The sequence below is a fragment of the Triticum aestivum genome, chromosome 2B, assembly GCF_018294505.1.
Source record: "Triticum aestivum cultivar Chinese Spring chromosome 2B, IWGSC CS RefSeq v2.1, whole genome shotgun sequence".
NCBI classification, from domain to species: Eukaryota; Viridiplantae; Streptophyta; class Magnoliopsida; order Poales; family Poaceae; genus Triticum; species Triticum aestivum.
In genome coordinates, this window is record NC_057798.1 from 8,734,441 (window position 1) to 8,806,529 (window position 72,089).

At 44.8% G+C, this 72,089-nt stretch overlaps 2 protein-coding genes and 2 long non-coding RNA genes across 4 annotated transcripts; 1 reads left to right on the forward strand and 3 right to left on the reverse strand.

Moving 5' to 3' along the window:
• Positions 1-8,444: 8,444 nt before the first annotated feature.
• LOC123039897 (uncharacterized) lies at positions 8,445-9,998 on the reverse strand. The gene is made up of 2 exons (XM_044462883.1): positions 9,784-9,998; positions 8,445-8,817 (listed from the first exon to the last, which is right to left on the reverse strand). Exons 1-2 carry the CDS (start codon positions 9,876-9,878, stop codon positions 8,604-8,606), a joined length of 309 nt encoding a protein of 102 aa, XP_044318818.1. The 5' UTR covers positions 9,879-9,998; the 3' UTR covers positions 8,445-8,603.
• A 19,811-nt stretch (positions 9,999-29,809) lies between these two features.
• LOC123043091 (uncharacterized) lies at positions 29,810-32,658 on the forward strand. The gene is made up of 2 exons (XR_006419018.1): positions 29,810-30,787; positions 31,184-32,658. It is a non-coding gene; the product is annotated as an uncharacterized lncRNA (long non-coding RNA).
• Positions 32,659-33,935: 1,277 nt separating this feature from the next.
• Positions 33,936-36,313, reverse strand: LOC123043090 (uncharacterized). Its single transcript, XR_006419017.1, has 2 exons — positions 35,362-36,313; positions 33,936-34,247 (listed from the first exon to the last, which is right to left on the reverse strand). It is a non-coding gene; the product is annotated as an uncharacterized lncRNA (long non-coding RNA).
• Positions 36,314-66,156: 29,843 nt separating this feature from the next.
• LOC123043092 (probable LRR receptor-like serine/threonine-protein kinase At3g47570) lies at positions 66,157-69,868 on the reverse strand. Its single transcript, XM_044465444.1, has 2 exons — positions 66,965-69,868; positions 66,157-66,817 (listed from the first exon to the last, which is right to left on the reverse strand). The coding sequence occupies exons 1-2, from the start codon at positions 69,864-69,866 to the stop codon at positions 66,393-66,395; spliced, it is 3,327 nt and encodes a 1,108-aa protein (XP_044321379.1). The 5' UTR covers positions 69,867-69,868; the 3' UTR covers positions 66,157-66,392.
• Positions 69,869-72,089: the final 2,221 nt, after the last annotated feature.

Here is a 72,089-nt window from a genome sequence, read left to right on the forward strand (position 1 = left end):
TTATTTTCTTGTTACGATGATTTTTCCACTTCACTCTGAAATTCTTTGAACCTTTCAATTATTTTAGACTTATGTTTCATCAAGTAGATATACTCATATCTGCTCAATTCATCTTGTGAAGGTCAGAAAATAACGACACTTGCCACGAGCATCAACACTCATTGGATCGCATACATCAATATGTATTATTTCCAATAAGTCAGTAGCTTGTTCCATTGTTCCGGAGAACGGAGTTTTAGTCATCTTGCCCAAAAGGCACGGTTCGCAAGCACCAAATGATTCATAACCAAGTGATTCCGAAAATCCATCTTTATGGAGTTTCTTCATGCGCTTTACACCGATATGACCCAAACGGCAGTGCCACAAATAGGTTGCACTATCATTATTAACTTTGCATCTTTTGGCATCAATATTATGAATATGTGTATCACTACGATCGAGATCCAACAAACTATTTTCATTGGGTGTATAACCATTGAAGGTCTTATTCATGTAAACAGAATAACAATTATTCTTTAACTTCAAATGAATAACTGTATCGCAATAAACATGATCAAATCATATTCATACTCAACGCAAACGCTAAATAACATTTATTTAGGTTTAACACTAATCCCGAAAGTATAGGGAGTGTGTGATGATGATCATATCAATCTTGGAACTATTTCCAACACTCATCGTCACTTCCCCTCAACTAGTCTCTGTTTATTCTGTAACTCCTGTTTCGAGTTACTAATCTTAGTAACCGAACAAGTATCAAATACTCAGGGCTACTATAAACACTAGTAAGGCACACATCAATGACCTGTATATCAAATATACCCTTGTTCACTTTGCCATCCTTCTTATCCACCAAATATTCAGGGCATTTCCGCTTCCAGTGACCATTTCCTTTGCAGTGTAAGCACTCAGTTTCAGGCTTTGGTCCAGCTTTGGTCTTCTTCACGGGAGTGACAACTTGCTTGCCATTCAGCTTGAAGTTCCCTTTCTTTCCCTTTGCCCTTTTCTTGAAACTAGTGATCTTGTCCACCATCAACACTTTGATGTTTTTCTTTGATTTCTACCTTCGTCAATTTCAGCATCACGAAGAGCTCGGGAATCGTTTTCGTCATCCCTTGCATTATAGTTCATCACGAAGTTCTACTAACTTGGTGGTGGTGACTAGAGAATTCTGTCAATCACTATCTTATCTGGAAGATTAACTCCCACTTGATTCAAGCGATTGTAGTACCCAGACAATCTGAGCACATGCTCACTAGTTGAGCGATTCTCCTCCATCTTTTAGCTATAGAACTTGTTGGAGACTTCATATCTCTCAACTCGGGTATTTGCTTGAAATATTAACTTCAACTCCTGGAACATCTCATATGGTCCATGACGTTCAAAACGTTTTTGAAGTCCCGATTCTAAGCCATAAAGCATGGTGCACAAAACTATCAAGTAGTCATCATATTGAGCTAGCCAAACGTTCATGACGTCTGCATCTGCTCCTGCAATAGGTCTGTCACCTAGCGGTGCATTAAGGACATAATTCTTCTGTGCAGCAATGAGGATAAACCTCAGATCACGGATCCAATCCGCATCATTGCTACTAACATCTTTCAACACAATTTTCTCTAGGAACATATCAAAATAAACATATGAAAGCAACAACGCAAGCTATTGATCTACAACATAATTTGCAAAATACTACCAGGACTAAGTTCATGATAAATTAAAGTTCAATTAATCATATTACTTAAGAACTCCCACTTGGAAAGACATCCCTCTAATCCTCTAAGTGGTTACGTGATCCATATCAACTAAACCATAACCGATCATCACGTGAGATGGAGTAGTTTTCAATGGTGAACATCACTATGTTGATCATATCTACTATATGATTCACGCTCGACCTTTCGGTCTCCGTGTTCCGAGGCCATATCTGTATATGCTAGGCTCGTCAAGTTTAACCTGAGTATTCCGCGTGTGCAAAACTGGCTTGCACCCGTTGTAGATGGACGTAGAGCTTATCACACCCGATCATCATGTGGTGTCTGGGCACGACGAACTTTGGCAACGGTGCATACTCAGGGAGAACACTTCTTGATAATTAGTGAGAGATCATCTTATAATGCTACCGTCAAACAAAACAGAATAAGATGTATAACAGATAAACATCATATGCAATCAAAATATGTGACATGATATGGCCATGATCATCTTGCGCCTTTGATCTCCATCTCCAAAGTACTGTCATGATCTCTATCGTCACCGGCACGACACCATGATCTTCATCATCTTGATCTATATCAATGTGTCGTCACATGGTCGCCGCGCCAACTATTGCTCTTGCAACTATTGCTATCGCATAGCGATAAAGTAAAGCAATTATTTGGCACTTGCATCTTATGCAACAAAGAGACAACCATAGAGCTTCTGCCAGTTGCCGATAACTTCAACAAAACATGATCATCTCATACAACAACTTATATCTCATCACGTCTTGACCATATCACATCACAACATGCCCTGCAAAAACAAGTTAAACGTCCTCTACTTTGTTGTTGCAAGTTTTACGTGGCTGCTACAGGCTGAGCAAGAACTGTTCTTACCTACGCATCAAAACCACAACGATAGTTCGTCAAGTTGGTGCTGTTTTAACCTTCTCAAGGACCGGGCGTAGCCACACTCGGTTCAACTAAAGTTGGAGAAACTGGCACCCGCTAGTCACCTGTGTGCAAAGCACGGCGGTAAAACCAGTCTCGCGTAAGCGTACGCGTAATGTCGGTCCGGGCCGCATCATCCAATAATACCGCCAAACCAAAGTATGACATGCTGGTAAGCAGTATGACTTGTATCGCCCACAACTCACTTGTGTTCTACTCGTGCATATAACATCAAACCATACAACCTAGGCTCGGATGCCACTGTTGGGGAACGTAGTAATTTCAAAAATTTCCTACGCACACGCAAGATCATGGTGACGTATAGCAACGAGAGGGGAGAGTGTTGTCTACATACCCTTATAGACCGTAAGCGGAAGCGTTAGCACAATGCGGTTGATGTAGTCGTACGTCTTCACGGCCCGACCGATCAAGCACCGAAACTACGGCACCTCCGAGTTCTAGCACACGTTCAGCTCGATGACGTCCCTCGAACTCCGATCCAGCCGAGTATCGAGGGAGAGTTCCGTCAGCACGACGGTGTGGTGACGATCTTGATGTTCTACCGTCGCAGGGCTTCGCCTAAGCACCGCTACGATATTATCGAGGTGGACTATAGTGGAGGGGGGTACCGCACACGGCTAAGAGATCCAAGGGATCAATTGTTGTGTCTTTGGTGGTAGCCCTGCCCCTCTATTTATATGTTGAGCCCCGGGGTCGAAACTTGGAGCAAAAGCCTCCTCAAAGTCGGTTTTGCCCGAAAGCCAAGAGGCCCACTCGGACTCCAGGACCAAACGCCACAATCCTTGGCGTCTGGCCCAGACGCAATGGGCCTCGGCGTCTGGCCCAGGGCCAGACGCCAGGGTCTCCGGCATTTGGCCCCCTGGCCTCCGCAAAACTCCTTTTGCACCGACCTAAAGCCTCATGGGCTTGACCCCTTGGCCTAACCATATCATCCAATATATGAATCTTTACGTCTCGACCATTTCGAGACTCCTCATCATGTCCCCGATCTCATCCGGGACTCCGAACTCCTTCGGTACATCAAAACATGTAAACTTATAATATAACTGTCATCGAAACCTTAAGCGCGCGGACCCTACGGGTTCGAGAACAATGTAGACATGACCTAGAACTATTCTCGATCAATAACCAATAGCGGAACCTGGATGCTCATATTGGCTCCTACATATTCTACGAAGATCTTTATCGGTCAAACCGCATAACAACATACGTTGTTCCCTTTGTCATCGGTATGTTACTTGCCCGAGATTCGATCGTCGGTATCCAATACCTAGTTCAATCTCGTTACTGGCAAGTCTCTTTACTCGTTACGTAATACATCATCCCGCAACTAACTCATTAGTTGCAATGCTTGCAAGGCTTTAAGTGATGTGCATTACCGAGTGGGCCCAGAGATACCTCTCCGACAATCGGAGTGACAAAACCTAATCTCAAAATACGCCAACCCAACATGTACCTTTGGAGACACCTGTAGTACTCCTTTATAATCACCCAGTTACGTTATGACGTTTGGTAGCACCCAAAGTGTTCCTTCGGTAAACGGGAGTTGCATAATCTCATAGTTACAGGAACATGTATAAGTCATGAAGAAAGCAATAGCAACATACTAAACGATCAAGTGCTAGGCTAACGGAATGGGTCATGTCAATCACATCATTATCCTAATGGTGTGATCCCGTTAATCAAATGACAACTCATGTCTATTGTTAGGAAACATAACCATCTTCGATTAACGAGCTAGTCAAGTAGAGGCATACTAGTGACACTCTGTTTGTCTATGTATTCACACATGTATTATGTTTCCGGTTAATACAATTCTAGCATGAATAATAAACATTTATCATGATATAAGGAAATAAATAACAACTTTATTATTGCCTCTAGGGCATATTTCCTTCATTAAATCCCATGCAAGTCAAAATCTCACTCAATCCCCTCCAAACCTCTCCAATCCCCTCCAGGACAGGTTTAACCGAACAAGGCCTGAAATATACAATGTTGAAAGTGCAGGGAGGGACTAGATCACCTCATGATACAAGATAAAAGAGCTTACCACACATATGATAATACAAAATAAACTCAACATGTGCCCTAACTTTCCACATGCGTCATAAGTCTGCAACGACACTGCTCTCACATTGTATCTTTGCCGGCCGAAAGAGTAAATGTCGCCGACGAGTCTTCACTCCAGCCACTACTGGTAGAGAGATGCAAGCGAGCACCCTATCCTTTGAGAAGCATCAACTAATCGTCGACGGGGACGGGGAACTTCGCGGCGATCGAATCCTTCAAAGGGAAGCTAACCATGATCTTTGGAGGAGGAGGCTTCGATTTGGTGCAGGGGAGGGGATGGAGAACATCACAAGAAAGAAGCGGCAAAGCCAAAGGATCGAGAAATAAAGACACGTCGTATATTTGCCATGGGAAAGATGTTGAGGTGGGGAAGCTGGTGTGATGATTGGAGTCGTTTGGCAAACTAGTCATTTAAGTTGTGGCTGTGGAGAACATTGTAAAATACCCATGTGATGTTGAGAGTCAATTTAGGCCCTCATTAGTCATAACTTCATGTTTCTAGGTGTTGCTTTGTTTCTCTAGTAAACCGATTCTACTAACATGGTTAAAATAATGTCATCTTTGAGTTGACTAGATGAATTTTTTTCTTGATCATACTCCTTGTGTGTGGAATCTGCTTATGTAAGAATGGGTTTACAAGGCTTTTGCGAAGGGCTCAGATATATTATATAAAGTTTTACCCTAACTACAGAACACTTCAAGCATAACAAAAGTTACATCAAGGTTCATGGACCAACCAACGACCACTGTCGTCGCCAAAACAAGCCGTTAACGTGTTGATGTCGGCGCTCCCATACCGGGATCGGCCAAATCTTGTCGATGACAGTACGGAAGTCTTCGTGCATGTGCCCCTAAGGATGAGGCTTATAAGATGTAAAAAGCAACTTGTGTATAATATTGAATCAAAGTACCTTATATGTTGGGTAAGTAACGGTAATGGTGTGACACTAGAGGTAACATATGACTTTCAATGTCGTATTGAGAAAATAGAAGACTCAAATATGTAAGAAAGCTTTGAGAGTAGAACCTACCACTATGGCTAACACTTTGTTAATGTGACTTAATTGTTTCAATCCAAAAGCCACATGATTTTAGGTTTCAACTTATTCCTCCCACAATCAGGGCAAATCCGTTTGCAAATCTTAGTTGTTAGGAAAACTTATCTCCCTCGCTTGGTATGTATAACAACTCATGATGTTTTTATCACATTCACAACTTCCAATCAATAGTTTAAATAACTAATGTTTGTGACGCTTCACATATAAAGTTTTCTTTGTCACTTTTGCATGAAATTTAAGTATTAAAATTCATTGAAAAATATCAATGTTTTAAATTATCATTTTTATCAGTGGCCACACCGCCGAGAACCGCCTCCTTGTTTTTTAACCAAATAGCGTGTTTTGCTCCACTAACCCACACGCCTCCAAATCACTTAAGGTGGAGGGGGGGGGTATTGTAATTTCTCCTTGTTATCCTTTTATATAATTGACATTATGTATGTGCATCTCTTCTGGTTCTTAACAACTAAGTATGATGTATTGAGGTGAACACACAAAGGATCCGAATTTGGTTTGCCATCAAAGCGCTTGGGGTTGATTGCTAAGCATGGGCTAACATGTCCTTCACTAAGTTGTTGCGATGAGGGTTCCAATGGTAGTACATTATGTGGCTTAGTGGCAGCCTCTAACTAAGGATGGGTGATGACAATAATGTTGCGGGCAACTCTGACTATGGCCTTCTTTTCGGCAGTGTGCATGTGTGTGTGTGCCTGATATATATCAGGGCATGCGCATGTGCGTGCCGTCTGTGTTGGTTGGCTATTTTACTCTATTACAACAATTTTTCCTCCATTTTCTGTATTTTACATGGATAGAGTCCTTTAGAACCCGGAACTCAAAATCAAGAAATTAAGATGGTGGCATGCCTGTCCAAATTTGAGGCATCAGCACCAACGGTTTTTCTACTAGGATGGATCATAACCCATGTAGTACCCCAGTCGATCGGCGGGCCGTGGATGTGTGTGTGTCCTAGTTTAGCGTCACGCTTTCGTCAGTAGTTAGTCAAGTGCTTCTTGTTCCAACGATATCCATTGTCAAGATGAGTCGAGGCCCGAGGTGAGCTATGTCAGAGTTACAGTCTGGCTGTCCTGAATCATAGTATTGGATAATCGAACATGCCTTACATCAGCCATAAATGTGTTTCAAACCACATCGGTCACCTCCAAGGCAATATCATACTACCCAGTGGATCCTCCTCGAGAGAGCAAGAGAGGCAAACTATAAGAAACCCACCAAGAAGAACTCCTTAGACGAGAGGGAAAGAGACAAATGAACATGAGTTCCAAAGCGACGACGCGCCTGAGCTATCGCAACCGAGAAGTCCCAATGGAGGAGGGCACCCATGTTGTAGGCGAGCTAGAGATGTTTCATGGTAGGGAGGATTGGGGTAATGATGGGAGAGGAGAGGCATAACCAGGAAGATTGTTGTGAGCTTGTGATGATCCCCATTCGGAGGAAGGTATGAGCGGTTTGGACTCCTTCAGTAGACTCAGGACGCTAAAATGTCCATTCCCGATCCCCAATAGTAGTCTCGAACAACCATCACATAATTGATGAGTATGCATGCATAACCCTACGTACTACAAGCAACCGTAGTGCAAGTCCGCAGCCAACAAAAGATATTTTGAATGATGAACCAACAAAAATATTGCCTTTGCTAGAGAGTCCTAAGGCAAATCTAGTTTTGTGGGACTGCATAACAATATGTTTGCGCCGCTACAGAAACACCCATGTAGTGAACCATAAATTTCTTTTTTAAACGTAGGGGAGGGTCCGAAAGGATCTAAGATTGCATTAGATAATACCGAAAACAGTATAACCCCTTTTGCAAAAGGACACAACGGAAAATAAAAACTACAAACTAGCCCATACACATTGCAGATAGCACCTTAAATCACAAACCTGGATCGCAATTCGACCTGATCAAAGACACTAGCACAAAACCGATCCAGATGCTGCCGAGGATGAAACCACTTGGGGCAAAAGAATCGCCACAACGCCATAGCCGCGAGTAGCCGAAAGATGGAATAACCAACTGGCTGGGGTCGAAGTCGAACTGCCCTCAAACTGGCTTGTTGGCCGGGAGGAATAACCAAAGTTGACAACTCCACATGGTCGTCATTCGACCAGAGAATATAGCTGGTGTACATCAAAGGCCAAAACTGCCAAAGAAGGGGGCGGAGAGAGGTTGTAAGGGAAAAGAGCAATGGTAGGCCAAAACTGCCAAAGAAGGGCGCAGAGAGAGGTTGTAACGGAAAAGAGCGATTGGAGTCTTAGAGGAAGAATAACGGCAAAGCGCCGATTGTCCCAAAGGTGATTCTCCAAGTTTGTAGTGCATCTCGCAACCCATCCTATGTTGTATCATTCGGCCAACACATGAGAAGACAATCAAATCTTCCGCCTACTTGGTCGAGTGTACACTACTTTGTTTCTCTTGGGGGCGAGGCGTAGTAAAACAATCACTACTCTATTTTAGCTACTCTTTACGGATGGGCTTATAAGTCGGGCAAGGGTTTTTATGTCTTCATTTGAACTAGGAAAATATTGATTATATTGTATAAAAATATACATTAGATTCGTTGTTAAATGTAGTGTTTTTTTAGGATGTTAAATGTAGTTTCTAACGATATAATTTTTGTGACATATTGTACATGTTTTATTGGTCAAAACCGAAAACCTAAAAACCCATGCTTGATTGTAAACCCTACATGCATGATCAAAACGATCAACACCACACCACACGTACATGCATGATCAACAAGATCATCATCAAAGTACTACGTACTCCTACTAGAACACATATTTACTTCACAGAGTCTAGGATCCTCTTGTACTCTTTAGCAGACTCGGTCCATTGATAGACGAGGAAGAGCCCCCAGCACACGCCTACGGCCTGGCCGGCATACCCGACGACGCGCGAGGCAAGGTACACCTTTGGTCCGGCGGTGGACGGCTCGATGCACGCCATGAGCGCCGCGACGGCGACGACGAAGACGACTTCGAGCAGAGTCATCCACCTCAGGGTGTGCATTCGGTTTTTTCGGTTTGATTCGGTTCGGTTTATACGGTTTTTGGTTTATACGATTTTTATACTTCAGTTTATACGGTTTTATACATATATACGGTTCGGTTTCGGTAATAACCATTTATTTTCGGTTTGGTTTCGGTAATAACCAAAATAACCAAAGTTTACGCGAATTTTTGAATGACACATGATATTTTGGTCAGATGATTCGGTCTATGTATGTATGTTAGATGTTTCTGTGATGTATGAGAACTAAGAACTGTGTATGTAGATTAGATTATTAGAATTTAGATGGCAGAAGACATGATTTGGTCCATGGCATATGTATGTACGTACAGCCGGTGGTGCACTTGCGTAGTTTTTTTTTCTTTGAGGGCAAGTACTAAGTACTACTAAGTAGCATTGATTTTAGTTCAAAAAAAAAGTAGCGTTAGTTTGGTTTTTTTATTTTAGACAAAAGTAGTGTTGGTTTGGTGGTACAGAAGCAGTACGAACATCCTTTTTTAGTAGAGCAAAAGGAGCGACCAACCGCACTAAGTGCCCTGGTCAAACAATAGGCCCAACAGAATTGAACAAGCACCAGCGTGGGCTGGAATATTTGAGGCCCAAACACTAAAACAAGCACTGATGCAGTCGGTAGGAGAGAAGGAAGTGTGGTTTAGTCCCACATCGGCGAGCGGAGACAGGAAGTGGTGGCGGAGAGCTATAAAGGGAAGGGCGGGTGGAGGGTTTCACTCATAGCTTTGGGTATTTTCCGCACACTGAAGCTACTTTTGGTTTTTTTCGGTTTAACCGAAAACCGTTCGGTTTAAACCGAAAAAACCGAAGTTCAAATGGTTTTCAAATTTGGAAACTGAAACTGAAACCAAAACCTGAAAAAACCGAAGTTTCAGTTCGGTTTGGTATTTTTCAGTTCGGTTTATGGTTTCAGTTCGGTTTTGCACAGGCTGACATCCACCATAGGAATCTCCTCCTGCTGCACAGCTCGGCGTACGCACTCCTGACGTCGTTGGTGGCGGCCGCGTCCTCTGATCCCTTCTCAATATCAGCCATCTTCGATCGATCGATCGATCTGTGGTTTTGTTGTCTCTGATTATTATAGGTTGATGAGTACAGTATATAATGTCGGCAACTCGACCGGTGGCTTATTTGAGTAGAAGGTGAGCAAACCCCTTTTCCGGTACGTGTCGGTCTCTTAAACCGCGTACCCTAATGCCATGAACGTACACGTCCCGGCCTGGCCTGTGTTGGATTTCTCGTCTACATTTTTTATAGACAATTTCGCATCAACATTGATAATATGCACCTAAGAACGATTTAAATCCACGTCTAATCACAGCGTTGCATCGGCCGGGCGCGTCACCGTCGGATTGGAATTGATGGCTTCGTTGTATCCGCGTCACATGCGTGCATCAGTCCACACCACAATCAAGCTGTAAGGCCAACTCTAACGCGGCGATCCAAGCGAACGCGAATTTTATCCGTTTTCTGTTTGTTTGGGTTGGTCAGGTGGAAGCCAATATCCGTTCTTGTTAGCGGGCACGTAGTTGCCGGCCAACACATTTTAAACATGAGTATCTAAAAATAATAATCCAAATAAAACATTAAAAGCAGAAACTTATTTAAACCGCCAGCGAAAGATCACTTATATTGACTAGTAGAGAGCTCGTGCGTAGCAACGGCCTACATTGCCGACTTTTTTTTACCGTTATAAAGTGCTCTACTTTTTTTCCTTTCTTTCTTCTCCCAACTAAAAATGTTTCTCGAAATGATATGTAAATGGATAAATATACAACCATACTAAAATATCAAGAGGTAAAGACATATTTATCAAAGAACATTTTTACAACACGTTCGGCATGAAAGTTATGGCGTCTGATAGATTGAGAACAAATGCAATGGTGACTTACCACACTACGTCCCATTTATTTTTCAGAACGTGGTTGTCCTACCGATGCATACCCGCAAGATCTTTCTCCCCCTCCCTCCCTCCCTCGATCTAACCCCCTCTGATGAGGACTCGACTAGATGGTGAGTCGTTCGTCGGCCGATCTTTCACGGTACTAGCAGAAGAAAATAAAAACTTCTGATCAAGCAAAGATGGAAGAATGTAAGCCTGGAAAACTTGTGGCGAGTAGATTGAATCAACTCCCGTGCAGTAGTGACAAGATCCTCCACGGATCAACTCTTTTTTATGTTTTTTTCTCAGTGTTCTTTGTTTCCTCAATTGATCATATGGGGTTTCTTCCTTTCTTTGTTATACTTTGGTTTTCTTTTGTTTCTTTTTTGGTTTGGTTTGATGTTTTTGCTTTTCTTCTTGTTTATTTGTTGGTTTATATCAGTTTCTTTTCTTAATACATGTCTACTTTTTCTAAGTACACATTGTACATTTTTAGAGTACACGTGAAACATTTGTTTGCTACACATTGGACATTTCTCAAATATATGATATACACTTTTAAAAAAATACATGTCTTCAACATTTTTTGAATACACAATAATATTTTCCAAATACAGGCGGTATATTTTTTAATGGAAATATTTTAAAAGTACAAAAATAATTTTTAACGTTTAATAAATATTTTTGAAAATGTCACAGAATTTTTGTGGAAACACATGATTTTTTTAAATGCAATGTACATTTTTTTAACCTATGTGAACATATATTTACATTGACTATAACATATGGAGAAATGTCGTTATTTTTTTCAGACACGGGAATATTTTCATAAATATCACATACATTTTCTCAATGGTACAGAGGATTTTTTTTACGTAACTCAAACACTGTTTTACATTCTATACCCATTTTTTAAAATTTTTGCATACATATTTTTGAAACACATGAACATTTGTTTATTGTCGCAAACATTCTTTGAAACTTATCAACATTTTCCAGAAACTAGGCTAAAAAGTTACGTTTCACTATGCTAATATTTTTCCATTTGATGTTTTCAAAATTTCTCACTCTCTCCAATCCATATTAATTGACGCTGCTTTAGTATGACTTTAGTACAAAATTGTACTAAAGCAGCTTCAATTGATATGAATCAGAGGGAGCAAGTTAATTTAAGTTTTATGTACAAAAAGGAAAATCAAAAGAGTGATGTTAGCAACATCAATCTAAGGAGATACATCTTACAGGGCCGGTCCACCACCGGCGCTCTATAGGTGTGGCAGACATCTGGCTCAAAGTAAGTGGCACATAGCCCCTCCTCGTCAAGCAGATGCTGTGTCGCACATGCGCGCTATCTACAGGGCTGGCCCATTCAAGGAAGCGAAAAATTGTAGTAAAACAACATACTGTTGTGAACCAAAACTTGTTGCAAGACTATCACTGTAGCCATGATTTCCATCACATTTTTATTTTTAAAAAATACATTTTTTTATAAAGTGATTATTTTTTAAAAGCATGAACTTTTATTGAAAATTCCAAAAGTTTTTGAGACCACAAACATTTGTTTTGGAATAAAATGACTTACTTTTCATTCCAAATTATTTTAGGATTTTGAAAGCAGGATTTTTTTCTTAAAATTCCGACTATTTTTTGAATACACAAACATTTTGTAATTTGTGAACAAATTTGAAAACAAATTTGTACTTAAATCCGGTAAATTTTTGAAACGCGAGTATTTTTGAACATTGGAGAATATATTAAAAACTAGGAACATTTACTGAACTTCTGAACAAATTTTAAAAATAATATTTGTTTTAGAAAATTTGAAAATCAATATATGAAAAAACTATATTTTCGTAATTTGATGATTTTATTGTATATATGAATATTTTTGAGATTCTTATCTTTTTTGAATATTTCAAGACACTTTTTGTAAAGGAAACTTTTGAAAAAGAAGAAACTAAAAAGAAACCGATGAAAACAAGTAAAACTGGGCCTGAAGCGGTCAAGAACCCAAACCTACATGCATTGCTAGTGCTAAACGGGCCAGCCCAATGTGAGGTTGTTCGCTCGCTCAGTTGTGCATTTTGCTGACTAAATATTTTATTTCTTGTTTATTTAGCATGAGTTTATAACCTGGAATGCCGAGGCCCACAATCTCGCTAAGCATACACTTAAAGTAGGGGCTATTTTCTAAAAATAAATAAATTAGGAACTAACCGCCATGTTTGGTTAGGCCTGCACGGTGATCTTTTATTGGTGTGTGTAAATATAGTGGCACATTAATAAAGCTTGTAAATTTGCCTAAAAATAAATTCGCCACTAATTGTGGCAACACGAGGCTAATTCAATTATGCTGCATGTGCCCTAGCCGTCTTGGATTGATCTGAAACTGGCACCCATCCAATGTGTTGCAGACGTAACACTCGCGTGGGCTCCCGAATTGCACCGTCGATCGAGTCCAGTCCTAGACCGCGCACAAGCCCGCTGCTTCATGATTGCTATTTTCTGATCTCTTTGAGAATCACGCCGCAACCAACGACAGTTTCTTCTTGACCTCGAATATTCCACTAGATCAACTGAAACAAAATTTTTGGACATCAAACCTTGCTCATGATACCACTTAGCCCAGTGGTTGCAGCGGCGCTGTGCATTTCAGCCGGCACACGTTCAAACCCCGTGGCCATCATGTGGCTATGTTGGTCAATGTCGCGGGTTTGAACGCGTGTGTCACATCTTCTCTCTTAATTAAAAAAGAGGTAAATGCACTAGAAGTCTTAGAACTTGCGCATAGCGATCAGTTTGGTGCATAAACTTGTAAAATACATGCTTCTGGTCCGCTAACTTGCATGGACGTGCAAATACGGTCACATTTTACATACACGGACGTATCTATAAGCTGCATGGCACGCCAGCATCGCTGGGGCCCATTGTCAGCCACGGTAACAGTTCTCATATGGTAGATTTGCAAAAAAAACTTGAATTATTTTATTCACGTATTGGGCCCTGCAAATAAAGTAAAAAACCAAAGAGAGAAGATGATGGGTTTCGAACACATGACCTGCAGCTAATAAAATGGCGTGGACAGCCACCAGACAGATAACATTTCATGTTCTACTAGCACCACTACAACTTATATTCTATCAACACGGACTGAAAAAATTAAAGAATTACAATTCGAACCTGTGACCTCCTGGAGTACTGGCCGCTATTCAAAAAAAGAATGTTCCAAAGAGCTAAACTTTTTATATCTTGTTCTCTCTTTTGTTCTATGTAAGAAATACAACTTATATATATTCACAAAAAAAACATATATTCTAGTGTTTGTGACCTCCCAAAAATGTTCATGCATTATAAATAAAGGTACATGGCATTTTAAATAATATTTAAACATTGTTTTGAGTTGGATAATATTCAAATATTGTAAATATATACAGGCTCGTACGTACTACTCCCTTTGTCCACGTCTTATAATATGGGACAGAGAGAGTACTATATAGCCATATATGCATAACTAGCTACATGCATGGTACCATACTAAACATTACTCTTTATATATGTTAAGCATTTTTCAAATACATAATTAATATTTTTTTTCAAATATATGTTTTGATATACACATATTTTACATTTTTTGTATACAACATAAACATTTTTATACACTATCCAAATAGATTATTAACATTTTAAAAAATATATGTTTTGATATCGATATTTTTCATACACATTATCAGGTATACATCTAAAGACATTTATATACTTGTTTTCTAAACATATGATAATATTTATCCAAATACAAGATTTTGAACCTATTTCAAATATATGTTAAACATTTTTGGATGATACAAAATATTTTTAAACTATGTGAACAGTTTTTTACATTTTATTAATATTTTTAAATGTCATAAATATTTTTTGAAATGCATGAACATTTTTAAATGCAGCGTATGTTGTTTTAGTTACACAAATATATATCTTACAATGTTTAATTATTATCTAAGATTTCTCGTACCTTTTCTTTTGTAACGCATGGACATTTTTGGATGGTCACAACACGAGAATCCATGTTTTTTTGTATTTCTTACATTGAACAAAAGACATAAGAACATAAACAGTGTTTATATATTTATAACATTATGTGCAATTGTAGCCTGATGGTTTGCTTAGTCATGGGCGACCACGATTTCACAGGTTCGAATTGTCGGGATCCTGTTTTTCGGGTTTGATTTCTTCTTTAATTTTTCAGTCCCTGTGGATAAAATGGTGGCTGTACACAGAATACTTTTTTTTTGAGGGATAATACACGGGGTACTTTCAGCGGCTGGTATTGGGTTCGAAATCCACCTCTGCCAATGTTTTATTTATTTTATTTGAGCGGCCCAGTGTATGAACAAAAAGGTATGTGCTTTTCTACAAATCTATCATGCAAGAACTATTACCGTGGCTGACAGCGGGCCTTTACCATGCTGGACTACCAAGTAGGCAGTAGATACGTCCGCGTACATAAAATGTGACCGTATTTGCACCTTCATGCAAGTTCGTGGATCAGAAACACGTATTTTACAAGTTTGTGCACCAAACTGACCGCCACACGCAAGTTTTAAGACTTAGTGTATTTACCTCATTAAAAAAGCCACAGAGTTCCTCCCCTACTGGTCTATTTTTTATACCACTTTTAGATTCATTCAAAAATCTGTTGAAGATAAGCAATCATACAAACACGAGCACGATACCAAGATTGTTGACGAGGTTCACCAACATGGCTACATCATTGAGGCATGATGGTGCTTCGTTCACTAAGCCATGGCCGGTTCGGCCACACCTGCCACGGGCGCCCGGATCGCCCCTCTCGTGATCTCTATCTAGCCTATTAGTTTATGTCTAGTCTATTTGACTACTGCACGCCGTCCACAGTAGAGCCCCGTTCTTAGACCAGGCAAGCACCTCCTTCTTTTTTCAATAAAGGAAATATATTAATATAAAGAAGATACTACATATGTCCAGCCTCCGCAACAACAAAATGTCTAGAGCTAGTCTAGACATCAAGGAAGTACACGGCCGAAAAGGGAAAACAAAAAAAGATAGAAACCTTGCTGGAGCGATCAGAGGCTCGCAGCAACACGAACAGACCATCACCGTTGACGACACATGTACTACACGTAAGGGTTCTCCAAAGCGATGCACCCAAGAAGGTAACAATGCACAAGTATTGTCGTCGCTCTGTCTAACCGCAAAAGTCAGATCATAGGTTTTCACCCCGGAGAGGTCCGACCTCCAGACAATGCCTTCAATAAGGAAACAACTAAAGAGCCGCCATTGCCATCTACGACCAATGAAGGCTAGACCTACGGTTTTTACTCCGGAACCCAAGACACGGAGCTCAAAGAGCACCACCAAGAACAAATTCATCTTGTGTCGTCCTGCCCACTTGTCGAGCTGCTGCGATTCGTCGATTGTCCGGCTCATAGACATCACGTGCACGGTTCCGCAAACCGTATGCACACAATGAGCAGCGGATCGTCCTCTTCTTCCCATCCACTACGAGTACTCCCTGCGACAACCACCAATAGTAGGCGATGTAGACTTAACACAAGAGTGCGAGATAACACCTTTAGAGCCTAACGATCTTCAAGCACGACCCTTGAATCATCATGCCCACACCTTGGTATCAGGGCTGTGGAGGTGCTGATGCCGATGTTCCCAAGGTGGCGACAACTTGCGGTTGACAAACACCAAACATCCGAGCACGCGGCCTTCTACGACATCGGTGATGCATCGGCATCATAGGCGCGTGCCGTGGCGGACCAGGAGGCGAGAGGTGGTGTCCTTGGGTAGCTCGAGACCTTGTGACGACACCACTTGGCCCGGCAGAGTCGATGCAGCCGCGCCGGGAACCACCGAGTTTCAGCGGTGACATGGCCGTGTGATCTTAGAGGGGATCGCCGATGCAATCTGGGCCTCTACGGTCACGAATCAGGGAAGGAGAAGCAACGAGCGCCGCCGGCGTCACCCACCTCCTTCTGAAAATGGGCAATCGAACTAGGGAGACAACTAGGGTTCATGGGGATCTACTGTTCCTTTCTTTCGATCGACTTTACGCAACCATCGTTATTGATTAATTAAAGCCTTTTGGTATACAAAAATGCTACACTTACAGGCTGCTTATACGGAAACAATTTACGGACCCCTCCCATTTGTTGGAGTTGTGTCGAATATTGTGTACAAGGTAGGTTACAGTTGGACTTGTAGTTGTATCGTGTTTACATAGGATATGGAGTCGTGTCCTAATAGGACACTTGTATCCTAGGCCTCTCTTATATAGCGGGGGTAGACACACGTTGTAACCTATGCCAACATAATAGCACAAGCGCGCAAGGGGGAGCCGGCGGCATGTGCCGGCGCCCGGGTGGCCGGTGTGCGGTATTGTGACGGTGTCATGGGGAGGAGCGCCCATAGTCAGGCCCCGGGGATGTAGACATATCGGTGAACCTCGTTAACAAATCTCGGTGTCGTGCCTCGTGTGATTGCTTGATCCTCGGATGATCGACAGTATGCCTCGAATTTATTCTAACAAGTGGTATCATGAGCTAGGTTATTCGAAGGCAACGAGAGTTGATCTAGAGGAGAAAGAATATCGATATAAATCTGCATGATGCGGTCGTGATGCGCAACGAAGGACGTTGGTGAGTTGCGAGCTAAAGCAGAGTTCGGTTGTAATCTTCGGCGAAGCAATTGGAAGCAGGCAAAGTTCTCGACGGAACATACGTGTGCGGCGGCTAGACGTGCGGCGATCGCGGATCGATCGGGCGAGCGTACAGGCAGCAGCGGCGGCGCACCGCGCATGGGCAGGCAGGAAGCAGATCGACCGATCGGTAGCTGCGGAAACCCGCGTGGGCAGCGGCCCAAGTGGCGGAAAGCCGCACGGCTGCAGGCGGCGGAGTCACGTACAGGTCGGGTACAGCAGGCGAGAGCAATCTGACAGAGTTTTGTTTTGGAAAAAAGGGACCGAGTCCCGACGGGACCTTGTCTCCGTGGCGAGTACGTGCAGGTGCATGCAGGACATACTCCACGTACGAGAGACGAGGCAAGGCAGCGGATCAGATTTGTGAGAAAATCTATCAAAGGATACGCATCCATCGGAAAGCAGAAGGTCGTGGCAAGGCAGAGCTAGCATTGAAAGTTTTGTGCAAGGGAGCCACCACGTGGAGGCCAAAGATTTTATTTCTTTTGGTTTTGCTATTAGTACAGGGAGATTCGGTTTGTGTACTTGGGCATTGTGTGGAAAGCTCAGATAATTTTTTCATAGGATCAGCCATACAAAGGACCATGGCGTCAACGGGTACCAGGTTTGAGGTGAATAAGTTCACGCAACTAAAAACCTTGGGTTATGGCAGGCAAGGGTGAAAGATTTGTTGGCACAACATGGATGCTTGAAGGCGTTGCGGGAAGTCATGTCAGCTGTGATGGAATTATCATGTGATGGATGGAAATTCATGGAAGATGATCTTGGAACCTAGATCGGACTAGACAGTCTGATTGATCGACGTGAGTCGGTTGGTACAGAAGACGGTGGTGGGATCGGCGATGACGACATAGGAGCGTGATGCTGATGGTGACCGACTTCTGGGCGTGGAAACACGTGGCACGGGCCTGAGTGCTTGTGTGGCTTCGACAAGACTATGGCGCGGGGTTGATTCAAGACGGTGCACATGAGAGCTTGAAGTCGACGGGGCACGTGGGTGGACTGATCATCTACCATGGAGTCATGTTGAAGGTGGAGCTGGATTGAGGGGCTACGATGTAAGGATCCAGGGAATCGAGGCCTATTCAGCAAGGGGGAAAAGCGAGTGACATGCAGTTCGGACTGGAGCCCAGTGGTCTGATGGAAGCGTGAAACTCGTCATCGGTCGATGATGATCGGTGGTACTCTGCAGTGGGGGTTGAGTGGTGTGGGTCCGCGGCCCTTGAGACTCGACCAGGACAACGGAGGCTCGACGCAGTAATAGCGGCGAGGCGTGCGGTACGCACGAGGCATGGAGACGGGCCAGGGCTCTGGTGGTCATACATGTGGTGAGACAACTGCGAATTTGACTCGGGATGATTACAAGCAACGGTGAAATTCCTTCAAGTTTCAGACAGGCAGTCAAGAAAGGAGCGGTGATGTTGAGTTCAGGTAACTCTTATGTGTGACACCCAATATGTGAGTTGTTCATTTTCATGCAGGTCAATGATCAGTGTGTGATGGCGTTGGACTGATACTCTGAAAGTTGGGAGCGCAAACTAGAATAATGTGGAACTTGATTTTTGCTCGAGTGTTGACTGTGGTCAAGAAAAAGAAGGGACTACAAGTTGCAGGTGGAGTCATATGGAGTCTTTGGAGTAGCAGCGGTACTCATGGGATAAGCTCAAGTCCAATGTACATGGAAGTTTGACGCATGGACAAATTCAGGATAGTGGAGAATATTCGCTAAGGTGGAGTTTGTTGGAGTTGTGTCGAATATTGTGTACAATGTAGGTTACAGTTGGACTTGTAGTTGTATCGTGGTTACATAGGATATGGAGTCGTGTCCTAATAGGACACTTGTATCCTAGGCCTCTCTTATATAGCGGGGGTAGACACACGTTGTAACCTATGCCAACATAATAGCACAGGCAAGGGGGAGCCGGCGGCATGTGCCGGCGCCCGGGTGGCCGGTGTGCGGTATTGTGACGGTGTCATGGGGAGGAGCGCCCATAGTCAGGCCCCGGAGATGTAGCCATATCGGTGAACCTCGTTGACAAATCTCGATGTCGTGCCTCGTGCGATTGCTTGATCCCCGGATGATCGACGGTATGCCTCGGATTTATTCTAACACCATTAAACCCACTAGATATCATATCATTAAATAGAACGACCTTTGCTACATCAACACCACATATAGAGTTTTGCTAGACATACGGAGCTTTACATAAGTATAGGGGCTGATTCCTGAACTGGCGCGTTTTAACTGGACGAAGGGTGAGGGCGGGCCCCACACGGGTGAAAATCAGGGGGGCCTGAAGAGAATTTATGGAAGGGTTTATAGCAGGCCCGTATGTGTAGCATTTTTGCCACAGATACATGGATGATCAATCTAACCGAGCACGCACGAAACTAGCTAGAATAGATTTACATCAACGAGTCTATGATCCTCTGGTCCTTTCTATTGTCCAGACGAACCGCCTGCCATAGATGAAGGAGGAGGAGTCCCCAGCACACGCCGAAGATTTATCCGGCATACCCGACGACACGCGAGGCGAGGTACACCGCCGGTCCGGCGGTGGACGGCTCGCCATGAGTAATGCGATGCTGAGGACGGCGAAGATTGCGAGCAGAGTCGACCCCCATAGCAAACTGCGCCTGCTGCCCTGGTCGGCATCGGCGCTCGCGACGCCGTTGGCCCCATCGTCATCGTCGACAGGATTGTAGAGGGTGAGGTCGTTGAGAACGAACCTCTCCTTCCACGCCCAGAAGCCGTGACGGCTCGGCTCCGCCGTCGCCGCAGCCCCCAACGAGTTCTCAATATCACCCGTACGTGGGATCGTACGTTTTTTTTGGGAGGGATTTGTCTTCTTTTTGTGAGGTCGTACGTAGTTAGTTTATCTTCTTTTGTGTGGGCTCGTACACAGTTAGGTCAATTACACGGAGAATGTTGGTATACATGGATATCGTAGCATTTGGTCGGCTATTATTATTATTTTTGGATCTGAATATTAATGTCAGATATTTTAGCCATGACAAATTGGACGTTTAATGTTTGCCGAGTGTGGTAAATTTAATTGGCACGCATGGAAAAATCCGACTCGGTTCAATTTTTGCAAGAAAATTGTCGTGCTTGCTAACTAAATTTTTTCCCACATCAACTTAAATTATCTAAAAAAAGTTTGATTTGCCATGTCTTAATTTCTGATGTCACATTTTTAGCATTTCTATTAGTTTTTGTCTTTAATTAAGTTGAAATTGGTTTTAACTAAACTAGTTTCTGACTGTTTACTACAACAAGTTTAGCATATACAGATATGGCCTCGGAACACCGATACCGAAAGGTCGAGCGTGAATCATATAGTAGATATGATTAACATAGTGATGTTCACCATTAAAAACTACTCCATTTCACGTGATGATCGGACATGGTTTAGTTGATTTGGATCACGTGATCACTTAGATGATTAGAGGGATGTCTATCTAAGTGAGAGTTCTTAAGTAATATGATTACTGAACTTAAATTTATCTTGAACTTAGTACCTGATAGTATTTTGCTTGTCTATGTTTGTTGTAGATAGATGGCTCATGCTGTTATTCCGTTGAATTTTAATGCATTCCTTGAGAAAGCTAAGTTGAAAGATGATGGTAATAATTATACGGACTGGGTCCATAACTTGAGGATTATCCTCATTGTTGCACAGAAGAATTATGTCCTGAAAGCACCGCTGGATGTCAGGCCTGCTGCAAATGCAACTGACGATGTTAAGAACGTCTGGCAGAGCAAAACTGATGACTACTCGATAGTTCAGTGTGCCATGTTTTACGGCTTAGAACCGGGACTTCAATCACGTTTTGAACATATATCTCCCTAAACCGCAAGAGAGACCGCATCGCATCCCAGTTCAGTTCCCATCAACGGCAAGAAGATCATATCCCTGTTCTGAACTGCTATAAAATTTAGCCAAAGGAGAACGACGGAATGCTTTTCTGCTCTTCTCTGAACATGCACATTGGCCCACGCTTGTATCAACAGAAGTTATAACCCCATGATGGTTATACATGGAAGCTTCAATAACTATAGACCAAACTGTCTTGCAAGATAGGCCAGCTATCAAACCCCTCACGAAAAATATGCTCTAGTAAGATGATCTATTACATAAAAAAATAAATCATAAAATGATCATGTTGCTTCATGAAAAACAACCCGAATCCGTATATGAACATGATAATGCTTAGATGGATAATTTTGGCGAGGAAGGCTTCGGCAGATGGCGTGCATTCAACTGCATTCGGTCAATCCACAAAACTCATAGAAGAAATCGTTGAACTAAGAGCCAAGGTGAGGAGCAGAGCATAGCGGCTGCCGCTCGGTTGTGCCGGGTCATGCCGTAGTGGAGATAGGCTACCGCCAGCGGCTGAGGCCAGGGTAGCAGCAGCAGGCCGCGGTGTGGACACCTGCAAGCGGGCACACAAGTGGCGATCGACTACAACCTGCTGTGCTGGGCACTGGAACTGCTAGTTGTGGAGCGCATCGTAAAGGGTCATCATAAAGAATCTGCATGTATGCAACCAAACGCCGGGTGAAAATTGCATCCCAATGACAAGGCCCCTAATGCAGGCAGCCAATCAGCTGTGCCACTCTAGTCTAACTACACGGAAATTTCCAGCGCTGAGCACAACAGTGCATTTTCAATGGCCGCCCACCCTGCTTGACCGTGGAATCAACTGATGCATCTAGACGCTGAAGCAGAGCAGAGAGCACTCCCTATCGGGAGGACCATAGTCTTCGTCTTTCAGCAACGGGAACAGGACCAACCTACCATCACCAGCTACTCTCTTCGTTTAACCAGCTGGGTAGCTGACTTCTCTCCACTTTGAGTCGTCTATCAAGTGCAGCGTGTGTTCATCCAAATTTGTGTAAAAAAGACCTTATATACAGAGACAGACCAAGACGCAACAGGGTGACAAACAAGAGGAGAAGAGAGTGGCGAGACAAACAGCCTTCGTCGCGCCATATATATATATAGGAAAAATCCATCCTACCACCCGGTGGTAGTTACCCCACATGTCTCATATACTAGCATGTTGTACTATATATAATATTTTATTATTTTAAATATGTTCATATACTATATTTAAGATATTTCAAAGCAAGTTACATGAAAAAATTGCATATGAGCCCATGGTTTTTGTTATATTTGTGAAATACGTACATATTTGTACGTAAAAAAGAGCACACTCAAAAAATTGTACATACTATCTAAAAAATTGTATATATACTACCTAATCATTGTTATATACTACATACTACACGTACATACTTTCGGTTTCGACAGATACTACATACAACATACAAAACGCAAGTGATGGTAACTACCACTGCTTGTAGAAAACATTTGTCATATATATATATATATATATATATCATGGCTTGGAGGAAAAATCCATCCTACCACTAGGGGGTAACTACCTCCATCCTTACTTCCGTCCGATCTCATTAGGTGCGCCCGTTGATTAACGGGTTCCCTTTCTCAAAATAGTCAGACTTTCTCTACCCAATAAAAATATCCACTCGCACCGTACCTATCCGATTTGTTCGCCAGGATATATTAGTATATAATAACAATCTCAGGTCAAACGATAGCTAGCTAGCTTTCAAACCATAACCGGACATCATGGTGTTCTGTTATTCACCGTTCAAAGTTATCAGATCTCATCCACGCACACACACGTCATGTTCTATGGCAGCTCATACGGGAGATCAACAAGGTGAATTCAATCTATATCTTTGACCAATCTTGTGTTAAATACGCACATATGGCTCCTCTTTGGTGCCTATATCCATATCTGATTTTTTCTCATCTGCAGCGTGATTCCCATGGTCCAGATGTGACGACGGGCGCATGGCCGCCGGCATGCACGACGACAAGCCGAACTTAGGTTTTGGGTCGCACGGTGGCTTCTTGGTCTGTCGAGCCGCCCAGGCGCACACAACACCACCAGATGCGATCTGCACCAGTGCAACTCGGAGCTACGATTACGGCTCCACGCATTGCTCTTGTGGTGCATGTCTAGTTGAGGAGGACGAGGCATGTACAGCCGGCGCTACACGGACGTATTATTGATGAATGGATCAACTGAGGCACATCGCTGGCGTCGTTCATCATGTTGTATCTGCTACTGCCGACTGCGCAAGTCGTAGATCTTTGTTGCCTGCATACTTCCCTTTGATGCACGCAAGACACCATGTCTCTACGATGTGTATATAGTACAAATAGAATGCATGAACTCATAGGATACCATGTTTATACTCCGTGCACACTTGTGTATATACTTCATACTCCCATCCTAACAAAACTGTATATTCTACTTGTATATACTACCTTCCTAACGAAATTGCATATTCTACATATATACTCACGTGCACCTCACCTAAAGCAAAAAAACGCTGTACATAATAAGTACTTGTATGTACAATTTTTTTGGATGTTAATTAGCTTTTACAAAATATGTATATACTGCCACTATGTACCTAGTAGTACAATGTGTATAGGCATACGCCTTCCTACAATTAAGAAGTATATATACTCCATGACTAAATAAGAAGTATATGTACTACATACTCCATACTCTCGTAAAAAGATAGGCCACATACTTTTTTTTTGACATAAATATACATCAATTCCACATACTCCATACTTCCTTTTTTTTGAAGCATACTCCATACTTCCTTTTAAAATGATATACTACATACTTGCATACACTTTTCTGCATGGCGTGAAACATAACTAGCAGGCAATGTGTAGACATGCGCATACCTTTCAAGACAAAAGGCATATACACTATAAAATTATGAGTGACCATACTACTTTTCTTTGGGTTCAAACAATTAGTGTCACGGTCATGTGTTTTTTTGAAATAGAGTTGTTCCATCCAGCCAAGAATGAAGGAGAAAGTTGAACTAGCATCAGACCAGATAATTATCGAACTAAGAAAAACAAACTGCATGACTTAATTTAATGCTTCCAGATATCAAGGAGTATCTAACGCCCCTAAAAATCAGCCCATGCAATTAACTTCCCCTGGGGGCAAGGCAAGTGTTAGCGGGTTTAGAACCTCCACCGGTGACTCCCATTAACCCGTTTGGCTTGGTGCTAAACAGGGACACGTGGAGGCTAAATAATTAGGTGGTAACTACCACTGCTTGTAGATAAAATTTTATATGCTTAGAGGTGCCACATGGACATGGTTCTTCTGCTCGTTACACTGGAGATCATTCTGCTCATGGCCCGAGGGCTAGCGGATTCGTGTGCCCGTGGGTTTGGATGTCGTAAGTGCTCTGGCCATGTAGCCTTTTTTTCATTTATAGTATAGCCTCTTTGTAGTCTTGCAGATCATATGTTGTTCTACAGATCCATCATAATATCTTATCAATTAAGTGTTACCATATTATACTCCCACAATTGTTAGTATCCACTGCAATTGCAAGTCATATGTAAATTACTTTTAACATGCTCCCTCTTCCCCCCTCTTTTCATATGTAAATTGTTCCTGCAGGCCAAGGCAATCCAGATTGGCCCGGATGTGTTCGCCGCACAAGACTTTGTACTTGCGGCCGTTAATCAAGACTGTACCTCCCTAAAAAAAATCAAGATTGTAATTTTATATGCTTAGGGCCCTAGCGCCGGTTAGATACAAAGTTTATCATTCCTCCCCGTCGAAAAAAGATCTAGTGTTCGGGCGATAACGGCAGCGCGCCTTCGCCTCGCTTCAGTGCTTATAGTCGTCGATAGGTGCTCTATGAATCTGGATGTAATTTCTATTATTTTTTGTGTTCGTTGTACTGCCATAATTTAAGATGAACTAGCAAAAGGGCCCGTGTGTTGCAATGGGAGAGACAAATTATTTTCTTGTAACACTCAAGCGACCCATCCATGTTGCCACTTCTCTTCGCCATTATCATTGATGGTGTTCATGTTGTCCACCTATTCAAGATGAAGGTGATCAATCCCAAGGTGATGAGGTTGTTCATCACACTTTAGCACACCACTGTCACGAGGCCCTCCCTGCACCCTGTTAATTTTGCGGACTTGTAATGATGGTTGGTGCCACCCTTGTCTTGTCTACACATGGTGCATGCACTGTCTCCGCACTCCTGCATAGAATTGTAACAACCTACCTTATGTGGAGCACAGATAACAAAAGTTCAAACGTTGAGACTGGACGCTTGGGTGCAGTAATGTCATGCATGGAAACTTGTGGTTCCGCGTGGGTTTCAGTCGATGGACTCGAACTTGCAACTGAATTTCTCATTACAGACCTTTCAATCAACTTCTACAGGGAACCAAGATAATGCTGATGGATACATGAAGGAGCTCATTAGCAGACCAGCAGTAAATTGGTAAGAAAGAAAATAATCATGACAAATACGATTAAGACACACTGTAATCACCTGCGGTATTGATCGATCACCTGTTGCATAGACCATACCGATTACAACTGAATCCATTTAGAAACATTAAAACTGCGCATATTTCCATCCATCTCAGGCCACAACCGTTTTCGGCCGTCGGATCTTCAGGTCTAAGAGTTCCTGTCCGTCTGATTTATTTCCCGTTTCGTTGACTAGGAGCGCTAAACATAACGGGCCGCTGCTCCAGTAACAAATTCGGGTATCAGCTGTGAAAATGGGCCTAATGGGCTTCCTGGTAAGATAGTTTTCTTTCGTTCGCCCCGTGAAAACAAATCTGGCCTCAGGCAACGCCGCTCGCCTCTCCCTTCGCACCCACGCATCCGTCTTTCTCCTCCCCTAAAAAAAAAATCCGTCTTTCTTCTCCAAAAAAACAGAGCGCAACCCGCACGTGCAGGCAGATAACGTGCGAGCCGATCTTCGCCTCGCCGGGCGGCCAACGTTGCGTTCAGGTCGGGTGTGGCGGCCATGGCGATCCTAGATATGGTAGGACCGACGCGACCGACCGGGTACCCTCCTCGGGCGCGGCACGATGCGGTGATGCGGGCATTGAATCGTCCACTGTCGATTCGAGTTCGTCTTTCCTGGCGATTCCGTAAGTAGTAAATCGCAGTTTCTACAAGCCATTAATGGCAATTGATATGCACTGCTCTCCGTCCTAACATAATTGCAGGTCAGTTACATCCTTGATTCATGGTAATGCCTTTACTGGATGCACCTCCATATAATCCGTCGTGCTGCTCCTTGCCCATTCCCCTCCTTACCCCCACAAAATCTTCTCCGGCAGCCCTGATTGATGCCTACCCGCCTCACCCATGGCATGTGTGACCTACTTCCTACCTCACATGCTCCCCTAAATTGTGCGTATCCAATTTTTCAATTCAGACTGTTCTTCATGTTCCCAAATGCCAATGGATGCAGGCTCTCCGGCTCCATCGATTGGAGCTTTCTTATGCTTGGTTTGCTCTTTGCTGCTTCTGCTGGATTGCAAGGTGAAGCACAACTTACAACATTGTTGATTTCTGGGCTGAGTATTAACATTAAATGACCACATATTATATTGTAAGTCATCTCTGATTGAAGTTATCTGGTAAAATCTCATGTCAGTACTGCGCAGATCCCTCTAACTGAAGCGGAGGATAAAACATGTGTATGAACAATAGGAGTAGATATTTTCATCTTCTCCAACGTACTTAGAATTAGTTGTGCATGACATGTGTTGTTCTTTTCTACTAATTATTGGTGAAGGTCAGGCGAGTACTAATCTTATACGTAATTCTGTTGTGCTTCTCTTGGTTCATATATGCTCAAATTTGAACTATTTGACTGAATTCTGTTTCTTTTTGGTGAATTATGTCTACAAAATTGCATGTCTACAGTATGTGAACTCACTATCATCTAATTTCTGGAACATTGGCAAAATATGCATCAGTTTTCAGAAACACAATCATGAGTATATCTGTATGAGCATGCATCATTTCGGTACAAGTTCGAATATGGATGCACTGAATGTCTCTCTATGAATTGTATCACAACAGTGGTTGCCTACAAGTTACTTAGTGTAGTTCTCCTGATTATGATTACTTGCTGACTTGTCCATACAAATACGCCGCTCTTCATGTTTCTTATTAAGAATATATTTTCCAGACAATTAAGCTCCCTTTGAATAATCTGGATGCACATCGTCAAATCAATTTGGAAAATGCTTCTCTCTCAAAAAATTGTTTTTTTGCGGGGTGTCAAAAAATTGTTAAGCATATGAACAAGCTGGATCTTCAAAAAGGTAAGTATTTTTTGGATTGTTAGTATTCCAGTCTGTACTTTTACTTACCCTATCTATGAGCTTTGTATGACTTGATTAGCCCACAGTGTACCTGGTACTTAAAATCAGTGTACTATATAACCACTAAATAAAGTCTCTCACATTTTTGTGCCATCTACGTAGCTCAAAGTGCAAGAGGAACTATATGAGATAGTGTGCACAACCAGAACGCTGGAGCTGCTACATAACACGGGTGAGCCAATTGATAGAGTGCATATGGACATGTTTCTTTACAACGAATCTGACCACCGTAGGCTCTTATAGTCCGTTTTATATTCACATGTAGACTTGAAAGTAACCGACTGACTACGAACTAAAAGGATTTGGCGTCTCAGAGAGCAATTAGTTTGTAGTCAAATTCTACAGACTGGTCTCAGTTGCTTGTAGTTGTTTTGGAAATTTTGCTTATCTCGATGATCAGTTTATTCTGTATAAGGTGCTTGTATTTTCTTTCAATATCACTAACCCTGACCAACTATGCTTATGTATCAAAGATAGCTTGTGATATTTTTCAATATCACTAACCCTACAGGAAAAGCTGAATTGCCAGAGTTTATACTCATCTATTATGTTATAGCAGTCTCCTATGTACGCCTACTTTGTTTTCTTGTATAACTACCAAATCATCACAAAAACTATTTTACACCCTATTACTATAGTCTACATGTATAGACTGCCCCTCTGATGAGCTGAATTATCCGAAGTTATGGCAATGCCTGTTTATATCGCCCACTGTTATCATGTGTATGCTTTCTGCTTTCAATGATGCAGCTTCTTACAATATTAAGGGAAATCATCTATGACGCTGCCCTGTAATGATCAATTAAAAAAACAATATGCAGCAACATCTCAAATTTCCGATTCAAAGTCCTCACGCGCAAGACCTTAGTTGAATCAATTTCAAGTTAAGACCCAAGTTAAAAAACCGAGTCCTCTCCTACCTCTACACTACTTGTGTCTTTTCTATCGCTGTTTATACAAATGTAATTTCCATGTTGTTTTGCCATTATGTTTTTTGACAACATGTTTTATGGATGTATATTTATGAAAATCATATTATTTAATCTAACATATAAAGCCTGCTAGAGTACCCGCCATTCTAGCGGCATTGCTCGCGCGCGATGTCGTGGTCCACCCGATCGAGCTGCTACAGTTTTTTTTTGGCTGCTGGCGTCTGGTAAACCGTCGATTGTTTTGTACATACATGACTGGTACAATAGGTAAATGACGTTTGGGCCTTGTTAACTGCGGGGGTCCAGGAATCAGCTGGTTTTTTGCTTCCTCGTGGTGGAGATGGGTTTCTGGGAGCGAGAGCAGCGATGAAAACCTGGATCGACCGGGGTGAAAAATATCCCGTGCCTTCTCTCCCGTGCTCTCCCCTCCCCCGATCCCTTCCTTCCCTCCCGCCGCGCCGCCGGCTCCATCCTCTTCTTCGCACGCGCGGCCGACGCTGCCTTCTCTCCCCGGCGCTTGAGGTGCAGCAGTGGGGGCGGCAGTTCTCGGTCCAGCCGAGTCGGGCGCAGGTCACCGGCATCACGCGCCGCACACCATGATTCTGGATTGGGCGCAGATCTTCGCGCCGCCACCTCTCCTACTCCTTCTCGTCCTCCTCTCTCTCTCTCCCATGCCGCCACCATTGCAAGGAGCAGGGGAGGGTGGCGACCGAGGATCCCGAGCCCCGGCCCCAGACCCTAGCTGTCGGGGAGCTGGTCTGGGCCAAGACCAAGGGCCGCCACCCGCGCGCCTCCACTCCCCCTCCCAGAATCCCCCCTCGTCTCCTCTCCCCGCCACCACCGTCAACCCCTTCCTCGCCGCCCACGATGCCGACGCCCTCACAAGGGCCAACACCGGCCTCGCCTTCGTTCCCCACAAGTTCCTTGACGCCCTCGACAGCGTGGCCATCGACGAACCCGCCGTCAGGCTGCTGGACCGCGCCCGGCTTGAGAGCTGGGTCCGGGCGCTCGCCCAGGGATGGGGCCCCAACCGTCCCGGCCGCTACCGGCGCCTCACCAAAGGCGAGCTCATCGACAAGATTGACATTGACATGCTGGCCGACGACGGTGCAGCCTCGGAAGAGGAGGATGAGAAGAAAGAGAGGGTGAGAAGAGTCTGATTCTGGTCAAGAGCCCCACCTCCCTTTGATTTGTGTTGGTATATGTGTTTGCTGTTGGTTCTGCTGCTGCCAAGCTTGGCTGCTGCTTGGCCTGACTCTACTTGTGTTGCTAATATGTGCTACTATATGTTGTTGGTTGCCTCCTTATTTGGTTATTTGTGAATCTAGAAACACTGTGTGAGAAGCAAGGATTGAAAAGAAGGCTATGAGCCAATGAGAAGAGCTTCATTTTCAGTTCAGTTTTTTGTAAGAATTGATGAACGACATGGTATATGTTCAGTTGCTAACATTCTCTCTATGGTGTATGCACTTGTCGTTCCTTGCACTGGAGGGAGAGGAAAACTCTCTGTGAGAAGAAAGGATTGAACAGAAGGCTTATGAGCCATTGAGAAAAACTGTACTTTTAGTTTTTTATTAAGAATTGATGAAGGATATGTCATATGTTCAGTTCCTTACATTTTTCTATGGTGTATGTACACTGCATTCGAGGGAGAGGACGGCAAGAGTAAGAAAGCCTTGTGGCATGAAGGCAGTAGCACGCAGGGCCAAATCAAGTGCATTGACCTCAATGGCAAGAGACCAGTACCGTCAGGTTCGCTTGACTGCTTGCTAGGTTTCATGCCTTATTCCTTTTCATATAGGAAATATAAAGTGCACATATAGAAGAGCCCATATTGGGCATCCTTTTCTTTTTAGTTTTTGGAATCCTTGGAATGGGTGTTATATATTTTCATAATTCTTACCACTTACTTATCTTTTTTAGCAGCATAGATTTAAATGTAGTAACAAGTGTTTATGCTTTGCAACCCGGCATCAAACAATACCCTTAACAAAGCTACACAATGGATGCTATTTGTCATATTTTGACCTATGAATCTGTTTGAATAGATTATACAGGATTGATGTGGTTATCAGATGATTGCAGTCTACCCCAGGGTGAGTTTATCCTTTTGGTTTATGCAGAAATGCTTATTTGGCTTCATGTGTAACATGATTTTTCAACATCTAATATTTTTTCTGCCCAACATGAGTACATGAGAAAGAAGTGCTACTGTTACATTCTATGTATTTTGTCCCACATGAATGATTGAGAAAAACTCTGCTATTGTCATGTCTAAATATTTGAATTTTATGTTGATGTTTTGACCGTGGATGCTAAAACATCACAGTTTGCTTGATAGAGTGAATTACATTATAAAATGAAGTTCCTTCCATCAATTAGATAGCTTTTCTTAATTTGATTTTTCTACTTTGTTAGTACAAAGTTTAGTCACTTATTTTGGGACGGAGGGAGTATATACATATTGCTTATTTGGATGCTTTCGTTTAAAGATTTGCAGAGATCAATGAGGATTCGGGCGGCATGAAGGGGACTGGTGATAGGAAACATGGATCCAAGAAGAAATCAAACAACATGGTGAGTTGTTCTCCCTTTTCAAATTTGAAACCTAGACTAGAGTCGGTCAATTGTAATTTAGTAACATGATTAGGATAGTATAATATTTTGCTACTACCTTGCTGATAGTTTTGCAGGGTAATTCTGTCGGCTATATATGTGTTTATTTTTTATTGTAGTGAGATCACTTATTTTTATTTAGAAAATAGAAACCTGAAGTGTGGCTATAAGAATCTAATAGCAGATGTTCTTCGCATGAACAAGCTGTGTAATGTACCTACTGACTAATAGCATAATCATGACTTGGCTTGCCCGGTTTTACTCTGCGAAGAGTAGTATGTGGTGCTCTAATATTCAACTGTGTTCTTGAATTGGGAATTATGTTTTTATAAAGTGCTTGTGTGTTGGTCTGATGTATATAAGTTAAAGAAAATAAAAAACAGATGGAGGAAGGGAACTTCTTGCTTTTCTTTTCCTTTTGTTTCTCTGTTTGATAATTACTCCCTACGATGAGAAGGTTTACGAATAGAAATGTCCTACTCTTTGATCCCTTTTAGTGTGAGCGGCTCGACGGCAAGCATGACCGTCTGCTCCATGCTTTATTGGTTGTGTCTTTGGCTCCGTGTGCGTTGCGCCACATGCGTGTTTGTTGCTTGCGTGCTGCTGCTGTGTGTATGGTGTGTTGGCTTGATGTGTGTGTGGGCGCGCGCACGCACTAGCTAGGTGAGGATCACTGGCTCACTGCTCTCTCTATGTACTCCCTCCATTCCAAAATAGATGACTCAACTTTGTACTAACTTTAATACAAAGTTGAGTTATCTATTTTGGAACGGAGGGAGTAGCTTCTTAGGAGGAAAAATACTTTGCCGCTGGTCTGCATCATGCTTCTAGCATCTTTCCAGGCAGGTAGATGTTTCCAAGATCAAGAGAGAAAAGGTCCTTGCATGCATATACTTTTAGATGACACATGACCAGAAGTCTTTCCTATTAAAATCATGTGGCCTTGTGACACCCCGACCCTTTTCTTCAGAAATTTGTAATGTGTTTACGCATGTCTGTTGTGATGTGCATAGGAGCATGATTTGTTCTGGCACTTTAGGCATTAGCACACCTATAATACAGGTGGCGCGCGTGTGTGTTTGAAGTGTCAGTGCTTGTGTGTAGGAAGTCTAATAGGGTGGGTTTCGATTTCTTTTGACTTTCTGATCAGCCCAATTGGCCTGGGCTGCGTGTAAGCTTTGTCCTGACGAGGAAGCTGACTGTGCATCATCAGTTTAACACCATCAGCTGGATCTTTGAAGCCATCCAACGCTCAACTTTAGTGACTGGTGTAGCGATCCAGGATTTTATCCTAAACTGCTATTAAACTCACAAGAGGGAGCATTTTAATAACAAAAGAACTCTACCATGCTTTCTGATATATACTCCTGCGTATATATATGTTGTACTAGAAGTTCCTATGTTTTAACTATTGCGTACCAGAAAATTGAATTGGCAATGTCTGCATAGATATGATGTATTAAATTATGTTTTGAAAGGGATTTGTTCATTTTCAAAACTAAGGAAGTTGGGTGAGCTTAAAACACCCATTCCTCAGTTCAGTGAACTTTTCTAATTGTATTTTAAATCCACAAGAGGGCAAAATCATTGCTCTTTCCCAGATCATCTAAATCAGATGGGCGGGCTCCAAACTCCCAGTGCCATTTGTCGTTTTTGTGTTTTGATTTTTACTTGAGTGCCTTTGGACCGATGGTACTATGGAGAGGTGACATTAACACCATTGCTGGTTGCTTCTCTCCTGTAGACTACATCTCCTTCTATATGTCAATATATCAACAAAACAAGAGATCTATAATATCATTGTTTATGGAGTTCACAGATTATTGAATATTTTTGCTGCCATGGAATTGTGAGTTTGTGACTATACATTCTTGTGTCCTACATGTGAATTGAAGATATATTGTCTATGTGAATGTAAATATCCAGGTATGTAGGCAAGTCCTAACTTTTATGCACATATTTACCTATGAAATGCATGCAAGCAAATCACATCTTACAGACAATTGACCCCTTATTGGTAAAGGTGATGATTCTTAAATTAACCGGTTGGAGATCGGTAGACAGTCCAGTGTATTGATAACTGGAGTTTAGTGCTCAAAATCCTTCTAACTTCTCTGCTGACTGTATTTTCTAGGCAGCTTTAAGAGAAGAACGAGTAATGTTAGTCATTCTCTGTCATGTATAATAGTACAATACTGGAGATGTGAATGGATAATGTTCATTTAGTACAGTATTAGTAGATGATGATTTCTTTTCTTCGCAGTCAACTCATGTATATCCTGATATGTTCAGTCTATTCCCAAATTAATTCGTAAAGTAGCCTTAACAATTATACCGTCTCTATGTATTAGTACTCTGTTTTCTAGGTTTTTTGTCAGCTGGAAGAAATCAGTTTGTCATAACATGTGAAAATGAGTTTATGTACCTAAGTTGTTGCTTTTATCAGTTAGCAAAGATATTTGTCAAGTAGTAAGTTAGTCATCACAGTGAAGCTTGGCAAAGGGACTTCTGGTGAGGCCTGTAAGGCTGGAAGCACTGTATGTAAGGTGGTACCCTCTGATGGATATTCATTTTTCAACTAATACATGACCACACTAGAGAATATCAAGTTCTAAATATGTACGTGGATGAACTTTAAATACCTGGATGATTATTCCGCATAAACAAAGTCATATTGTCATTTTTTAACACAAGAACAAAGCAGTGTCCCATAACACAAATAGCTACTGTTTGTGTTGTGTAGCAAATTCATTCATTGGTTATGGGGCATCAAGAAGAGCAAACACCAATGGCGGTGAGACATACCTGTTCTAATATAAACATGCCTGTTCCAATATAAACATGCGAAAAGTAGTAAACTTTCACCTTGGTGAGGCACTGTGATCAACGGCCTAGCCCAAGCATGCCATAGCTCCTTGTATAAAGCTTCGCTAGAACTCCCTGCACAAAGGATTCATTATGTGAACTAACATGGCAAGTTTACTTTGTAGCATGGTAAATTTAATTTTATAGCATGGTTAAAATGCTATGCTAGGTATATATAGAACAACATTAACACATCATGTGAGGTATGTGATGTCAAGGGTCTAAAAAGACTGGATCCCGTAACTATAGCTTCAGAGCTCCAGTAATTACATAGCATCGGTCTAATTGGTGAAGGAAGCTCATGAACAACTTCAATCCAATGCTCGCATAAAACGATGAGGTATGAAACGATGCCATCCTCCATCTCGAGCACACGCTTTGTGAAAAGAAACTTGCGTGATTCCTCGAGCACCACCCTCCTGCGCCGTCGACGAGGAGGTCCCCGGACACGATGAACCTGCCTCGTGCGCTCAAGTTGCCAGTGAGCAGCACATACCCGTCAAGTTCAACATCGGCGGCAATGCTACAGCCTATAGCACAGTTGTTGCAACATGGGTAAGGGAGAGACCACGTCAGGGCTGGGGGGTCTGAAAATTGGGTTCGGCTCCTCTGTTGTACATGTTGTAGAAGGCAAAATCTGCCGTCCGTTATAATCCAATGGTCCTCCTTTCTCTACCTTAATAATTCTATTAATAACTACAAACAGCCCTAATAATAGTCCAAAGAAAAATCCTCTACGCCTGTAGAATTGGCACCAAACTCCTCCTGTCCGTCTTCCTCATTCCTCCTGATACATGACCACTTGTTTACTGAATCAGAAATTCTAACATGACAGAGAGTAAGCACTTCTTTTGTTCTTGGCAAGATAAGCACAATGCATGGAACAACACCTTATCTGAAGGTCACCAAATGGCATGGCTGCCAAGTTCCTCCTATTTCGGAAACTTTTTGAATAGAAATCATATGAGCATTCCAAACTCCATGGGCAAAGACCGACAAAGCAAGTGACCACTAAGTCAAACTATAACTGAAATTAAACTCAACACACGTGCATGTACCACTAATGGCTATTGACGAACCACATTGCTATGAAGAATTAACAGATCATCAAACAACCATATGGTGTAGCTTCTGTAATAGGAGAATGAAGAAAGGAGAAAGAAGTTCTAAGTAATAGCAAGTAATTCACCTGCTCCTTCCGTGGGGGAACCATGGCACTAGCTGGCAGGACGTTTCTTGGATTGGATCCGTGAGCTGCAGCTTGTGGAGTTTGGCCGGGCAGGCTGGCAGGGAGGTCCAGCTGGCGCGCCGCCGCCGTCCTGAAAATCATGGGATGCCGGCTGTGTCGTCAGAGGACAACACGGTGACTCCGGTGTGATTTTAACCCTCATCCAGCTGCCACCCTCTTCCTTGTTAAGGTCGCCCGAAGCAGCCTCAAGCTTGTCGTCGTCGTGCTCTTGGAGTACGTGGTCGCCCTGCTCCTAGAGGAGCTCGCCGTCACGGAGCTCCTTCTCCCCGGATCTTGGCCGCGAGCCTCCGTCATTCTAGCGGCAGCGGGAGAGGCAGTGGCACACGACCACGGCCATGGCCGGCAGCCACGCTCATCGGACACCGGAGCCATTGGACACTCGCGCGAGCGTCGCGGTCCGCCGCTCGGACAGCTATTGGGGAGGCGTCGGAGTACCTGGGTGCGTGGCGAATGCCCGGGGACTCGGCGACCAGCTTCCTGTCAGCGTGGCGCACGGAGACGATGGCAACCCAGGCTAAGAGCAGCTCAGCCGCGAGCCACACAGCCTCGTCCACCTCCTAGGTCGGGACCTCCACGCGAGCGTTGCGGGCCGCCCCTCGAATGGCTTCTGGAAGGCGGCTGTACATGGGCACACGGCGAATCCCGGCGAGTAGTTGGCCGTTGGCGCGGGCAAGTAAATGGCGACGTCCCCGACGAAGAGCAGCCCGGCCAGCTCGCCTCACTCTCCTCTGATTAAGTGATTAGAAATGAAGGATTGGGAAGAAGCAGACGAGCCTGCAGGGAAAGGATAAGGTGCCGATGCAGTCTCCACTCGTTCGGGGCGACACGTACCGAGCGTACGAGAAACGTGGCATGGCAGGGGACCAGTGCGCCAAGATACTCCGTGACGTGGCAGGAGTACATGGTACACGACCAGTGGTAGATAAAGCGTTTGGGAGGAGGAGCTAGGTACCAGACGTTCGGGAGTTAATTTAACCAGTATTACTACATAGACTGGTATTGCATACAGGGATCCACCACTTGCGTGGTAGCATCAATTTACAATATAACCATAAGATTTTATTTCTTGAAATATAGGAGCCTCGCCACCCTGTTCTATTTCATCAATGAAACACGACTTTTACAACATGTAAGATGTCAGAGTGTACATAACTATGAGGAAGATAAAAAATACATTGTGTTAGTTTAACACCGAATTTGAGAAACTAACACCGAATTTGAGAATTTGAGGTGAGGTCACTAAATTGAGCATTTGTTTCCCCATTGAGCAGGTCGGAATTCACAGACATCCAAAAGAAAAGAAAAGGATGATTTTTTTTTGAAAAGGGGTTTTACCCTAGCCTCTGCATCAGAAAGATGCATACGGCTCATATTATTAAAAAAATATCCATCAACAAGTCTCTAAGTCTCGAAGTAAGAAATAAACAAAAGCTCATAAGAGCAAAACAAAAAGCCACAACCGGCTCGCAAATAAAATAGGAGCACTACATGCCTATCCTATTACATGACCGTCATCCAAACCGGTTGAAAATATCCCGAGCTACCATCTCCCATCGGGTAGACGCAGTAATCAAACGCTCACTGGCCTCCGTCGGAGTGAGTAGCGACCACATACGGATCAACACCGTGGCCCTGAAGATAACCTGCAAAAAGTGAACGTTCGTTGATCTGTTAAAAACCAAATCATTTCTGCAGTTCCAGACTGCCCATAATAAAGCACAAATGCCAACACGAATGTGCCTCGCTGTATCTGAGTCAACCCCATCAAGCCACGTTCCAAATAACGTGTTGATGGAAGTAGGCGGATTAATATTAAAAGCAATATGAATCGACCGCCACAGAATCTTAGCCAGCGGACAATCAAGAAAGAGGTGTTTGATAGTTTCGTTATGGTCACAAAATGTACATCTTGCAGAACCCATCCAGTTGCATTTTGCCAGATTATCCTTAGTCAAAATAACTTGTTTATGCACAAACCACATAAACACTTAGATTCGCAAAGGTACCTTAACTTTCCAAACGTGCTTCGAGGAAGGAATGATGCTAGAGTTTATGACATCCAGATACATGGATTTGACCGAGAACACGCTGTTCTTAGTTAGTTTCCAATACAACTGATCTGGCTGCTGAGACAGCTGGACATCCATCAAACGTCTTACAAGATGAAGCCAGGCCTCCCAACGATTTCCAACTAGCGTCCTCCGAAAACTAATATTGAGGGGAGTGGATTGTAGCACGGTTGCAACGTAAGCTTCTCTACGTTGAACAACGTTATACAGAGTAGGATATTGAAGTGCAAGGGGAGTCTCCCCAAGCCACGTATCCTCCCAGAACCTCGTATTAGCTCCATTTCCGACTAAGAACCTTGTCCTGTTGAAAAAGAGTGGTTTGACTCTCATCAAGCCTTTCCAAAATGGTGAGTCAGTCGGCCTCACTGTCACCTGGGCCAAGGTTTTAGACTGAAGATACTTATTTCGCAAAATCTGAGCCCAAGTAGCCTTCGTTTCGGACGAAAGTTTAAACAGCCACTTGCTAAGGAGACATCTGTTTTTGACTTGCAGATTTTCAATACCTAGACCCCCTTGGTCCTTCGGCCTACAGATTATATCCCATTTAGCAAGCCTATACTTTCGTCCAAACTATCAGCCAAACTATCCTACTCTGATGTATCACAGCCACAGAAAGAAAAGGATGATGTATCGGCCAAACTATCAAAATTAGAATTTCTCTGTTTTTACATCAAGGCAGCACAAAAGCGCCAAACCATCAACCTACACAACAATATTGAAACAATGTCAAGTCGTCTCGAGTTATACCCAAGCCCACGTCTATACTTCCTTAGCATCCACCCGTGAACTCATTCGTCTCTAGCGATGAAACACATGACAACCAGAAACGTGAAGCAAAGGAACCGAACCTGAGGCGCCAAAATTTCGCCATCTCCGCCGCCCAATCCAAAAGACGCCCAGACAGGATTGAGCAGCGTGGGCCGATATGATCGTCCCATGCGCAGCTCCACAGATCTTGACCCACTTTGCGGCCATGGCAACGGCCAACATGGGACACATGCGACACTACAACGGCGAGCACGAGGCCATGAGGGGATGAAGCAGCGTGTGGTGGCAGTGAAGGTGTCTCACGGGTCCACCATGGGTGAAGGGTGTTGGCAGAGCTCACATGTGGTTCAGTGCACGACCGGGCGGAGCTCGCGCTACATCAAACCCGCTGTTCCAGGGGAACCACTGTGTCGCAAGCACAACAAACCATTCGAGTATATTCCTCGCCCACGCAAAGGAAGCTCAATCCAAAAGTTCAAAGGCAAGAAAATAAGGAAAATGCATTCTACGCGGTAAGAGCTACATTACTCTTCTCATTCCAACTACGTACTCTCACAACAACTTCTAAATGGTATAACTTTGTATAATTTAACATAGGTAAGCCTGACATCCACCACCTAGATGAGTTTAGTCGCCACGTTGTGTGGGGCAACATAGTTAAACTCTACAGACATAATGTTCGTAAACTTAGTGCAGATCAACACTAGGTTCTCTTAAAACACTATGTATCAGCACTAAGTTTCTATTTGCTTATGATCTAATCAGTGTTCAATTTTTTATGTCTTTATATTGATCCTACTACAACTTGCTTTGTCAAACCAATGTATGCTATTATCAGTAATGTCATTACTTCCTTTTCATCTGTCATGATACAATACAATGAGATAAAAGTATATATCTTAAACTAGCACATACACATGGTTTGAAGACTCGTCTATCTGATGCTTTTTGCGCCATTGGCGCAACGAGTGATGTCAGCTTTCGAGTATATTCATTGCCCATGAAAAGAAAGCTCAATCCGAAAGTTCAAAGGCAAGAAAATCCATCTAAAGCCTGGAAAGTACATTCTCTGTGGTAAGGGCTACATTACTCTTCTCATTCCAACAACTCTCGCAACAACTGCTAAACGATATAACTTTATATAATTTAACATAGGTGAGACTTGCATCCACTACTTAGATGAGTTTAGTCACCACATTGTGTGGGGCAACACAGTTAAGCTCTACAACCATAATGTTCATAGGCTGCGAAAGATCATCTGCAGCACCACCACGCCTGATCGCTACTATGTGTGCCACATGACAGAAACATTTGCAACACACGGCAAGAGAATGGTAATCCTTTGCAGTTGCTCTGTCCTATTTCACACAATAACTAACATTTATTGTTATTTTCAGTACTTTAGCATTCCTTTTTCTACCGCTTCCCTTTTCCCACCCATGGATGTTGATCGTGGTGAACTGCCAATCACTACTGGAGATGGAACTACCGCTGTCACAACACGCTTTATCAAGGGTGTTGACAAAAGGGCCACCATCACTAAAGGCCGGAGCGACTTCTTCCATCAGGCACAGATGAACAAAGGGAAGCATATGCTTTCGGCTTCAAATGCACTCCCAAGGGACTGCGCCTGATCGTCTACTTAATATAAGCAAGTTGCAAGAGCTCCTTGTTATATAACTTAATATTAGACCAAGACTTCTGTGTTTATCATACTTTTGTATCTTATGTAATCCCCTAAGATCATACTGTGCATTTAACTATCGGTAATTTGCTGCTTAGACTGATGTGTAGTATGCTTTTGAGGCAGCCATGATAAAAAAGATATATGCTCACTCTTTCACTACTTGGCTTACACTCGGCCTTTGCGTCATTGGCGCAACGGGTCATCTAGTTAAAATAATAGACGGACGCGGCAACGCGCGTCATCAATGATCTAGTGAAAAATAAATCTCGGGTACCAAGGAGAATAGTAGTAGAACTAATTAATGTCATCTTAACTCATCTTGTTTCTGTCGAAATTTTTCCATGATCTGGCCAGATTGAATTTACATGCTTGCAGTCTAACAAACAGTCATGCCCATCACCCTAGCGAGGAAGGTGTACGTATGCAGGCAACACATGCAAACTTAGCGAGACCAAGTACGTACCAGGAAGCAACAGATGCTTAGAAATTAATGGACTCATGAGTTGATGTGTACGTATGGGCAACAATTTTTGACATCCATTGCAGCAACCAGTGCCCTTGAGGCCATGCTAGGAGATGCAAACTCCTTTTTACCGGAGCCGGGATGTACCGGCATAGCATCCACCGTTCAGCTACTTTGTGATCTGAATCTAAGTGGGATCCATTCATATGTATACCCATGTATTGTGGCAGCTAATCATTTGTATATGGTCAAATCAATGTCACATCAATAGGCCCAGGAAAGACAGTACTATTTGCAGTGGGCTCTACACATGCATGCGGCATCTCTCCTCTCTCTCTCAAACAAATCCCTGCATTTTATTTTTCTTTACGTTTTTAGATGGCCAATATCTTTTACAGTAATGTTTTATTATTCAAAAATTTCATATATTCAAATTCCTGAACATAAGATCTTTAGAATAAGACCAATCTTGAATATATTTAAACTAGTTTAATTTTTAATATTTTAATCATATCAAAATACTAATTTCACTCATTTCAAATTACAATTTTTGAAAAAATGAAACTAGTTTAATTTTTACTATTTCAATCATATCCCTGTTCTGAACTGCTATAAAATTTAGCCAAAGGAGAACCACGGAATGCTTTTCTGCTCTTCTCCGAACATGCACATCGGCCCACGCTTGTATCAACAGAAGTTATAACCCCATGATGGTTATACATGGAAGCTTCAATAACTATAGACCAAACTGTCTTGCAAGATAGGCCAGCTATCAAACTCCTTACGAAAAATATGGTCTAGTAAGATGATCTATTACATAAGAAAAATCATAAAATGATCATGTTGCTTCATGAAGCAACAACCTGAATCCGTATATGAACATGATAATGCTTAGATGGACAATTTTGGCAAGGAAGGCTTCGGCAGATTGCGTGCATTCAACTGCATTCGGTCAATCCACAAAAATCATAGAAGAAATTGTCGAACTAAGAGCCAACACTACCGGACTCGCGGGCTATGCCTACGGCCCAGGGCCGTCGGCATAGGTCCTCTGCCGTCGGCATAGATCTATGCCTACGGCTGCCGTCGGCATAGCGCCGTCGGTGTAGATCACGTCAGCGTAGATGTGTCAGACCGTCGGCATAGTATAGCCGTCGGCATAGGTCCGTATGCCGACGGCCTTGGGACAACCGTCGGCATAGTTTAGTCGTCGGCGTTGTTTTCCGTCTGACGGCAACGGACGGCGCCGTCAAAAGCGCTAGCGAACCAGGGGAAGACACATGGCGTAGGTATGCCGACGGCCTAGCCGTCCGCACACCTGCGCCACGTGTCGTCCCCTGGCTTCTCCTGGCGGCAGGGATATGCCTACGGCAAAGCCGTCGGCATAGACATCTAGATTCGTGGGGTTCGATTCGTGGGGAGAGAGCGAGGTAGGGGTCGGGTGGGATCGTTTATCTTTTTCTTTTTTTCCTTTCCTCTAGATGGATGGATGGATGGATGTGAGGTGGACAGCTAGATGGATAGATGGATGGATATGCGCCATGTCATCGATCCGTGGCACAAATGTTTCCACCAATAGGAACCAATCTCATACAATTGTGTTCTTTCTCTTTTGTTTTTCTTCTAATTTCTTCTACCATCTTGGACCGACCGAGGACGATCCGTGAGGGGAGAGGAGGGCGGCGAGGAGGATATGGTGAGGTGAGGTGGGGAGGGAATGGATCGAGGAATGGTGCGTTCGGTATGACGACTATGCGGGAAATTGCAGATCTGCACGGCGGCCACCTGAAATGATGTCCAGAAGTGGTTTTGTCAAATCATATATGATTTCTTTGTGGTATGTGTAGGCCTAGTGCAACCCAAGGAGGGGCGGACCCCACCACAGGGAGGGGAATGTACCTCGGCGGCATGCCGGATCCACCTGTTAAAATCGAACAAAAATCACACGATGCAGGAAATACTCGGGACCTGGCACGGTGTCGTCATATGGCCCTTGTAGAGTGTGGTGAAATTTTGAGCATGTTTCGCAGAAGCCTGACCGGAGGTTACTTGTAAACTACACCATCTCTGAGGTAGTATCTAGCTATTGAGAGAGAATGTGTCCGATTTGTGAAGGAAGTGCGTTGCCCGTTGCTCCGTTGACCTCGAAACTTCTCGTGCTCTCAAAGGGGGGCATTGCATGACACGTGCCAGGACATGGCATTTCGAGCCTGCCTGCAATATTGAGACATTTACTGCATCCGTAGGGTTTCAATGCGGGAAATTGCAGATCTGCACGGCGGCCACCTGAAATGATGTCCAGAGGTGGTTTGTCAAATCATATATGATGTCTTTGCGGTATGTGTAAGCCTAGTGCAACCCAAGGAGGGGCATGCCCCACCACAGGGAGGCGAATGTACCTTGGCGGCATGCCGGATCCAGCCGTTAAAATCAAACAAAAATCACATGATGCTGGAAATACTCGGGACCTGGCACAGTGTTGTCATATGGTCCTTGTAGGATGTGGTGAAATTTTGAGCACGTTTCGCAGAAGCCTGGCTGGAGGTCGCTTGTAAACTACACCATCTCCGGGGTAGTATTTGGCTATCAAGAGAGAACGTGTCCGGTTTGTGAAGGAAGTGTGTTGCCCGTTGTTCTGCTGACCTCAAAAGTTCTCGTGCTCTCAGAGGGGGCCATTGCATGACATGTGCCAGGATATGGCATTTTTCGGGCCCGCTTGCAATATTTGAGACATTTAGTGCACCCATAGGGTTTTAATGCAAGAAATTGGAGATATGCATGGCACCACACCCCCGAGCTGCGTATTGCCTCTTCGGAGCCCCGCGCTAGGTGTTTGAAGTTGCCACCACACTTCGTGGCATGTAAGAGGACCCATCACAAGATTTGGTGGCATAGCTAGCCCCCGAAGGCCACCGACCACACTTGTAGACACGCGAAGAACAATCCGTACATATGCAGATGTATCTATGGTCTATGTGGCATGCCAGCGGGGCCAGGGCCCACTGTCAGCCAATGTCACATTGTAGATACGCAGAGAAGCCCTTTGACCAATGGACTTCTCCACCTCGTTGTGATGGGTTCAGCCCATGTGAAGTCTCTAGAACAAGGTCCGGGCCCTACCCGCCACAAGATTCCCTCTACGTCAACCCGACGCAGACGTTTCCCCCCTCCAAGTGTCGGCGGTAGCTCCGTCCGTGAAGGGGGTCACACTTCGGAGCCCAGCGTTAGGTGTTTGAAGTTGCCACCACACTTTATGGCATGTAAGAGGACCCATCACAAGATTTGGTGGCATAGCTAGCCCCCGAAGGCCACCGACCACACTCGTAGACACGCGAAGAACGAACCGTACATATGCAGATGTATCTATGGCCTATGTGGCATGCCAGCGTGGCCAGGGCCCACTGTCAGCCAATGTCACATTGTAGATATGCAGAGAAGCCCTTTGACCAATGGACTTCTCCACCTCGTTGTGATGGGGTCAGCCTATGTGAAGACTCCAGAACAAGGTCCGGGCCCTACCCACCACAAGATTCCCTCTACGTCAACCCGACGCAGACGTTTCCCCCCTCCAAGTGTCGGCGGTAGCTCCGTCCGTGAAGGGGGTCACACTTCGGAGCCCAGCGTTAGGTGTTTGAAGTTGCCACCACACTTTATGGCATGTAAGAGGACCCATCACAAGATTTGGTGGCATAGCTAGCCCCGAAGGCCACCGACCACACTCGTAGACACGCGAAGAACGAATCGTACATATGCAGATGTATCTATGGCCTATGTGGCATGCCAGCGTGGCCAGGGCCCACTGTCAGCCAATGTCACATTGTAGATATGCAGAGAAGCCCTTTGACCAATGGACTTCTCCACCTCGTTGTGATGGGGTCAGCCTATGTGAAGACTCCAGAACAAGGTCTGGGCCCTACCCACCACAAGATTCCCTCTACGTCAACCCGACGCAGACGTTTCCCCCCTCCAAGTGTCGGCGGTAGCGCCGTCCGTGAAGGGGGTCACACTTCGGAGCCCCGCGCTAGGTGTTTGAAGTTTCCACCATACTTTGTGGCATGTAAGAGGACCCATCACAAGATTTGGTGGCATAGCTAGCCCCGAAGGCCACCGACCACACTCGTAGACACGCGAAGAACCATCCGTACATATGCAGATGTATCTATGGCCTATGTGGCATGCCAGCGTGGCCAGGGCCCACTGTCAGCCAATGTCACATTGCAGATATGCAGATAAGCCCTTGCGTTTTTTATTTATGTTATATATAAACGCCTAAAATAAAATTAAAGAAAAATAGATGGTGGGGTTTCGAACCCGTGGACTGTGTAAGGGAAGGTGGACAACCACAAGAGGGATGATGATTCATGTTTAAGTAACATGACTAATTTGTATATCATATAATATGGACCGAAAAGTATTTTTTTAACTGTCACACAAAAAAGGGAGCATCGTGCCTCGACCATGTGACCTTGTGGTCAGCATTAACTAAGATTACCACTAGGCTACAACAACACAACATGTCTAGATGGGATAAACATTTTTCATGTTGCTATTCCTTCTTGTTCTATGTAAGAAAATAAATTATATTCTTGTGTTTGCGACAATTAAAAAATATGTCTTACAGAAAAACAGGTACGCGACATTAAAAAAATAAACATCATAAAACACATTTGTGTAATTAAAACAACCATATGTTGCATTTTAAAAATGTTCAGGCATTCGAAAAACTATTGATGACATTTTTAAAAATGTTTATACAATGTGAAAAATTGTTAGCGTTGTTTAAAAAAATGTGTCGTACAATCCAAAAAAGTTTATCCACTTATTTGAATAAAGTTTCAAAAACTTGTATTTGAGAACATGTTAATCGTATGTTTAAAAATTATTAAATGTGCTAGAAATTTAGTATTTTTAAAAAAATTGTACGTATAATTAACATTGTTCCAAATATGAGTTTTGAAACTTTTTTGAAATACGTGTTAGACATTTTCGGATGGTACGGAACATTTTTAAACTACATGAAATTTTTTGTACATTGCGTAAACATTTAAAAAATATCATTAACAATATTTCAAAATGCCTGAACATTTTTAAAATGCAACATATGTTTTTTTAATTACACAAATGTTTTTTACAATGTTTATTTTTTTCAGAATCACATACTTATTTTTTGTAACACAGAAACATTTTTGGCGCTTATAATACATAAATAAAAACAGATTTAAATTAATCATTTTTAAAATAAAAACAATTTAAAAGATAAAAAACAGATAATATATATGCCTACGGCAAGGCCGTCGGCATAGTATTGCCATGTGGCAGTTCCGAAAAAAAACCCAGATAAAACATATGCCGACGGCCGCCGTGAGGGCCGTCGGCATATATTTGACAGCGTTAGGCTGCCGTCTGAGGCCGGGCCACCAGGGCCACCTATATGCCGACGGCCACACTTTACCGACGTTTGCTGTCGGCATAGTCAGAGATATGCCGACGGCCTTTCTATGTCTACGGCTGCCGTCGGCATAGTCTGAGATATGCCGACGGCCTTTCTACGCCTACGGCTTTCCCTAGGCCGTCGGCATAGCTCCGTCTATGCCGACGGCCCCGACAAAAGGCCGTCGGCATAGAATAGGCCGTCGGGGTAGCCAATTATTCCGGTAGTGCAAGGTGAGGAGCAGAGCATAGCGGCTGCCGCTCGGCTGTGCCAGGTCATGCCGTAGTGGAGATAGGCTATCGCCGGCGGCTGAGGCCAGGGTAGCAGCAGCAGGCCGCGGCGTGGACACCTGCAAGCGGGCACACAAGTGGCGATTGACTACAACCTGCTGTGCTGGACACTGGAACTGCTAGTTGTGGAGCGCATCGTAAAGACGGAGCTGATGGTGGACACGGTGAGCACCTGCGGGGATGATGACGTGTCGGCTGTCATCCAACCCTCCTGCTCATATCGAACCAGAGAAGGGCCCGTGGTGCAGAGGCGTGGTGGTTGATGGCAGCGTGCAAAAGGAGCAAGGCCAGGTCGCGCATGTTGGTTCTAACCTAGACTTGCTCTCTCTCACGCACGGACGGCGGATTTCCGGCCACGAACGCCGGCCTCACGCGCTCGTACGCGCTCAATGCGCCCAGCTACAACCGATCGTAACGATCAATCACACTGCCGTCTCCAACAGCCATTGACTGGAGCTATAAACCTACGTGGTGGACTAGTACGTGAGCACGGACCACCGCGACACAGACGCGCACGCACGCACTCTGGGCACATCCTCCACGGCCACGGCCACGGACACAGACACGGGCACGCACCGGCGGCCGAACTCGCCGTAGACCTAGACACACATGCTGGTCACCACGGCGAGTTGGGGTTTATTCCTAACAGCGTAGACGGACATAGGCGGAGCTAGGGTCTTGTCAGCTCGCACGTCGACGGATCGAGGTGGCCTGCAACCTGGCGGAAGAGAGGCGCAAAAGGAGGGGTCATGGAGGAGGCAGTGGTGGCTGTGGCGACGACGCACGGCAGCGGCGGAAGCAAGTGGCTGCGAGGCAAGCAAGGAGGCTCATCTGTGTGAGGAGGTGCTGGAAACGACGTGCCACTGGCATTGCAGAGAGGGAAAAGAAGGGGAAAGCGAGCTCGAGCTTTTACTTGGCCATGGCAGCACCCAAGAGAGGACAGCCAAGGGGATGGGGTTGTGCAGTGTTGAGTAATGTGATTGTATAGGAAAGCTAGGATAGCGTAGGATAATATTCTACCTTGCCTTGTACTCCAAGATGATCATATACTTCTATATATATGCCCACGAGGCTCAAGCAATATAATGAACAACTATTCCATCAAACCTCTCTCTCCCTTCTAACATGGTATCTATCGCAAGTCGATCCTAAACCCTAACCGCCGCCGCTTCCGCACCTGCGCGCCGCCCCGGGGCGGTCGGCCTCCATGACCGCCGCCGGGGGCCGCGCCGCCCATACCTAGGGTTCGTCCGCCGGTTGTGTTGACCGGCTGCCCTAGAGAGTCTTTTTCCTGAGCCCTTGCTTCGGTTTTTTTCGCTCTCTCCCCGGTCGTTTTGATCGGCATTTTTCTTTTTGGTTTTCCGATCTAATTTTGATCGGTTTGCGTCGCCCGCTGCCGCCGTCGACACCCTGCGCCTCTACTCCGACATCGGCGCGACCCGACGGCCTCGCGTGACAGGCAGCCCTCAAGGCCGTCGTCCGTGCGCGGCCCGTCCGTCATCCTGCGCCGGCCGTCACCGCCTTGCTCCGACCGGGACTCCTGCATCACCCGACCCGGCGGCCTCGCGCCATGCGGCGGCCAATCATAGCCGCCCTGTCGCCTGCCGTCGCCGGCTTCATCTCGGACTCCGCCACCACCCCGTCTCCACCGAGCGGCGTCCCCGACCTCGCGCGCGATCGGCTTGATCACCCGCTCGCCGTCACGATCCGCCTCATCTACGCCACGCGACCGACCTGGCCCGTCAGTTACGCGCGCCTCCGCAGGTCCCGTGAAGATCGTCTTCGAGTTCAGCGCACCCCTCCGCCGATCGAGCAATGGGCTGCCGTTGCGTCGCCCCGTCGGGCCGCAGCGCCGCCGCCCCGTGGTTCTTCTCCCGGCTGCACCGACCCGCGTCACCGCTGCGTCGCCCCTTTGGGCCGTAGTGCCGTGGCCCGCGGTCTACCGCCGCCCTGAGGCCATCCGCTCCAGGTCGTCCCCGTGGCTGCACTGACCCTCGCGCCGTCGCCCCGTTGAGCCGTAGCGAGCGTGGCACGCGGTCCACGCCGCCGTCCCGAGGCCGTCCCTGTGGTTACACCGACCCACGCTCCTTCGTCGCGACGGCCCTTCGGGCGGTCGCGCCACGGCCCGCGGTCCCCGCCGCCGCCCCGAGGTCTTCCCGCCGTCGCCCCGACCCACCTGTCGCCGCTGCGTCGCCCCTTCGGGCTGTAGCGCCGCGGCCTGCGGTACACTCCGCCATCACCGCGTGTCGACCTCCCGTGGTATGCGCCACGCCGTCTACCTTGGCACGGGAACGCCACCGTCCGCGCCGGTCTTCGTCACGCTGTCAGGGTTCTTCGCCTACTTCGAGCATCGCCGCCGCGCTCATAACCTAACCACCGCCGCCGCCGTAGCCGCCGCCGCCGCCCGTCCACCCCGTTCGTCTTCATCCAGCACCAGCCCGTCGTCAGCGTTGCCGTCATCTACCCTGACCGCTTCATCTATTCCGACAACCGCGGGCGACATTGGGCCCGTGCCGATTGGCGCCGCAACCGTCGTCGAGTCCTTCTCTACTGGCCTCTCCGACTTCTTCGACATGGCGTACAGCTTGTGCAGGTCCCAGTCTATGCATGCCTGGTGCTGGCAACACCGCCGCGTGCCTTCGTCCACGACGTGTCCCTGGGCCCGGCAAGCCTGGTGCGGCGCTTCGTCAACTTCGTCATCGTCCGTCTACGCATGCCCGGTGCTGGCAACACCGACGCATGCCTTCGTCTACGATGTGTCCCGGGGGTTGGCAACCCCGGCGCGACGCGTCATCAACATCATCTACTTCCTGGCGCACCACTACTTCGACACCACTGCGCCCACGACTAACTCGGCGCCTTCTTGCGCCCGCGGCTCCACGGCGATTTTCTCGACACCGGCTACCCTGACTCGACATCGACCACGGCATTCTTCGCACGGCTACCTCGACCATGGCTCCACCACCCACGCTCTCGGCTACATCGACAAATGGCACAAAGGGCTACCGCCTGCTTGAGCAACCTCGTCGGTTTTCACTCCAGCCACGACTCCGTGATGCATCGACCGTTACGACCGTGGGGGGCGTCCGTTAGCTTGCCTTCGGATTCTTCTCCAGTCTCACCGTCTGCGTCGCTACCGTTGTGACTGCGGGGGGATGTTGAGTAACGTGATTGTATAGGAAAGCTAGGATAGCATAGGATATTATTCTACCTTGCCTTGTACTCCAAGATGATCATGTACTCCTATATATATGCCCACGAGGCTCAAGCAATACAATGAACAACTATTCCATCAAACCTCTCTCTCCCTTCTAACACGCAGCAGAGAGGAGAAGGTTGCCCTGGCTTGGCGGGCCGGTAGGAGGCAAGTGACGATCGCGGCAGCAAGGTGGAAGAGAGGTCTCCGCGGCAATTGTAGCCATGGCTGCCCGCCATGGTGCAAGCACGGGAGCTAGGAGAAGGGCGCCGAGCGGTGGCTCCTCCAGCGAGTTCCTGCGTCACGAAGCGGCGCTGACCGCGCGAGGGCGTTGCCGCTCATGGATAGGCCACAAGTGCGGCTGGGCCTTTTGGTGAGTTTTTTTTTCTTTTGTTGAGATGGCCTAAATCAAGTTAAATCTCAGTCGTTAATTTATATAGTTAACATAAAACAAATGGATATAAAGTGATGACGTGTAGAGAACTATGGAAGCTTTCTCCCTTTAATATTATTATTACGTAACAGATAGATCGGATGTTTTTCTGCAAAAATAAAATAAAAAATCAGCCCGATGGCTTATGTTTGAGTCCTACATAGAGTTTTGTATCAGTTTTGAATTCTGTTTAGGTAAAGAGTACTCCTGTAAACTGGCCTTTAACAGGGCTAGGTTGCATCATCTTTTTCTATCACCCAGGCTGCGTGTTGTAACGACCAAACCTGTTAGGTTTTGACTCTCTGTGCTTACTGTGCCCGTCACTGGATTGATTCGCCAGCATACACGATACCATTGAAATACCAGCACAAAATTATCCTATTCGATTATAACGCATGATCCAGAATACACAATTTAATACAAATTGCTTTGCCCAAAGCTAGTTCATCAAAGTAAATAAAGTTAACAATGAAAGTCTCATCCGATGTCAGAGGCGAATGGTGTAGAGTGGAGGCTAGCGACCCTACGCACCATTACTCTTTGTGAAATCTACCTACAACATAATACGTTACAGCCACAAGGGGTCAATCAGTAAGTGGAGGCTGATAGATTGTTTTGGATCGGATAGGTTAGATCTTTCGGTACACCTACCTTCTCCTGGTGCGGATGAACTCGATTCAGCGCCGGCCATGGTGGTGTGGAGACAGCGGCGATGTGGACTGAGATGGTGGCGGCGGAGCTTCCCGTCGGCCTAGCGCAAAACCCTAGATCGGATTGGTGTGTCAGTGGTGTTGTGGTGCACGGTCAACCTTGTACTTCGTGCCCCGGCACCCCACCTCTTTATATTGCGCTGGCGACAGGGGCCCACCAACCATGGTTTGGTTGGGCGCCCCCGATCAGGGCGCGAGTCAGGGGCCCGTTCGACCCGTTGGGTTCGAACGGGATAGAGATGAACCTAACATTCTCCCCCTTGATCTCAACTTTACTTTTAACTTTATACTTTCTAGTTTATTTGTTTCATCACATATTGGTACATAGAGCATGTTTCATCGTCACAGCTCAATTGCCGATAGAATCATTCAGCTACAACATACGTTTTGTTCAGAAACAAATTCTGTTCCTTTTGGGCCTATCCAGGAATCATAAGGCTTTCCCTTAAACCATGCCGGCTAAGTGTTCCTTGAACACATTGGGTGGTAAGCCTTTCGTTAGTGGATCCGCAAGCATATCTTTTGTCTTTATATGCTCGAGACTTATAGTTTGATCCTGGATTTTATCTTTCACAACATAATACTTTATCTCTATTGTTTTGGCAGCATTATTCGACTTGTTGTTGTGAGCGTAAAATACCGCGGGCTGATTGTCGCAGTACATCTTTAGTGGTTTGTGAATACAATCTACCACTTTCAAGTCGGGTACAAATTTCTTTAGCCATATCGCCTACCCCGTGGCTTTGAAGCATGCTACGCATTCTGCATACATCGTGGATGATGCAACTGTCGACTGTTTGGAGCTTTTCCACGAAATAGCTCCCCCAGCGAGGGTGAATACGTATCCTGACGTGGATTTTCTATCATCTTTGTCCCCCGCAAAATCTGCGTCTGAATACCCTTTTATCTCTAGGGAATCAGATCACCTGTATGTTAGCATGTAGTCCTTCGTGCCTTGCGCATAACGCAATGCTTTCTTTACCATCTTCCAGTGCTCTATGCCTGGATTCTCTTGATATCTACCGAGTACCCCGGTGATAAAGGCTAAGTCAAGGCGAGTGCACACTTGTGCATACTGTAAGCTGCCAACTGCCGAAGCATATGGTACTCCTTTCATTTGATCGATCTCATACTGATTCTTGGGACATTGAAATTTCCCAAAATTGTCGCCCTTAACTATAGGAGCAGGTGTGGCTTTACTCGCATGCATATTATACTTTTTAAGAACCTTTTCTAAATATGCTTTCTGCGATAGTTCTAAGACTCCATTGTTTCTATCTCGGTGAATTTCTATGCCCAAAACATATGATGCTTCACCAAGATCTGTTATGTCAAAATTCGAGGATAAGAACTTCTTTGTTTCTTGTAGTAGACTAACATCACTGCTAGCAAGCAGAATGTCATCCACATACAATATTAGGAAAATATATTTCCCGTTTTTAAACTTTGCATAAATGCAGTTATCCTCAATATTTTCTTTAAATCCAAAGCTTTTAATCGTTTGATTAAACTTTAAATACCACTTCCTAGAGGCCTGCTTTAATCCATAAATGGATTTCTTTAGGCGACATCCCATATTTTCCTTGCCTTCCATGATAAAACCCTTGGGTTGTTTCATGTAGACATTTTCCTTTAAATCTCCGTTGAGAAATGCCGTCTTTACATCCATTTGATGTGACTCTAAATCAAAATGAGCAACTAATGCCATTATGATTCTGAAGGAATCCTTACATGAGACCGGAGAAAATGTCTCTTTGTAATCTATCCCTTCTCTTTGTGTAAATCCTTTTGCCACGAGTCATGCTTTATATTTTTCTATATTCCCTTTAGAGTCATACTTAATTTTGTAGACCCATTTGCAGCCTACTAATTTGGCTCCTTTAGGAATTTCCTCTAAGTCCCAAACATCTTTGGAACTCGTTGACTTCATCTCGTCTTCCATTGCCTTCATCCACATCGATGAATGAGGGCTTCTCATGGCTTCTTTATATGAGGTGGGATCTTTTTCCATATGAACCATTTCTGTGTTATAAACTTTAAAGTCAATAGAAATAGCTGACTTTCTTGGTCTTGTAGACCTTCTAAGGGCCTCAGTTTCTGGCACATTCTGTGCCTCAACTTCTGGCACTTCTTCTAAAATTTGCTACTGCACCTCCCTTTCATGCTCAACAACGGGTTCAGTCGGTTCCTGACGGACAGGTTCCGGGTCTGCCCCCATAGTTGTCATGGGTGGAGTTGCAACTGGTAGTGAGAAAAATGGCTACTGAATCATCGGATTAGGTGCATGCACCCTCTTCTCCTCAAGATCAATTTTCCGAGCTACCAAGCTCCCCCTCATCATTTCGTCCTCTAAGAAGACTGCATGTCTCATTTCTACAAACTTTGTATATCTGTCTGGGCAGTAGAAACGAAAACCCTTTGATCTGTCTGGATAGCCAATGAAGTGGCAACTCACTGTTTTGGGATCTAACTTTCCAATGTTTGGATTAAACATTTTGGCCTCAGCAGGGCACCCCCACACCCTGAAGTGTTGTAGGGATGGCACCCTTCCTGTCCATAGCTCGTACGGTGTTTTGGGCACCGACTTGCTTGGTACTCTATTCAGAATGTGAATGGCGGTTTTAAGCGCCTCCATCCATAATCCCAATGGTAAGTTGGAATAACTCATCATGCTACGCACCATATCCATAAGTGTACGGTTGCGCCTTTCAGCTACTCCATTTTGCTGAGGTTCGCCCGGCATTGAATACTGGGCAACTATGCCAGTCTCCTGCAAGAACTTTGCAAAAGGTCCAGGGACTTGGCCATATGGAGTGTGCCGACCGTAGTACTCTCCCCACGGTCGGACCTAACTATCTTTATTCTTTTATCATGCTGATTTTCAACTTCAGCTTTGAATATTTTAAATTTATCCAACGCTTCAGATCTTTCTTTGATTGGATAAATATATCCATAGCGAGAGTAATCATCTGTGAATGTTATGAACGAGTCATATCCATCCACACTTTTCACCGGAAATGGTCCACAAATATCAGTGTGGATGATTTCTAGTGTGCCTGTGCTATGGATTGCACCTTTTTTGATTTCTTTTACGTACTTTCCTTTAACGCAATCTATGCATTGTTCTAAGTCTGAAAATTCTAACGGAGGAAGAATTTCACTTTTGACTAATCTTTCTATTCTCCCCTTCGAAATATGGCCCAAGCGACAGTGCCATAATTTCGATGAGTCGAATGTTCTTTTTCTTTTCTTTTGCTCTTTATTCGACACAGAAACATTTTCTTTCACATTGCAGACGGAATAAACTTTTTCACGAAGTGATAACAAATAAAGCTCATCATGTAGTAAAGCATCACCCACATAGGCATTATTATACCAAATGGCACACTTGCCATGTCCAAAATGACATTCATAATTATCTTTGTCCAAACAAGAAACACTAATTAAGTTTCTATGACATGATGGAACAAATAAAACATCTGTAAGTAGAAGATTGAATCCACTAGCTAACTCCAAGGAGATGTCACCGACAGCTTCAACTTCTGCTTCAACTCCGTTTGCCACTTCAATGCATCTTTAGCTTCTTAGCGTAGTTCGCGTCGAATGGAATCCCTGTAAAGAATTTGCAACATGAACAGTTGCTCCTGAATCAATCCACCAAGTGGATTTTGAAAACTGTGTATACAAGGATTCATTTACAAATGAAACTATATTGTTACCTCTTTTTGCCATGACTGACTTCAGCCAAGCAGCGCAGTCTTTCTTGTAATGCCCTTTCTGCTTGCAGTGGAGACACGTGTCTTTGTCCACCGAGAAAGGCTGTTGCTGATGCTGATGCTGATAGGGGGCTTTTCCATTCTTTGAAGGAGAACTTTTGTTGTTTTGATTGTAGTTCTTTTTCTTGTAATCCTTCACATAGTTGAATGAACCACCATGTGCGGCTTTGAGTCTATCCTCTTCTTGGACACACATTGCTATTGTCTTTTCAATGTCCCATATTCCAGGTGACATATTATAGTTTACAACAAAAGTTGCAAACTCCTGTGGCAGTGAAGCCATGACTAGGTGGACCAGAAGCGCTGGTTTGATCTCCAGATCCGCATCCATGGGCTTGAGCTTTGCTGCCATATTACTCATCCTGAGGATGTGCTCTCTTATTCCACGACTACCACCCGTGTAGCGTTCTGTCACCAGTTGCTCTAACACCTGGGTGGCATAGATCTTTGAAGAGCCAGTGAACTGGCTCTTTATCTTTGTAAGCAACTCCCCTGCGACAGTGCACTCTGCAATGGAGCCCACAATGGCGCTCTCAATTGTATTCTTTATAAATGCCATGCACTTTTTGTTGGGGAACGTAGTAATTTCAAAAAATTTCTACGCACACGCAAGATCATGGTGATGGCATAGCAACGAGAGGGGAGAGTGTTCGTCCACATACCCTCGTAGACCGTAAGCGGAAGCGTTATGACAACGCGGTTGATGTAGTCGTACGTCTTCACGATCCGACCGATCCAAGCACCGAACGTACGGCACCTCCGAGTTCAGCACACGTTCAGCTCGATGACGATCCCCGGGCTCCGATCCAGCAAAGCTTCGGGGATGAGTTCCGTCAGCACGACGACGTGGTGACGATGATGATGCTCTACCGGCGCAGGGCTTCGCCTAAACTCCGCGACGATATGACCGAGGTGGAATATGGTGGAGGGGGGCACCGCACACGGCTAAGGAACGATCCGTAGATCAACTTGTGTGTCATGGGGTGCCCCCTGCCCCCGTATATAAAGGAGCAAGGGGAGGGCCGGCCAAGGAGGAGGAGGCGCGGCAAAGGGGGGAGTCCTACTCCCACCGGAAGTAGGACTCCTCCTTTCCTAGTAGGAGTAGGAGAGAAGGAAGGGGGAGAGAGAAGGGAAGGAAGGAGGGGGTGCGGCCCCTCCCCCTAGTCCAATTCGGACTAGGCCTTGGGGGGGCGCGCGGCCTGCCCTAGGCAGCCCCTCCCTCTTTCCCGTATGGCCCAATAAGGCCCAATACTTCTCCCCGGCGAATTCCCGTAACTCTCCGGTACTCCGAAAAATACCCGAATCACTCGGAACCTTTCCGAAGTCCGAATATAGTCGTCCAATATATCGATCTTTACGTCTCGACCATTTCGAGACTCCTCGTCATGTCCCCGGTCTCATCTGGGACTCCGAACTCCTTCGGTACATCAAAAATCATAAACTCATAATATAACTGTCATCGAAACCTTAAGCGTGCGGACCCTACGGGTTCGAGAACTATGTAGACATGACCTAGAACTATTCTCGGTCAATAACCAATAGCGGAACCTGGATGCCCTTTTTGGTTCCTACATATTCTACGAAGATCTTTATCGGTCAAACCGCATAACAACATACGTTATTCCCTTTGTCATCGGTATGTTACTTGCCCGAGATTTGATCATCGGTATCCAATACCTAGTTCAATCTCGTTACCGGCAAGTCTCTTTACTCGTTACATAATGCATCATCCCGTAACCAACTCATTGGTCACATTGCTTGCAAGGCTTATAGTGATGTGCATTACCGAGAGGGCCCAGAGATACCTCTCCGACAATCGGAGTGACAAAACCTAATCTCGAAATACGCCAACTCAACATGTACCTTCGGAGACACCTGTAGTACTCCTTTATAATCACCCAGTTATGTTGTGACGTTTGGTAGTACCCAAAGTGTTCCTCCGGTAAACGGGAGTTGCATATTTCTCATAGTTACAGGAACATGTATAAGTCATGAAGAAAGCAATAGCAATATACTAAACGATCAAGTGCTAGGCCAACGGAATGGGTCATGTCAATCACATCATTCTCCTAATGATGTGATCCCGTTAATCAAATGACAACTCTTTTGTCCATGGCTAGGAAACTTAACCATCTTTGATTCAACGAGCTAGTCAAGTAGAGGCGTACTAGTGACACTATGTTTGTCTATGTATTCACACATGTATTATGTTTCCGGTTAATACAATTCTAGCATGAATAATAAACATTTATCATGATATAAGGAAATAAATAATAACTTTATTATTGCCTCTAGGGCATATTTCCTTCAGTCTCCCACTTGCACTACAGTCAATAATCTAGTTCACATCGCCATGTGATTTAACACTAATATTCACATCTGTATGTGATTAATACCCATACTTCACATCGTCATGTGATCAACACCCAAAGGGTTTACTAGAGTCAATAATCTAGTTCATATCGCTATATGATTAACACCCAAAGAGTACTAAGGTATGATCATGTTTTGCTCGTGAGAGAAGTTTAGTCAACGGGTCTGTCATATACAGAGCCGTATGTATTTGCAAATATTCTATGTCTACAATGCTCTGCACGGAGCTACTCTAGCTAATTGCTCCCACTTTCAATATGTATCCAAATTGCGACTTAGAGTCATCTGGATCAGTGTAAAAGTTTGCACCGATGTAACTTTTACAACGAGCTCTTTTATCACCTCCATAATCGAGAAACATCTCCTTAGTCCTCACTAAGGATATTCTTGACCGCTGTCCAGTGATCTACTACTAGATCACTATTGTGCTCCCTTGCCAAACCAGGGCAGAGTATACAATAGGTCTGGTCCATAGCATGGCATACTTTTATAGAACCTATGACTGAGGCATAGGGAATGACTTTTCATTCTCTTTCTATCTTCTGCCATGGTCGGGATTTGAGTCTTACTCAATTTCACACCTTGCAGCATAGGCAAGAACTCTTTCTTTGACTGTTCCATTTTGAACTATTTCAAAATCTTGTCAAGGTATGTACTCATTGAAAATCTTATCAAGCGTCTTGATCTATCTCAATAGATCTTGATGCTTAATATGTAAGCAGCTTCACTGAGATCTTTCTTTGAAAAACTCCTTTCAAACACTCCTTTATGCTTTGCAGAATAATTCTACATTATTTCCGATCAACAAAATGCCATTCACATATACTTATCAGAAATGTTGTAGTGCTCCCACTCACTTTCTTGTAAATACAGGTCTTTCCAAAAGTCCGTATAAAACCATATGCTTTGATCAACTCATCAAAGCGTATATTCCAACTTCGAGATGCTTGCACCAGTCCATTGATGGATTGCTGGAGCTTGCACACTTTGTTAGCATCTTTAGGATTGACGAAAACTTTCTGGTTGCATCATATACAACTCTTCTTTAATAAATCCATTAAGGAATGCAGTTTTGACATCCATTTGCCAGATTTCATAAAATGTGGCAATTGCTAACATGATTCAGACAGACTTAAGTTTCGATACGAGTGAGAAAATCTCATCGTATTCAATACCTTGAACTTGTTGAAAACCTTTCGCAACAAGTCAAGCTTAGTAGATAGTAACACTACTATCAGTGTCCATCTTCCTCTTGAAGATCCATTTATTTAACATGGCTTGCTGATCATCGAGCAAGTCAATCAAAGTCCATACTTTGTTCTCATACATGGATCATATCTCAGATTTTATGGCCTCAAGCCATTTTGTGGAATCTGGGCTCATCATCGCTTCCTCATAGTTCGTAGGTTCATCATGGTCTAGTAACATGACTTCCAGAACATGATTACCGTACCACTCTGGTGCGGATCTTACTCTGGAAGACCTACGAGGTTTGGTAGCAACTTGATCTGAAGTTTCATGATCATCATCATTAACTTCCTCACTAATTGGTGTAGGAATCACTAGAACTAATTTCTGTGATGAACTACTTTCCAATAAGGGAGAAGGTACAATTACCTCATCAAGTTCTACTTTCCTCCCACTCACTTCTTTCGAGAGAAACTCCTTCTCTAGAAAGGATCCATTCTTAGCAATGAATGTTTTGCCTTCGAATCTATGATAGAAGGTGTACCCAACAGTTTCCTTTGGGTATTCTATGAAGACGCACTTCTCCGATTTGGGTTCGAGCTTATCAGGTTGAAACTTTTTCACATAAGCATCGCAGCCCCAAACTTTTAAGAAATGACAACTTTGGTTTCTTGCCAAACCACAGTTCATAAGGCGTCGTCTCAACGGATTTAGATGGTGCCCTTTTAACGTGAATGCAACTGTCTCTAATGCATAACCCCAAAACGATAATGGTAAATTAATAAGAGACATCATAGATCGCACCATATCCAATAAAGTGCGGTTACGACGTTCGGACACACCATAATGTTGTGGTGTTCCAGGTGGCATAAGCTGTGAAACTATTCCACATTGTTTTAACTGAAGACCAAACTCCTAACTCAAATATTCGTCTCCGCGATCAGATCGCAGAAACTTTATTTTCTTGTTACGATGATTTTTCCACTTCACTCTGAAATTCTTTGAACCTTTCAACTATTTCAGACTTATGTTTCATCAAGTAGATATACCCATATCTGCTCAAATCATCTTGTGAAGGTCATAAAATAACGATACTTGCCACGAGCATCAACACTCATTGGATCACATACATCGGTATGTATTATTTCCAATAAGTCAGTAGCTTGTTCCATTGTTCCGGAGAACGGAGTTTTAGTCATCTTGCCCAAAAGGCACGGTTCGCAAGCATCAAATGATTCATAACCAAGTGATTTTGAAAATCCATCTTATGGAGTTTCTTCATGCGCTTTACACCGATATGACCCAAACGGCAGTGCCACAAATAAGTTGCACTATCATTATTAACATTGCATCTTTTGGCATCAATATTATGAATATGTGTATCACTACGATCGAGATCCAACAAACTATTTTCATTGGGTGTATGACCATTGAAGGTTTTATTCATGCAAAAAGAACAACAATTATTCTCTGACTTTAAATGAATAACCGTCTTGCAAAAAACATGATCAAATCATATTCATGCTCAACGCAAACGCCAAATAACATTTATTTAGGTTTAACACTAATCCTGAAAATATAGGGAGTGTGCGATGATGATCATATCAATCTTGGAACCACTTCCAACACACATCGTCACTTCACCCTCAACTAGTTTCTGTTTTATTCTGTAACTCCTGTTTTGAGTTACTAATATTTAGCAACCGAACAAGTATCAAATACCCAGGGGCTACTATAAACACTAGTAAAGTCTACATCAATAACATGTATATCAAATATACCCTTGTTCACTTTGCCATCCTTCTTATCCACCAAATATTCAGGGCATTTCCGCTTCTAGTGACCATTTCCTTTGCAATATAATCACTCAGTTTCAGGCTTAGGTCCAGCTTTGGGCTTCTTCACGGGAGTGACAACTTGTTTGCCATTCTACTTGAAGTTTCCCATTCTTTCCCTTTGCCCTTTTCTTGAAACTAGTGATCTTGTCAATCATCAACACTTGATGCTCTTTCTTGATTTCTACCTTCGTCGATTTCAACATCACGAAGAGCTCGGGAATTGTTTTCGTCATTCCTTGCATACTATAGTTCATCACGAAGTCCTAGTAACTTAGTGATGGTGACTAGAGAATTCTGTCAATCACTATCTTATCTGAAAGATTAACTCCCACTTGATTCAAGTGATTGAAGTACCCAGACAACCTGAGCACATGCTTACTAGTTGAGCGATTCTCCTCCATCTTTTAGCTATAGAACTTGTTGGAGACTTCATATCTCTCAACTCGGGTATTTGCTGGAAATATTCACTTCAACTCCTGGAACATCTCATATGGTCCATGACGTTCAAAACGTCTTTGAAGTCCCGATTCTAAGCCGTAAAGCATGGTGCACAAAACTATCAAGTAGTCATCATACTGAGCTAGCCAAACGTTCATAACGTCTGCATCTGCTCCTGCAATAGGTCTGTCACCTAGCGGTGCATTAAGGACATAATTTTTCTGTGCAGCAACAAGGATAAACCTCAGATCACGGATCCAATCCGCATCATTGCTACTAACATCTTTCAACACAATTTTCTCTAGGAACATATCAAAATAAACATATGAAAGCAACAACGCAAGCTATTGATCTACAACATAATTTGCAAAATACTACCAGGACTAAGTTCATGATAAATTTAAGTTCAATTAATCATATTACTTAAGAACTCCCACTTAGACAGACATCTCTCTAGTCATCTAAGTGATTACGTGATCCAAATCAACTAAACCATGTCCGATCATCACGTGAGATGGAGTAGTTTTCAATGGTGAACATCACTATGTTGATCATATCTACTATATGATTCACGCTCGACCTTTCGGTCTCCGTGTTCCGAGGCCATATCTGCATATGCTAGGCTCGTCAAGTTTAACCTGAGTATTCTGCGTGTGCAAAACTAGCTTGCACCCGTTGTAGATGGACGTAGAGCTTATCACACCCGATCATCACGTGGTGTCTGGGCACGACGAACTTTGGCAACGGTGCATACTCAGGGAGAACACTTCTTGATAATTTTAGTGAGAGATCATCTTAAAATGCTACCGTCAATCAAAGCAAGATAAGATGCATAAAGGATAAACATCACATGCAATCAATATAAGTGATATGATATGGCCATCATCATCTTGTGCTTGTGATCTCCATCTTCGAAGCACTGTCGTGATCACCATCGTCACCGGCGCGACACCTTGATCTCCATCGTAGCATCGTTGTCGTTATGCCATCTATTGCTTCTACGACTATCGCTACCGCTTAGTGATAAAGTAAAGCAATTACAGGGCGTTTGCATTTCATACAATAAAGTGACAACCATATGGCTCCTGCCAGTTGCTGATAACTTCGGTTACAAAACATGATCATCTCATACAATAAAATATAGCATCATGTCTTGACCATATCACATCACAATATGCCCTGCAAAAACAAGTTAGACGTCCTCTACTTTGTTGTTGCAAATTTTACGTGGCTGCTACGAGCTTAGCAAGAACCGTTCTTACCTACGCATCAAAACCACAATGATAGTTTGTCAAGTTGGTGCTGTTTTAACCTTCGCAAGGACCGGGCGTAGCCACACTCGGTTCAACTAAAGTGAGAGAGACAGACACCCGCCGGTCACCTTTAAGCAACGAGTGCTCGTAGCGGTGAAACCAGTCTCGCGTAAGCGTACGCGTAATGTCGGTCCGGGCCGCTTCATCTCACAATGCCGCTGAACCAAAGTATGACATGCTGGTAAGCAGTATGACTTATATCGCCCACAACTCACTTGTGTTCTACTCGTGCATATAACATCAACGCATAAAACCTAGGCTCTGATACCACTGTTGGGGAACGTAATAATTTCAAAAAAAATTCTACGCACACGCAAGATCATGGTGATGGCATAGCAACGAGAGGGGAGAGTGTTCGTCCATGTACCCTCGTAGACCGTAAGCGGAAGCGTTATGACAACGCGGTTGATGTAGTCTTACGTCTTCATGATCCGACCGATCCAAGCACCGAACCTACGGCACCTCCGAGTTCAGCACACGTTCAGCTCGATGACGATCCCCGGGCTCTGATCCAGCAAAGCTTCGGGGATGAGTTCCGTCAGCACGACGGCGTAGTGACGATGATGATGCTCTACCGGCGCAGGGCTTCGCCTAAACTCCGCGACGATATGACCGAGGTGGAATATGGTGGAGGGGGGCACCGCACACGGCTAAGGAACGATCCATAGATCAACTTGTGTGTCATGGGGTGCCCCCCTGCCCCTGTATATAAAGGAGCAAGGGGAGGGCCGGCCAAGGAGGAGGAGGCGCGGCCAAGGGGGGAGTCCTACTCCCACCGGGAGTAGGACTCCTCCTTTCCTAGTAGGAGTAGGAGAGAAGGAAGGGGAAGAGAGAAGGGAAGGAAGGAGGGGGTGCGGCCCCTCCCCCTAGTCCAATTCAGACTAGGCCTTGGGGGGGCGCGCGACCTGCCCTAGGCAGCCCCTCCCTCTTTCCCGTATGGCCCAATAAGGCCCAATACTTCTCCCCGGCGAATTCCCGTAACTCTCCGGTACTCTGAAAAATACCCGAATCACTCGGAACCTTCCCGAAGTCCGAATATAGTCGTACAATATATCGATCTTTACGTCTCGACCATTTCAAGACTCCTCGTCATGTCCCCGGTCTCATCCGGGACTCCGAACTCCTTCGGTACATCAAAACTCATAAACTCATAATATAACTGTCATCGAAACCTTAAGCGTGCGGACCCTACGGGTTCGAGAACTATGTAGACATGACCTAGAACTATTCTCGGTCAATAACCTGGATGCCCATATTGGTTCCTACATATTCTATGAAGATCTTTATCGATCAAACCGCATAACAACATACGTTATTCCCTTTGTCATCGGTATGTTACTTGCCCGAGATTTGATCGTCGGTATCCAATACCTAGTTCAGTCTCGTTACCGGCAAGTCTCTTTACTCATTACGTAATGCATCATCCCATAACCAACTCATTGGTCACATTGCTTGCAAGGCTTATAGTGATGTGCATTACCGAGAGGGCCCAGAGATACCTCTCCGACAATCGGAGTGACAAAACCTAATCTCGAAATACGCCAACTCAACATGTACCTTTGGAGACACTTGTAGTACTCCTTTATAATCACCCAGTTACGTTGTGACGTTTGGTAGTACCCAAATTGTTCCTCCGGTAAACGGGAGTTGCATATTTCTCATAGTTACAGGAACATGTATAAGTCATGAAGAAAGCAATAGCAATATACTAAACGATCAAGTGCTAGGCTAACGGAATGGGTCATGTCAATCACATCATTCTCCTAATGATGTGATCCCGTTAATCAAATGACAACTCTTTTGTCCATGGATAGAAAACTTAACCATCTTTGACTCAACGAGCTAGTCAAGTAGAGGCATACTAGTGACACTATGTTTGTCTGTGTATTCACACATGTATTATGTTTCCGGTTAATACAATTCTAGCATGAATAATAAACATTTATCATGATATAAGGAAATAATTAATAACTTTATTATTGCCTATAGGGCATATTTCCTTCACTTTTTGTTTGCATTGACCCACTTTTGGTTATCTATGAGGTAGGACTGCTCCAAAGGAGCATAATCCCCCTTCTTTTTAGCCCATGCAGCATCATCATCAGTGGCCTGGCTCTGTGGGTCTGATCGGCTGTGGTTTCTCCACAACCCAGTTAAGATCAGCACAAACAAATGCCAGTTCAACTTTCTTCCTCCACTCAGTGTGGTTGTCACCTCTGAGTGTCGGAACTTCTTTTAGGCAACTCATCAAGTGAAAGCCTCCTGAAATCACAATTTAAGTGACATCAATAAAACAATCATATGCAATAATCTAACGTTGGTCAAATTAAAACATACAATTGTCTATGCAATTAAATCTATATTACCGTTGGGAAAAATATTAGAAATAAATGCACCTCTAAATTTCAATGATAAAACATGATCATGTTATTAACAACGTCGGTCATAAAAAAATAACATAACCATATCATTTCAATAATTACTTTAACATGCTCTTAAGAAACATAATTCTATCGAAACTTTTATTTTCTTTCTAAAAGAGCACTATCAATTATATACGCAGCGGAAAAACATGAATAAAAAATTCATGAACTTTTCTTTTCTGAAAAAAATAATTCTATTCTTCTCTAGAAAAAAAATGGCTGCAACACAGCCTAGCGCGCGGCTAAGCTGCGGCCTCGGCCCAGCGCGCCCGCGGCGGCTCGCGGCCTCGCCCAGCACGCCCGCGGCAGTTGGTGGCCTGAGCCCAGTGCGCGAGAAGGCCCGTAGCGGAGGAAGCGTCCCATGGCCTGCTCCCCGCGCCACGCCCAGCGCGAGCCGGCCTGCCTCGGCCTCGCCCGCGATTACTTTCAGCCCAAAAGGCCAGTGGGAGGCTAGGGTTTTCATCTAGACCGTTCAACAAGATCGTACGGCTGTCCGCTGGTTTCGCTGGAACAAAACAGGGAGTCCAACCCCAGTCCAACCCTAGCGCCCCCACACTCGTCTCAGCTGCTCCCCGGCCGCCCAGTCCAGCCGCCGGCGGCGGCAGCGGTTCCACCGCGCCATGCCCGCGCCTCCTTTCCCTTCCCCGCTGTTCTCCCCTTTCCCCCGCCTTTCCTTTGACGGAGAGAGAGCGAGATGCCTGCAGCACCGTCCTCTGTTCCCCTTGCGTCGTCTCTCTCTGTGCTGCAGCCGGGTCGGGGCTCCGCTGGCCGCCGGCGATGGTGTAAGGCCACCACGCCGCGCGAGCCGCGCGCGAGCATCTCCCTTTCCCCGCTCCATCTCCACCTACTCTGACAGTGAGGACGTGGCTACTTTGCCCCTTGTGCTCCCATTCGTTTTCGACGAGGGCAGAGCACTCTACGGCGGCGTCGTGATCATCCCCCTCGCCGGCTGCGCGTCCACCTTGCGGTGAGCGCGCCGCCGTCGAGTGGTTTGTTCGCGATGCCCTGTGCCCCGTGTGGGGTAGTTCTTCGTCCGACGCCTCGGCTTGCCGATGCGCGTCCGGATCGAGAGGAACGGTGCGGCCTTGCGGCGGCGCTCTTTGCCGGCGAGGCCCGAGGCCCTAGTCCAGTGAACTTTTGGGGATCCTTTTTTTTGTTTTCTTTTCTCTGTGCCCTTCTAGGGTTCTTTGGGGTTTAGGGATCAAACTTTTGCTTTGAATTCTTTCTACCGAAAAGGTCTAACCCGATCTGGCTACCTGATACCATTGATAGATTGTTTTGGATCGGATAGGTTAGATCTTTCGGTACACCTACCTTCTCCTGGTGCGGATAAACTCGATCCAGCGCCGGCCATGGTGGTGTGGAGATGGCGGCGATGTGGACTGAGATGATGGCGGCGGAGCTTCCCGTCGGCCTAGCGCAAAATCCTAGATCGGATTGGTGTTTCGGTGGTGTTGTGGTGCACGGTCAACCTTGTACTTCGTGCCCCGGCACCCTACCTCTTTATATTGCGCTGGCGACAGGGGCCCACCAACCATGGTTTGGTTGGGCGCCCCCGATCAGGGCGCGAGTCAGGGGCTCGTTCGACCCGTTGGGTTCGAACAGGATAGAGATCAACCTAACAGAGGCTACTCGCAAAAAAGAGTGAGTGGAGGAATTTTTTGGCCTGTGCCACTACTGAAGTCGGATATTCAAAGGCTGCCACTTGAACTTCACGAGTTCGGTCTATGCCACTACCGCTTGCAAAAAAATAGCTACATGCCCTCGGCGCCGTGTCCACCAGTTGCTGTCTCCTTTGGGGTAGCTTGCATTTAGGACCCACCACTTCGTCATATCGGCTGTAGTTGATGTACATGCGGCCTGGAATGCATGATTTATCATTTTGCTTTTTTTTTCTGTATGTTTGTTGTGTACAAAGTACTTGTCTGGTGATTTGGTACATCATTTTGGTGTGGTTGCAACCTTGGCCTGCAGCAACCGATGATCTCTCATGTATGACCATGCAACCTGTGTATATGGAAAACTTGAAAGAGGGCAGATTAGTTTACTTATTCCTTTTGTGTTTACGATATCGATTCATTTGAAATTGTCAGGATTATGATTATTGTTTCAAGTTTTTCCTAGTTTCGCATGCAGGGAAAACTAATTTTGGTACCCCATGTTCTCCAAAAAGTGAAATAATTCATGGATGTAAATTAGGCTATATCTTGCAAAATATGACTTGTTACTTATACGAAAGAGATAACTTTATGGCTGCTCATTTGTATCTTGAAAGTTTTTGCGTGGTTCACAAAATGATCACAATTTTTGACACAACATTGCAAGTTCGTGGTGAGAGATGAACGGGAAAATGAGCTTCACTGTTCCAATTGTATTTTCAATATTTGTACAATGTGTCATTTTCTAGTCTTCTAGTTTTTCCAGCAAAGAAATACAAAAAAAAAATCCCTACTAGAAACCCATCATTATCATGCAAAGGGCTCTTCATCACAGTGAGATGAACAGATTAGCTCACAGAAAAGGAAAAAGATAGCTACATATTTTCATGTCATGGTCGAAGCAACGAGCTTCACCTTCATCGTCCGCCTTTTTGTCTTAATAATGTAAGGTCATTGCTGCAGTTGTCCATGGAGAAAAATGCCTCTTTTACTTCAGTTACTTTGCCGTAGACATCATGCATCGTTGGGCGATCCTTTGGTGATTCCGCAGAGCATAATAAGCCAAGTTTAAAGAGACGGAGAGCACATATATGCTCCAGCGCAAATGTGTTGCATTCTTGCAAGTTTGGAATATGATCAACACACTGATCTCCCACCTCCGTAGTAAGGTTGGGTTGAATGTCTTGGGTTCGTGAAAGTGATGCTTCCACATACTTGCGGAGTGTCAAGCCATCACTGAACTCTTCACTAGTAGGCCGTTTCTGTGTTAGCATTTCCAAAAGAACAATGCCATAGCTGTAGATGTCTCCCTGGGTGGAGATTTCACCGCCCATACCATACTCTGCAACAATGTTTTGAAAAAAAAGTTCTTCAAAGGAGCTCAAACTAAAACATGATAGTATTAGTAAAAAAAACTAGCGATTGATACAATTACTCATACTAGACTTTGTCAATCTTATTTGAGAATGTGTTCATAAAATGTACTCACCAGGAGGTATGTACCCAATAGACCCTCTTGGTCCAACTATGCTTGTTGTACCACTCTGCCCTCCAGATGAACAACCATGAATTAGCTTCGCCAGACCAAAGTCGCAGACACGTGCAGTATCGTCATTGTCAAAAAGTATGTTGCTTGGTTTCAGATCACAGTGAACTACCGGTGGGGTACACTGGTTATGTAGGTATTCAAGAGCACAAGCAATGTCAATTGATATGCATATCACTCCGCCTAAACTCAAACTACCACGCTGGTGGTTATGAAGTCGGTCCTCAAGGCTTCCGTTGGCCATATACTCAAAGACTAGTGCCTTGAACTCATTTCCCACTGGGTCATAAGTTGAGCACGCGGTTATCACCTTCACGAGATTCCGGTGGCGGATGTGTTGCAATGCTTTGCACTCAGCAATGAAGCTATGCAATGCGCCATGCTGATTGAGCTTGAAGACTTTGACAGCAACCGTACCATCTTCCGCGTCAAACCAACCTTTGTAGACGGTCCCAAATTGCCCGGAGCCGACTACATTGGCTAGAGAAAGACTATTTGTTGCTTGGATTACATCACCATATGTTATCCTTTTCAGCTCCATGTATGAATGGACAATGTTCTCATTAGATTTGTACCCCGTCTTCAACCAGAAAATGAACATCCCCAAGATCAAAGCTAGTGCGGCAAGAGCTGATAGAGCTATCAACACTGGGATGACAAACTTGTGTTCTTTTGTGGATTCAGAAGAAAAGCATCTAGGCAGCTCTTGTACCGCAAAATTTGCACAAAGGTATGGATTTCCTTGGACAAAAACGCCACTTGTGTTAGAAAAAACTCCACTAGTGGGAATGGGTCCTTCCAAGTCATTAAAGGACATATTCAGATACTGCAACGTGGTGAAGGTCTCAAGGAACTCCGGTATTGTACCAGATAGATTGTTGTGGGAGAAATCTAACACTTGGATGGCTTTGAGGCTTGATAGTGATTGTGGAATGCTTCCTTGCAGGAGGTTCCCTTCTAAGTGAAGCGATTCCAACTGGACACAGTTGCCAAGTGTGGACGGGATTATGCCTGTAATATTGTTATGAGAGATGTTCAAGGATCCAAGGTTTATCAAGCTACCTATCTCTAGTGGTAAGGACATTGAGAGTTGATTGTGTGATAAATCAAGTAGCCAGCTCAGTTGGTTCAAGCTGCCCAACATGTGTCCGCTTATGCTTCCACCAAGAGTATTACATGAAAGGTTCAATGCAACCAAGTTCTGACAACTAGCTAGACTTTCAGGTATGCTTCCAATCAATTGATTTTCTTGCAAATAAAGCTCTTCCAGTTGATGTAGGTCCCCAATGGAAGGAGGTATCTCTCCTGAAAATTTGTTCCTTGACAGGCTAAGCATTGCCAGATTGCGTAGCTGACCAAGGGTGAAAGGTATAGGCCCAATGAAAAGATTAGTATCAAGATAGAGCATGGAAAGACTTGAAAGGTTTCCAATCTCCAAGGGGATGGTGCCAGAGATGTTGTTTGACCGAAGGGTTAAAGCGGTCAAGCTTTTGGGGAGATTTGCTACAGAATTTGCTGGGAAATTCCCTTTCAAGTTGTTTTCACCGATGTTAAGTTTCAGCAGTTGGGTACAATTCGCCAAAGAGGAGAAGAATGTCCAGGCTCCAGCCTCTAGATGATTTGAGTACAACATTACGTACTCCAAATTTTTCATGGAGCTGAAAGAAGGAACCACACCAGTCAGAGAGTTGTTGCCCATATGGATATACATCATGCTGGAGGCATTTTGTAGGGAGGCAGGAATGTTACCCACAAAATGATTATTAGCCATGCTCAGTGTTTGGAGGTTAGGAAGTGTGATACCCAAATCAGAAGGCAGCGTTCCTTCAAGATTGTTGCTGGCTAGCGTAAGATAATTCAATGAAGACATATTGTAAATGGGGGGTGGGACTATTCCTGACAGACTGTTATATGAGAGACCAAGGCTTTGTAGTCCGGCAAGTTTACCCAAATCTGGAATGGATCCTTGCAACTGGTTGTGCGAGAGGTCGAGTGAGGTAAGGGACGAGAGGTTTGCCACCGACGACGGCACGACTCCAGAAAGACTGTTTTGGGAGAGATCTAGGTACGTGAGTTTTGAAGAGAACATCATGAAATGTGGAATTGCACCAGAAAGATTGTTGTGCCAAAGGTGTATCTCGGTGATGGTTGAGCTGTTGAAAAGGGACGCATGGATCGCCCCTTGAATGCTGTTGTTGTCCAGAGACAGGTAACGAAGCGAGGAACTATTCGCCAGTGACAGCGGGATTTCTCCGTCAAGAAAATTGTCAGAGAGGCTGATGTACTCTAGAGCCGGCGAACTCCCGAGCAGTGCCGGAATCTCACCGGAAAGCCCATTGCCGCCCAGGTCTAGCGAAGAAAGGTTGTGAAGCGCGCCGAGGGTGAAAGGGATGGTGCCGTTCAGCGCGTTGAAGCTGAGGTTGAGGTACCGGAGTCCGGAGAGCCGGCCGAGCTCCGGCGGGATATGACCGGAGAGCCGGTTGTTGGGCAAGTGGATCCTTACCAGAGAAGTGAGGTTGGCGATGCAGGGCGGGATCTCACCGGCGAGGCCTTGGGCCTCCATCTCTAAGGCTACCACGAGGGGTGGCTGCCTTGGCCTCCTGGCGCATGAGACGCCATGCCAGGTGCAGAAATCTGGTGCGGTGGTGTGGTTCCATGTGGCCATGGCTGTGGTGGCACCGTGGAGGCGGGACTTGAGGCAGAGCAGAGCATCTCTGCTCGTGTCCGTGGTGCCATCAGCCGGCGCTGCTGCACATGACAAGGGGTAGAAAGCTGATGACACGAGGAGGAGTGTGGCTAAAAACAGAGGAGAAACCATGTTGTTGGTATGTAACGTGGTGGACATGAATGAAGTTCCAACTGTCCTGCTGCCTTTGATACTCAGGGATGCTTTAATAGAGTGGAGATGTGAGTACGTTGATTCTCATTGACGTTAAGATCCACCATTGAACCAGCTGTGCGTTCTCTTTCATCCACTCGTTTTCTTGTGCAGGAAAGTGGGCGTCACATCCTCCACGTCTGGGTCATGGAGTCATAGTCGCCGGCCGCATAGATCGTTATCTCTGAGAATCGAATCGAGTGCGCGCGCCACTTGAGGCCACTGCTGTTAATTAGTAGTACGTACGTGCGCCGTATAAGCTCCGCGTTGAGCCGCACACTATACTTGACTTGAGCGACCATGCATGCCTCTGGCTTCTTCGAGCCATCTTTGCTGTCGGCAAGACGACTACCACATGCGCGCCAGTCTTCAAAGTTGGGCGCCTGCCTAGTCGGCTTGTCTCCACTCTCAGTCAAGTCGAGCGTGTCTATGCCATTGCCAAGTAGCGTGTGTCTCCATCCATGCCTTGCAAGTTGCCTGTATATGCACACGGAATACACTGCACGGACGACAGTTCCGGCACAACCTCCCAACAATACTTTCTCCCCAACCGCGCTCCTGCATGCGCGCACGCACGCTTGCTGTTCGCGCTGCCTCGCAAGAATCGTGCAAACATCGGCGACCTGTTTATTGCAGAGAAGCTAGAGCATCTCCAACAGGTGCCCAACGCGCGACGCGCTAAAATCTAGTTTGCGGCGCGCGCAACGTCAGGTTTAGCGTGGCGCGTAGCGCTGGCTCTAGCAGTAGCGCGCGCGCAGCTCTAGCAGTGCGCTAAAATGCAGCGCGCGCGAGCAGCCGCGCATCCACATTTGTTGCATTTTACACAACACATTCATCACACAAAACAAAGACATGTCATATAATTTTTAGATCATCACAAACATCATTCAACTAAGTTTAAATGAATAGTTCAATTTATTACAACTCATCAAACAAATAGTATTTTGAGAAATACAACAAATAGTTCAACAATACAACATCAAACGCACAAATCATGATGATCTTCGGCGGCCATTCCAAGCCCAGCACTCCTCAATGAGATTTTTCTTGAGTTCATTATGCGCTGCCGGGCGTCGATGGCATGATAAGAGGCAACAAAACGGGCCACCCTTTCAGCCCTCCGCCGCACTCGCACGGGATGTCCCAAGAGCTCATACTGAGAGTAGTCTACATCTTGGCCACACTCATTCTCGAAGATCATGTTGTGCATGATCACACAAGCATGCATTATGTACCAAAGCATCTTCTGATCCCAAAATCTAGCCGGCCCTCTCACAATAGCAAACTGGGCTTGCAAAATCCCAAAAGCTCTCTCCACATCTTTTCTAGCCGCTGCGTGAGCATTTTGGAAGTCAAGATATTTCTTACCTTCCGGTTGTTTCACTACTAGAAAAACCGCTACTAATGGCGCACCTAATTTGGCCATTAATGGCGCATCACCGGTGCGCCATTACTAGCACGCCATTAGTAATTTTTACTAATGGCGCACCAGTGGTGCGCCATTAGTATCTGGTATACTAATGGCGCACCACTGGTGCGCCATTAGTATAGGCCACGGTGCGCCATTAGTATGCCTCCCAGGGGACATGTATACCCAGGTGCTTTGGATACTAATGGCGCACCACAACTAGATGCGCCATTAGTAACCGCGGCATACTAATGGCGCACTATCCTGTGATGCGCCATTTTGAATCTAGATCTGGATCGTGATTTTTTGCCCATTTTTTGCTCGTTTTTTTTGCTTGTTTTTTGGCACGACAATATTCTCAAATTTTGTTCCTGTTTTTGGATCTTGTTGCCATGGTCTTTTGCCGGAGAGGAGTTCGCCGGAGAGGAGGAGGAGGAGGTCGCTGGAGAGGAGGAAGGAGAAACCACGAGGGGATGGGAGGAGCTCACCGGAGAGGAGGGAGGAGGAGCTCACCGGAGAGGAGGGAGGAGGAGCTCACCGGAGAGGAGGGAGAAGAAACCATGAGGGGAGGGGAGGGGAGGGGAGGAGGGAGGAGGGAGGAGGAGGTCGCCGGAGAGGAGGGAGAAGAAACCATGAGGGGAGGGGAGGGGAGGGGAGGGGAGGAGGGAGGAGGGAGGAGGAGGTCGCCGGAGAGGAGGAGGAGGTCACCGGAGAGGAGAAGTATGGTGGAGGAGAGAAGGGAAGATGAAATGAAGAGAGGAGGAGAGGACCAGCCATATATA

Excerpts from the sequence above, each read along its gene's own strand:
- LOC123039897 (XM_044462883.1), bottom strand. The coding sequence starts at position 9,878 with ATGGCTGATATTGAGAAGGGATCAGAGGACGCGGCCGCCACCAACGAC. Across the intron at positions 8,818-9,783 it reads AGCAGGAGGAGATTCCTATG|GTGGATGACTCTGCTCGAAG; the intron begins GTGGATGTCAGC and ends GCACACCCTGAG.
- LOC123043092 (XM_044465444.1), bottom strand. The coding sequence starts at position 69,866 with ATGTCCACCACGTTACATACCAACAACATGGTTTCTCCTCTGTTTTTA. Across the intron at positions 66,818-66,964 it reads TATTGGGTACATACCTCCTG|AGTATGGTATGGGCGGTGAA; the intron begins GTGAGTACATTT and ends ACATTGTTGCAG.